The sequence below is a fragment of the Panicum hallii genome, chromosome 1 (genome assembly GCF_002211085.1).
Source record: "Panicum hallii strain FIL2 chromosome 1, PHallii_v3.1, whole genome shotgun sequence".
Classification (NCBI taxonomy): Eukaryota; Viridiplantae; Streptophyta; class Magnoliopsida; order Poales; family Poaceae; genus Panicum; species Panicum hallii.
The window spans coordinates 25,446,178-25,502,499 of NC_038042.1; the positions used below are offsets into that span (position 1 = coordinate 25,446,178).

At 45.5% G+C, this 56,322-nt stretch overlaps 1 protein-coding gene across 3 annotated transcripts; it reads right to left on the minus strand.

Moving 5' to 3' along the window:
• Positions 1–28,655: 28,655 nt before the first annotated feature.
• LOC112881624 lies at positions 28,656–47,087 on the minus strand. 3 transcript variants are annotated; one of them, XM_025946417.1, is made up of 25 exons: positions 46,580–47,087; positions 46,332–46,470; positions 46,151–46,222; positions 45,039–45,140; positions 44,782–44,950; positions 44,588–44,686; positions 43,794–43,943; positions 42,590–42,629; positions 41,555–41,612; positions 40,721–40,809; positions 40,346–40,444; positions 40,160–40,275; positions 39,962–40,080; positions 39,347–39,417; positions 38,852–38,954; positions 38,037–38,173; positions 37,755–37,913; positions 37,562–37,665; positions 35,975–36,150; positions 33,970–34,159; positions 31,692–31,791; positions 30,988–31,156; positions 30,202–30,284; positions 30,035–30,111; positions 28,656–29,283 (listed from the first exon to the last, which is right to left on the minus strand). In XM_025946417.1, exons 1-25 carry the CDS (start codon positions 46,643–46,645, stop codon positions 29,112–29,114), a joined length of 2,859 nt encoding a protein of 952 aa, XP_025802202.1. In that variant the 5' UTR covers positions 46,646–47,087; the 3' UTR covers positions 28,656–29,111. The 3 variants fall into 3 exon arrangements, with proteins under 3 accessions (XP_025802202.1, XP_025802194.1, XP_025802210.1); XM_025946409.1 differs by having other exon boundaries at positions 46,332–46,473; XM_025946425.1 differs by lacking the exons at positions 46,332–46,470; positions 46,580–47,087 and having other exon boundaries at positions 41,555–41,607.
• Positions 47,088–56,322: the final 9,235 nt, after the last annotated feature.

A 56,322-nucleotide genomic window follows, 5' to 3' on the forward strand; every position in this document is an offset into this window, starting at 1 on the left:
CTTTTCTCTCTTCCTCGACCCCCGCGACGTGCCGTGCTTAACTCCGCACTCGCGACCGTCGCCGCGAATTCCGCCGACACGGCTCCCCCTCGCGCGTCGCGCCGCACGCGCGCGTCGCCGCGAATCCCGCCGACGCAGGACCTCCCCCTCCTTTCCTTTTCCCTATTCCTCTCCCCTTTCTCCTTTCTCCTTTCCTGCTTCCTGCTTCCTTCGCTCCCCTGCACGCAGCACAGCACCGAGCAGAGCTCGGCGCCGGTCACCACCACCACCACCGCCCTCTCCCATTGACGACGCCACAGTGCCGGCCTAACCAGGCCCCTCCTCTGCGCGCGCGTACCCCGCCGTGCCGTCTCGGCGCTCGTGTTGCCCCTGCCGGCCACGGCACCAAGCAGAGCCGGCTGCCGCGCGTCGTCGTGCCACGGGCCGCCTGCTCCTGCGCCGCACGCCCCCAGGCCGTCCCTCCCCGCTACGCGCCAACCCCTGCCCTGCGCAGCGACGACCAGCCCCTCCCCGGCCTTGCTCCCCCGTACCACGCCGCCCACCTCCATTTACTGCCGCCACCGGCCTCCACCGCGCCTCCCTCCCTCCAGCCCCTCGCCGGCCTACAAATACCCCCGCGACGCGCCTCTCCACCGCCACGAGCTCCCCCTGCAACCCCCAGCCCCTCCCCGGCCTTGCTTCCCCGTCGCCGCCAGGACCTCCGCCCGCCACCCTGGCCCCGTGGGCAGCCCGCCTCACGCCGCCCCGACCCAAGGTGAGGGGTGGAATGGATCCCCCTCACTCCCCTCTCCGTGTAGCCCCTACCCCGGCCGCCGCCATGCCCTAGGGCCGCCGCGATTTGAGGCGCCGCCGGCCCCCATCCCTCCCCTGTCTCTGGTAACGGGAGGAGGAAGAAGGCACTTTTTCCCTGAACCCCCTGCCCCTTTGCCTATTCCCTCAAGAGCCCACCCCCTCTTACCCTCTCTTTACAAAACAAACCCCCCTGCTCATTCTATTTAGAAAATGAACCCCCCACTACACAGAATAGTTATGGATAGGTCCCTGACCCTTTTTAGAATACCCTGGTATTTCTAGAAATTACAATCAAGCCCTCCTCTCCCCGACAGAAATCACAAATAGGTCCTCAGCCCTATTTCCTTCCCTAAAACCCCGTTCGGCCTATTATTTTATGCGCCAAAAATCCCCCGTTTGCCCTGAAACTTTACCACGGCATTTCTAGCATAATGACGGCCGTGCCATCAAGAAATCCCCCGAAAATATTATTTCTACCATTATTTCTTAAGTTATTTCCGATTCGGGCTTGTAGATAAAACCTTTACCTCTTTTCTTTATTGAATGTTGTTTATGTGCGCCGTAGATCACGAGGTGACCGGGGGAGAGCCCGTCGACGAGCAGTGCTACGAGCAGAGTCCGAGAACCAGTGCCGTGAGCCAGAAGGACAATACCTCGATCAGGACTTCCCGGAAGGCTTTGTGAATGGCAAGTCCAATCCCATCCTTTGATGCATTCTTATCCTAGATTTATAAATACAACCTATTGGCCTATTTTGTAAAGTGCATTGTTTTATTGCAAGACCTGGTTGGATAGCCACCCCTTGATTGCTATAACCCTACCCGATGACCTAGGATTTGCTGGGCTAGGCGTAAACTACATGACAGAGAAACCTGCTACCTAGTTTTTCTCTCGTTATATTGTAAGCCATGATTACAATCGCTTTACTAAGGATAAGGGTACGGGTGTTTTAGAAGATCAGAACGGAATGTTGGGAAACAAAAGAAAGGCTTAACCTGGCGGGATGGACGGCGTTTTCGGTGCGAAATGCCGCTTGCGTGCTTGTACCTTTGTGGTTGAGCATGAGATGTCCGTCTAGTCGGTATAAGGACGAACTGGGGTGTCATCTTGCTAACCCTTTTATCGTACAACCACTCGACCGTTGTGTGGGCAACGGCTTAGCATAAACCCTACTAGTTGTTCTACTAGCCAAAACTGGAGAGCGGTAAGTAACGGGAGACCATGGGGAAGGGATACGATCTGTGTGAGTGATATTCCGGTTATGACTTCATGAGTCATTAATCCCGTGGTAGCTTCCGCGTTGGCTAGCTAGATCCAGCTAAGGTGGGTAATGGCTTTGTTAGGATCCGCCGCGACACTAAGGTGTTCGTAGCGCGGTACCCTACTTGTGGGTAAAGTGTACAACCTCTGCAGAGTGTAAAAATCTATTCGAATAGCCGTGTCCACGGTATTGGGCGTGTTACGGCATGGTCACTTCAATAGATGTTTCGGGATGATTGGTTTGTGGCATAGGTTGTTTTGAAAGTACTCGGCGGTTGTGCAGTAAGCTACTGTGGACGCCAAGTCCGATGACACTAAAACTTGGATCCTTTGTGCAGATCAACACTACTTATGATACGATTACTACAAAAATGTTTTGAGAAAGTGCTTTCGTTAAATAAACCCTTGCATGTGTAAAATCTCGCTTTATCACAAATAAACCCTAACCCCACCCTTGATACAACCGTGCATGATCTCTGTTATCACCCCTCCGCGGGTGTGGTTGGACTTGTTGAGTACCTTTGTACTCACCCTATATATATCTGTGGTTTTCTCAGAGGAAGACCCGGACTACGTGATCGGAAACGACGAATAAGGGTTGCGTCCGCGCCCAACTTTGCCTGTGGTGTTGACCCTCCGCAAGATGCTTCTGCTAGCGTGTTACTCTGAGCCCGAGCTGGATCCCACGTGGGTCACGCTTTGGTGTATTACCATAGCTATTTTATTACTAGTTATCGTTTGTATCGAATGCCCGCCTCCTCGGAGGTTTGTACAGTAATGTACCATCTGATGTAATAAATGTGTATCAGCCTCCTGGGACTGATTTTTATATCACATTTAAGTCACCTCAGCTGAGGGGACGCTTCAGGTGGTATCAGAGCCGTAGGTTGGCCGTAGGACGTGACCCTAAGAGCGAAACCCTTTTTTTAAACCCTAGGACTTGTTTTGATTTAGATATCTTTCTGCACAAACACTCACCACTGGTTTTTTCTGCCCTGTTCCAGATGGCTGACAATGGATGGGTCAACGGAATCTGCCACGCAGAGCCCGGCCTTCCTAAATTATTATTGCTCAGCCTGGAACGCGTTGGGGTTGTGGAACCACCAGAGTATGCCTACCGTGAATAATCTCCGGAGGCACCCTTCGGTGTGACATTATGATTTTTGTGGAGAGAAGTACCCGCTACCCTGATGTGGACCCTTGGTTCATCTCCACCGTTGGGTTCCGCTTCCCCGACACCTACCAAAGGGCCGCCCGTAAAGCCCTGCGACGGCTGCGTGTGCTTTACAGGCACCATCTTCAGCGGACCCCAATGGGATTTTTCCCACCCGCTGAGAGAAGGGGACGCACTTGGATTGCCCGGATGAGGGGCTTGGACGAGAAGAAGAAGATTTAGAAGATACGGTTTCCCACCTATCCATCTACCTTACCGGCTTGGATGCACTCTACCGCGAACAGACGGCCCAACTGAGGGAACTAATCCACGGGATTGAAAAGTTAACCCAGGAGCGGGAGGAACAACGGGCAAGGGCCGCCAGCGCCGAGTGTTCCTTAGCCGCCCTCCAAGCCCAGATGCAAGAATACAAGAACCGCAACGGAATAGGTGGATGGATAGAGGAAGAAGAGGAAGAAGAAGAACCCATGGAAACCCACTGGGATAAAGGCACACAAACCGAAGATCGAAGCATCCCAATAAAGAAGCGCCCTATCAGAACCGAGGAAGAGTCCCCATAATAGGATTAGCATTCCGAGCCAGAACCTTACCCTAATGACCACGTATCCATGAAAACTGTACCACCCCTGTTGTAATAATAAATGTTATCTACTCCCTTTGCACCTGTGCCAGATTGTTTACGCTGTCCTTGTTTTCAGATGGCTGAGAATGGGTGGACTCAGGGCGTTTGCCAAGAGGAACCTGGCTTTCCCCGCCTTTTGATCAACTCTCTGGAGCGCCTCGGCATTACCAAGCGCCCAAGGTACTACAGCAGGGAGTACGAATACCTCGGTACTCGTCGCTGTAGGGTGGTTCTCTCCATCGCCAGAAGCACCCGCCACCCCGACATCGAACCATGGCGAGTGACGGCCACAGGATTTCAACATCAGGATGCCTATCCCTTGGCCATCAGAAAAGCTCTCCGATACCTGTGCCGGATCTTCGAAGAGCACCTCATTCCCACACCAATGAGGCTTTTTCCTCCGGCCATAAGGACGCAAGTCTGGCAGGCCCGCATGAGGAACTTGGAACGGCGCCGCCAACATGAAGACCTGTTATACCATGTGGTGGCCTACCTCGTCTCCCTGGACAAGCTCTTTGACGAGCAAGCCCAAATCTTAAGGGAGCAAACCCACCGGGCTGAGCAAGCCGAGCTTGCAGTGAGGATGCACCAAATCCGGGTGGCTCAAGCCGAAGCAAGGACCGCGGCTGCTATAAGTAGCGAAGCCGTCGCTCAGGAAAGCCTCAGACAAATCCAGGATCGGCGCATGCAAGAATGGACCAACGGCGGAACGCCCGTCCCGGCAATCGGGGAAACCCGAGTCCTAATCGGAACACCCATCACGGGATGGGGAGGACTTTTTAGGACCCCGCAAGCTCCACCCGAAGGTACCGGAGGGACAGCTGCAGCCACAGGAGGAGGAGCCGTCGAGCAACCCCAGGAAAATGGGATCCTCGAAGACGACGAGGAAGAGCTACTCATTCCACTGGAAGTGCACTCCGCCCCAGAAGACGACTCACCCCGTGAGTAGTATGCCCTAGAGGTGCCCCAGGGGAGAAGCCGTCCCGGCCCCGAGTTTAGAGTCGTGCCTACCCATATGTGTGCCTTTTGTACCCGATCGTGTAGTGCGTATTCCAGCTGTGCCCACCCAAGTGTTGTACCCCAGCGTAATAAATAAAACTATTTGCGCTTGTTGCTTGTTAGCCTGTGTGATTGCCGGTAGTAAATGAAGGCTGCCTTTTCAAAAATAAAACATCCCTTACTACCAAGGCAAAGTCTCATAAGGGTTTTTGCCCAATGCACAGACGGCCACCAGGCGTAATATCAGGGCCTTCCAAAGGCAGGCACATGCCACTCCAAGTGCGGAGGGGCAACAGGGTGTGCAAGGACAAGCCCCCGACCAGGAAGATCAGGAAGATCAGGAAGTGAGCCAGCAGGGAGGAGAAAGCCAAGTAGGAGCACGACATGCCCCACCACCACCGGCCATTGACCTGGTGCAAGTATTGAACAACCAGAACCTCCTACTGCAAGCCTTGACCAATGTCGTCGCCAACCCAAGGCCCCGGGAGCAGAATACAAATGACAAACTGACGGCCTTTCTGAGGACCAAGCCACCCACCTTTGCAGGCTCCTACAACCCTTGGACGCAGATGACTGGCTGCGCGTTATCAAGAGGAAACTCGAACCATTTGAGCATGGAGACCGTGACAAGGTCCGTTTAGCTGCTCACCAGCTCACCGGAACTGCCTTAGCTTGGTGGGAAAACTACTGTGCAGCTGCGCAGGATGCCTCTGCTATTACTTGGAACGAGTTTGTGGATGAATTCCGTCGCTATCACATCCCAGCAGCCACCATGAAACGCAAGGCAGATGAGTTCCGTGAACTGCAGCAAGGCAACAGGTCGGTTGAAGAGTACACATACCAGTTCATAGAACTAGCCCGCTATGCACCGGAGGAAGTAGACAAGGATGAAAAGAAGCAGGATATGTTCAGAAAGGGGTTAAATATCGAACTTAAGAAGCTGCTCTCCCCATGCATCTACCCAGACTTCAACACACTGATGAACATGGCTATCATCACTGAGAGAGCCATGGCAGAAGAAAAGAGAGACAATAAGCGTAAGTTCCTAGAAGCCAAAGCTCGTCAGCAGGACCGTTTCCAGAAACCAAGGCACTTTGGCCCTTCAGTGACCAAGTCTCAAGCCCCTATGCAGTATAGGACCCAGCCACAAGCCACTGGCTCTCAAGCTCCCAACACCCAGCAAAGACAGTTCAAGAGCCAGAGCACCATAAAGGCCCCACAAAGTAATACAAGCCAAGTTACTGCCAGCAGCAATACCCGAGCATGCTACAACTGCCGTGAGACAGGACACTTCATTGCAAACTGCCCATATGCCAATAACAAGCCGGCAGCACCGGCCCTCTCCAACTCAGTAAATGGACCAAGGCCAGCCTTATCAGGAGCCAATCGTGTACCCCTCCGCAATAATAATACCGGCAACAACAATCAGCAGATGGGGCCGCCCCAGCAGTCCTTCGGACGAGCCCGCATCAACCACATCAACGCCCAGGAGGCTCAGGACGCTCAGGGCGTAGTGCTCGGTGAGTTCCTAGTCAGCTCAGTTTTGGCAACAATATTGTTTGATTCTGGAGCATCACATTCATTTGTATCCTCGAGTTTTGTGGAAGAACACAATATACCTACAGTGCTACTTAAGACACCCCTATTAACCCGAACGCCCGGAGGTGACATAAAGTGCCGGCTGGGTTGTTCTAGGGTAAGGATCATCTTAAGTGGGGTAGAGTTCTTAGCAGACCTAGTAGTACTTAAGTCTAAAGGCATAGATGTGATCCTTGGAATGGATTGGTTAAGCCTGCACAATGGCCTTATAAGTTGTGCTGACAAGGTGGTACACCTAACCAACCCAGAAGGAGTGCAAGTAACCTGCCATACCCGGGGAAGTGGACCGGATCCAATGGTTTTTAGCATGGAAGCTACACTTTTGGAAGAAGTTCCAGTAATAAATGAATATTCAGACGTTTTCCCGGAAGAACTCCCGGGGATGCCGCCGGATAGGGATATAGAGTTTGTTATTGACCTTGTTCCTGGAACCTCTCCTATAGCTAAGAGACCCTATAGGATGGCAGCCTCTGAATTGGCCGAGCTAAAGAGACAACTGGAAGAGTTACAACAAAGTGGGTTCGTTAGGCCGAGCTCATCACCATGGGGAGCTCCGGTCTTGTTTGTCAAGAAAAAGGACGGAAGCATGAGAATGTGCGTGGATTACCGCGCACTAAACGATGTCACCATCAAGAACAAATACCCTCTTCCCAGAATTGATGACCTCTTTGATCAGTTGAAGGGAGCCAAGTATTTCTCCAAGATAGACCTAAGGTCGGGATATCACCAGCTCAAGATTAAGGAAAGTGATATTCCGAAGACGGCCTTCGTCACCCGCTATGGGCAGTATGAGTTTACCGTGATGTCCTTCGGACTCACCAATGCACCTGCTTATTTCATGAATCTCATGAATAAGGTGTTTATGGAAGAGTTAGATAAGTTTGTCGTAGTTTTTATTGACGACATACTTATTTACTCCAAGAGTGTCGATGAACATGAGCAGCACCTACGAGTGGTTCTGGAAAAGTTGAGAGTGCACAAGCTCTACGCCAAGTTCAGCAAGTGTGAATTTTGGCTTGAGAAAGTAGCATTTCTTGGTCACATCTTGACCGCGGAAGGAGTAGCAGTGGACCCCGAAAAAGTCGAAGCGGTCTCCAATTGGCAGCAACCAACCAATGTTAGTGAAATCAGGAGCTTTCTCGGTTTAGCCGGATATTACCGGAGATTTATTGAAGGATTCTCCAAGATAGCCCGACCCATGACAGAGCTACTCAAGAAAGAGAAGAAGTTCACCTGGACCGAGTCATGTGAAAGAAGCTTCCAGGAGTTAAAGAGGAGACTGACAACCGCCCCGGTACTAACCTTGCCAGACATCCAACGGGACTTTGTCATTTATTGTGATGCATCCCGCCAGGGATTAGGATGTGTCCTTATGCAAGGTGGGAAGGTAGTGGAATATGCCTCCCGACAACTCAAGCCTCATGAGCAGAATTACCCGACCCATGACTTGGAATTGGCAGCCGTAGTACATGCCCTCAAGATATGGAGACACTATCTGATTGGGAATAGGTGTGAGGTCTACACAGACCATAAGAGCTTAAAATACATCTTCACCCAGCCAGAATTGAATTTAAGACAAAGAAGGTGGTTAGAACTAGTTAAGGATTATAATGTGGTAATTCATTACCATCCTGGCAAAGCAAACGTGGTAGCAGATGCCTTAAGCCGAAAACCTTATGGACCTAAGAATACCCACCTTCAAGAAGAGATGGCACAATTAAATGTGCACATCGTTCCCCAGGGTTCCAGACACAAGTTGAGTGTTCAACCTACTTTGGAGGATCAGATCAGAAAGGCCCAAGGTTCGGATAAGGACTTGATGAGAATCCGCATGCATACGGGAGAAGACAAGGCACCGGATTTTAGAGTGGATGACAAACGAACCTTATGGTACAAGGATAGAATTTGCGTACCTAAGGAAGGAGAGTTCCGACAGACTATTATGGATGAGGCCCATAACTCAGCATATTCCATCCACCCAGGATCCACCAAGATGTATGTAGATATAAGGCAAAAGTATTGGTGGAGTGGAATGAAAGCAGATATTGCAAGATTCGTCGCCCATTGTGATACTTGTCAAAGGATCAAGGCTGAACATCAGAAGCCAGCAGGATTGCTACAACCCTTACCCATCCCGGTTTGGAAATGGGATGAGATAGGAATGGATTTTGTAGTGGGTTTACCCAAGACACAGAAAGGACATGACTCCATATGGGTGATAGTGGACCGGCTCACAAAAGTCGCTCATTTCCTACCTGTACGGACCAATTATGGTGGAGAAAAGCTAGCACGGCTCTATGTGGACAACATAGTAAAGCTGCATGGCGTGCCTAGCAGAATTGTTTCGGATAGAGGAACCCAATTCACCTCTAGATTTTGGAAAAGTTTGCACAAGGCCATGGGCACCAAGTTGGACTTCAGTTCAGCTTATCACCCGCAGACCGACGGTCAAACAGAAAGGGTGAACCAGATTATGGAGGATATGCTAAGAGCATGTGTCCTTACTTATGGCAAAGATTGGGAGCAAAGCTTACCGTACGCTGAGTTCTCGTACAACAACGGTTATCAAGCAAGCTTGGGCATGTCACCATTTGAAGCTCTCTATGGGAGAAAGTGCAGAACCCCCCTGATGTGGTCAGAAGTTGGAGAGCGTGCCCTAGTTGGACCCGCACTCGTAAAAGAAGCGGAAGAAAGAGTGGCCGAAATTAGAGAGAAACTGAAGGCCGCCCAATCCCGACAGAAGAGTTACTCAGACAAGAAGAGACGAGAAATAAGCTTCAAACCAGGAGACTTCGTCTATCTTAAGGTTTCACCTATTCGAGGGACTCGAAGATTCCAGGTACATGGGAAACTAGCCCCTCGGTATATTGGACCGTACCAAGTACTGAAGAGAATCGGAGCTGTAGCATACCGTCTGGAACTACCAGAAGGAATGACCGATATACACCCAGTATTCCATGTATCCCAACTGAGAAGATGCCTGAGGGTACCCGAAAGAGAACGGGTGACGGAAGAAGAAATAGCTTTACAGAAAGATCTTCGGTACCAAGAAGTACCTGTCAAGATTTTGGACACTGTCATAAAAAGAACAAGAAACTCTGAAGTACGGATTTGCAGAGTTCAGTGGAGCAGACATGGAGTGGAAGAAGCCACATGGGAACGCGAAGATGCCCTTAAGAAAGAGTTTCCCCATCTATTTAGGAACAAGCCGAATCTCGAGGACGAGATTCATTTTAAGTGGGGTAGGTTTGTAACGCCCGCGTTTTACCCTATTTAAATTACAGTACAAATCACTCGATAAAAGTATCTTTTAAAAAAACCTTTTCGTTGTCAAGTTCGGATCGATCCTAAAACCCCCTACAGCCCGAGCTCTTAATCGCCCAAAACAATTCCCCGGCGTCTCGCCGTCTGACCCCCAAAAGATAATCGCCATCTTTTCTCTCTTCCTCAACCCGCGCACCGTGCCGCGTGCTTAACCCCGCGCTCGCGACCGTCGCCGCGAATCCCGCCGACGCCGCACCCCCTCGCGCGTCGCGCCGCACGCTCGCGACCGTCGCCGCGAATTTCGCCGACGCCCCCTCTTCCTTTTTCCTTTTCCCTATTCCTCTTTCCCCTTTCTCCTTTCTCTGTTCCTGCTTCCTGCTTCCTTCGCTCCCCTGCACGCAGCACAGCACCGAGCAGAGCTCGGCGCCGGTCACCACCACCACCACCGCCCTCTCCCCATTGACGACGCCACAGTGCCGGCCTAACCAGGCCCCTCCTTTGCGCGCGCCGTACCCCGCCGTGCCGTCTCGGCGCTCGTGTTGCCCCTGCCGGCCACGGCACCAAGCAGAGCCGGCTGCCGCGCGTCGTCGTGCCACGGGCCGCCTGCTCCTGCGCCGCACGCCCCCAGGCCGTCCCTCCCCGCTACGCGCCAACCCCTGCCCTGCGCAGCGACGACCAGCCCCTCCCCGGCCTTGCTCCCCCGTACCACCGCCGCCCCACCTCCATTACTGCCGCCACCGGCCTCCACCGCGCCTCCCTCCCTCCAGCCCCTCGCCGGCCTACAAATACCCCCGCGACGCGCCTCTCCACCGCCACGAGCTCCCCCTGCAACCCCCAGCCCCTCCCCGGCCTTGCTTCCCCGTCGCCGCCAGGACCTCCGCCCGCCACCCCCTGGCCCCCGTGGGCAGCCCGCCTCACGCCGCCCCGACCCAAGGTGAGGGGTGGAATGGATCCCCCTCACTCCCCTCTCCGTGTAGCCCCTACCCCCGGCCGCCGCCATGCCCTAGGGCCGCCGCGATTTGAGGCGCCGCCGGCCCCCATCCCCTCCCCTGTCTCTGGTAACGGGAGGAGGAAGAAGGGCACTTTTGCCCTGAACCCCCTGCCCCTTTTGCCTATTCCCTCAAGAGCCCACCCCCTCTTACCCTCTCTTTACAAACAAACCCCCCCTGCTCATTCTATTTAGAAAATGAACCCCCCCACTACACAGAATAGTTATGGATAGGTCCCTGACCCTTTTTAGAATACCCTGAGTATTTCTAGAAATTACAATCAAGCCCTCCTCTCCCCGACAGAAATCACAAATAGGTCCTCAGGCCCTATTTCCTTCCCTAAAACCCCGTTCGGCCTATTATTTTATGCGCCAAAAATCCCCCGTTTGCCCTGAAACTTTACCACGGCATTTCTAGCATAATGACGGCCGTGCCATCAAGAAATCCCCCGAAAATATTATTTCTACCATTATTTCTTAAGTTATTTCCGATTCGGGCTTGTAGATAAAACCTTTACCTCTTTTCTTTATTGAATGTTGTTTATGTGCGCCGTAGATCACGAGGTGACCGGGGGAGAGCCCGTCGACGAGCAGTGCTACGAGCAAGAGTCCGAGAACCAGTGCCGTGAGCCAGAAGGACAATACCTCGATCAGGACTTCCCGGAAGGCTTTGTGAATGGCAAGTCCAATCCCATCCTTTGATGCATTCTTATCCTAGATTTATAAATACAACCTATTGGCCTGTTTTGTAAAGTGCATTGTTTTATTGCAAGACCTGGTTGGATAGCCACCCCTTGATTGCTATAACCCTACCCCGATGACCTAGGATTTGCTGGGCTAGGCGTAAACTACATGACAGAGAAACCTGCTACCTAGTTTTTCCTCTCGTTATATTGTAAGCCATGATTACAATCGCTTTACTAAGGATAAGGGTACGGGTGTTTTAGAAGATCAGAACGGAATGTTGGGGAAACAAAAGAAAGGCTTAACCTGGCGGGATGGACGGCGTTTTCGGTGCGAAATGCCGCTTGCGTGCTTGTACCTTTGTGGTTGAGCATGAGATGTCCGTCTAGTCGGTATAAGGACGAACTGGGGTGTCATCTTGCCTAACCCTTTTATCGTACAACCACTCGACCGTTGTGTGGGCAACGGCTTAGCATAAACCCCACTAGTTGTTCTACTAGCCAAAACTGGAGAGCGGTAAGTAACGGGAGACCATGGGGAAGGGATACGATCTGTGTGAGTGATATTCCGGTTATGACTTCATGAGTCATTAATCCCGTGGTAGCTTCCGCGTTGGCTAGCTAGATCCAGCTAAGGTGGGTAATGGCTTTGTTAGGATCCGCCGCGACACTAAGGTGTTCGTAGCGCGGTACCCTACTTGTGGGTAAAGTGTACAACCTCTGCAGAGTGTAAAAATCTATTCGAATAGCCGTGTCCACGGTATTGGGCGTGTTACGGCATGGTCACTTCAATAGATGTTTCGGGATGATTGGTTTGTGGCATAGGTTGTTTTGAAAGTACTCGGCGGTTGTGCAGTAAGCTACTGTGGACGCCAAGTCCGATGACACTAAAACTTGGATCCTTTGTGCAGGATCAACACTACTTATGATACGATTACTACAAAAATGTTTTGAGAAAGTGCTTTCGTTAAATAAACCCTTGCATGTGTAAAATCTCGCTTTATCACAAATAAACCCTAACCCCACCCTTGATACAACCGTGCATGATCTCTGTTATCACCCCTCCGCGGGTGTGGTTGGACTTGTTGAGTACCTTTGTACTCACCCTATATATATCTGTGGTTTTCTCAGAGGAAGACCCGGACTACGTGATCGGAAACGACGAATAAGGGTTGCGTCCGCGCCCAACTTTGCCTGTGGTGTTGACCCTCCGCAAGATGCTTCTGCTAGCGTGTTACTCTGAGCCCGAGCTGGATCCCACGTGGGTCACGCTTTGGTGTATTACCATAGCTATTTTATTACTAGTTATCGTTTGTATCGAATGCCCGCCTCCTCGGAGGTTTGTACAGTAATGTACCATCTGATGTAATAAATGTGTATCAGCCTCCTGGGACTGATTTTTATATCACATTTAAGTCACCTCAGCTGAGGGGACGCTTCACTTACCTGCGTAGGCAAGAGGGGCGGTAAGCTTCAATGGTCCCTGCTCCTCCGGCTTGGTCTGTGCTGTGTGCTTGTACCCCCGGAGGTGGGCCCCATCGTCGCTGATCCAGAATACTTAGCGGTTACACTTTGCCAACGTGTCCTTTGTAACGGTCTCGTAGTGCGCTTGCTAGCCATCTCACCTAAGAAAGTGTGATGAACAACTAGCGTAGCTCACGACTTGTGGGTAAAGTTGTGCAACCTCTCGAGAGTGTAAAACTGATATATCAGCTGTGGTCACAGTCATGAGCGGCCCAGATCCTCTGTCTGATTAGTGGGGTTATCAACCTTTGATTAGAGAGATTCCCTGGGTGGTTTTGGTTTGGAGGGTTCTCAGTAGTTCATAATTAATATTGATTAATTTATTATGCAATTGGGTTTATGGTAATTCATCTACTTGTAGTAATTAGCTTTAATAAAAATTTTGCCAAGACTAAAAGCTACTGCAGTTGAGTCAGCTAACCTTAGAGCCTCATAGTTTGTGTTATACTTGTTGAGTACGAGTTTGTACTCACACTTGTCTCTCTACCCTTCTATTCTCTTGGATATTTTCGACTGCTGCTCAGTGCCCGGCAACGTGGAGGACTACGTCAGCGGCTTCGACGACTTCTAGGCGTTTGTCTCCCAGTCGACGTCCCTGTGGCGCCCTACTCTTCATGTATCTCTTTTACGCTTCCGCAACTCTTGAACCGATTCTTGATTCGGTTGTAATAAAATAATTCATTTACGATTTATTTACGACTTATATTATTGTTATACGTGATATGTGTTATGATATCTTGATGATTCTGTTGTATATATGCGTGACTTCATCCTGGCGCATATATGATTGCTCGTTTTATGTTCTTTATAAATCGGGTGTGACACTACCCATTTAGCACAAAAGAACCTCTAGTTAAAAGTAACTATAGAAACACTTTTCCTTAGCATTTCACATATTAAACACACCTTGCCATAAATTGCACATAAAAACATACCAAAACTCTAGGGTGTGACCATGCTATTTACCTGAGTGTCACAGCCTTCCTCCCTAAAAAGAATCTTGTCCCGAGATTCCGGAATAGAAAGGAATGGAATAATCAAGCTTGGAGGTTGGCTTGGAAGAAGTTGGGGTAGTTATGCTGAAAATAGGATTCGGTTTCCCATGTTGCTTCTTCTTCCGTATGATGGTTCCACTGAATCTTGTATATTCTGATGGTTTCTCTTCTGGTGCTTCTCTCTTTAGTGTCTAGTATCCTGATCGGATGTTCTGTATAGGTCAGATCTGGTTCGATTTCGATAGCTTGGGATTCAATGATTTCGGTAGGGATCTTGACACACTTCTTGAGTTGGGATACATGGAAGATGTTATGAATGGCCGCTAATTGAGGAGGAAGTTGAAGACGGTAAGCTACGGGTCCACAGACTTCAAGGACTTCAAAGGGTCCGATGTATCGAGGAGCAAGTTTTCCTTTGACACCGAATCTTTGAATACCTCGAATAGGAGATACTCGAAGATATACGAAGTCTCCAACTTGAAACCGTAACGGGCTTCTTCGTATATCAGCGTAGCTTTTCTGTCAAGATTGTGCCGTTTTGAGATTTGCCTGTATAATTCTTATTTTCTTTTCTGCCTCACTGACAAGGTCGGGTCCAAAGACTTTACGCTCGCCAGTTTGCGACCAATTCAAAGGAGTTCGACATCAGCGACCGTATAATGCTTTAAATGGGGCCATCCTAATGCTTGTCTGATAGCTATTATTATAAGAAAATTCTGCCAGTGACAAGCATTTGTCCCAATACTTGCCGTACTGAAGAACACAAGCTCTAAGCATGTCTTCCAGGATCTGATTTACTCATTCAGTTTGTCCATCCGTTTGGGGATGATATGCAGAGCTTCGGATTAATTTAGTTCCAAGAACATTTTGGAGGTTCTCCCAGAACCGAGAAACGAATTGTGCTCCGCGATCGGAGATGATCGTCTTAGGTACTCCATGAAGACGAATAATCTGATCCAAATAGATCTCGGCATACTTTTTAGCAACGTACGTAGTATGCACAGGGATGAAGTGTGCAGTTTTGGTTAATCGATCTACGATTACCCAAATAGAGTCATGCTTCCAGAAAGTATTAGGTAGTCCAACAATAAAATCCATACTAATATCTTCCCATTTCCAAGAGGGAATGGTTAAGGGTTGGAGGGTACCAGCAATCTTCCGATGACTGGCTTTGACTCTTTGGCAGATATCACACTCTGAGACATACTTGGCAATTTCTCGTCTCATACGGGTCCACCAAAAGCTTTGTTTCAGATCTTGATAAATTTTCGTACTGCCTGGATGTATAGAAACTTTGGATAGGTGGGCTTCGTCCATTATTTGCTTTCGGAGTTTATGGTCCTTAGGTACCACAAGACGTTTGTTGAACTACAAAACTCCTTCGGAATCCACTTGGAAACATTTGTACTTTTTCTCTCCCTGTATTAACTTTTGCTTGATGATTCCAACTCCCTCACTACGCTGCTGAGCTAGAACAATGTCATTCCTAAGCGTGGCTTCAACTGAGAGATGGTTTAAGTCACCTTGGGGAATGATTTCTAGATTAAGTTTCTCCATTTCCCAACAAAGGGTCTCGTTGAAATTTTCAACGAATAGGCAGGAACAATGTGCCTTGCAACTGAGGGCATCTGCAACGACATTAGCCTTGCCTGGATGATAGTGTACCTCTAGATCATAATCCTTGATTAGTTCTAGCCAGCGTCTTTGCCTCATATTCAAATCTGCTTGGGTAAAGATAGATTTGAGGCTTTTGTGGTCAGTATAGATATGACACTTTGCACCCACTAGATGATGTCTCCAAATTTTTAAGGCATGAATGACAGCTGCTAGTTCGAGGTCATGGGTAGGGTAGTTCTGTTCATGAACTCTGAGTGCCCGCGATGCATATGCAATCACGCGGTGGTCTTGCATAAGAACACAGCCGAGTCCAGTCCCTGATGCATCACAATAGATATCAAAGGGTTTTGACACATCAGGTTGAGCTAAGACTGGAGCAGTCGTGAGATAATTCCTGAGAATGTGGAATGCATCATCGCATTTTTGATCCTAAGAGAATTTGACACCTTTCTTTAATAGCTCGGTCATAGGTTTGGCTATTCTGGAGAAATCTGGAATGAACCGACGATAATAGCCGGCTAGACCAAGAAAGCTACGGATCTGATGGACTGAGGTCGGGGGTTTCCAATCCATCACTTCTTGTACTTTACTGGGATCGACGGATATTCCGTCACCAGAAATGGTATGGCCCAAGAATTTTACTGTATCCAACCAAAACTCGCACTTGGAGAATTTGGCGTATAGGTGGTGGTCTCTTAATCGCTGAAGGATAATATGAAGATGTTGGGCATGATCTTTTGGGTTTTTGGAGTAGATCAAGATGTCGTCAATGAAGACCACAACAAATTTGTCGAGTTCTTGCATGAAGACAGAATTCATGAGGTACATGAAATAGGCTGGAGCATTAGTGAGACCAAACAACATGACTAGATACTCGTATAGACCATATCGAGTAGAGAAGGCTGTTTTTGGAACATCACTGGGCCGAATCTTAATTTGGTGATAGCCGGAATGAAGATCAATCTTGGAGAACACCTTGGCTCCGGCTAGTTGATCGAAAAGAATGTCAATGCGGGGCAAGGGATACTTGTTTTTGATAGTCACCGCATTGAGAGGACGATAATCAACACACAGCCTTAAGCTATTGTCTTTCTTTTTCACAAACAGTGCTGGACAACCCCAGGGTGATGCACTGGGACGAATGAAACCTTTATCTAAGAGGTCCTGGAGTTGGATTTTCAATTCAGCCAACTCGTTAGGAGGCATGCGATAAGATTTCTTGGAGATAGGAGCTGTACCAGGTTGGAGTTCTATGATGAAATCGATATCTCTGTCTGGGGGCATTCCAGGTAAGTCATCCGGAAAAACATCTGGATATTCACAGACGACTGGAATATCCTCTAGCTTGACCCCAGACGTAGCATAGGTGCAAGAGTTGAAGGACTTTGGTGGTGGAAGATAAAGAAGAGTAGGCTCATTTTCTGGTGAACCTATCTCCACCATGCAGGAAGGAATATCTATAGATACATGGTACTGGGTCATCCAATTCATTCCTAAAAGAACATCTATTCCTTTTAGGTCTAACAGTAATAAATCTGCCCTCATCAAATTATTACCCATTAGAATTGGTACGCCTCTACAGACGTGATTTGAAGAGATACTACCACCAGGAGTTGTTATTATATACATCCCACTAATAGGATAAATTTCCAAGCCTATCTTAGTCCCAAACTTTGTACTGACAAAACTATGGGTGGCACCGGTATCAAAAAGAACAGTAATAGGATAATGGTTGATAGAAAATGTACCCATCATTATCGGTGTCCCCTCAGGAAGTTCGGAGAGCGTGGTAAGATTCACCCTCCCTTGACGGACCTGCAGCACTTGCCTTCTGCCTTTTCCCTGGTGGTTCGGATTAGATGCTTGCCCTTGGAAAGATTTCCTAGGTTGAGGGCAGTCCTTGATGAAGTGGGACGGGCTTCCACAATTGAAACAACGATAATTGTTGTTTCCTGGAGTAGCTGGTGGAAAGCTCGGTCGTGGACCTTGCCGTGGTTGTTGTTGACTTTGTGGCAGCGGTGGTCGGCTGAATTGGGCCTGTTGGGGAGGTCGAGCTACCCATCTGCCAGGAAAATTGCCTCGAGGCGGAGCTCGAGGGGCGTTACTCGGAACCAACTGATACCTTGGCGACTGTGAAGTTGCAGGCCCTGTTGGTGCTTTCCGTTTCTTTTCTGCTCTGTGGGCAGCAATACAATCCTCTTGAGTAATGGCCATATTGACCAACTCATTAAAATTGTCGGCCTTTACCAAATTCAGCCATTCTTTAAGTTTGGTGTTTAGGCCTCGGCGAAAGCGATCACATTTGCGGGCATCAGTGTCCGCATGAGATCCCGCATACTGGCACAAGTGATTAAAAACTTGTGCATACTGCGTAACAGTGCAGGTACCCTGGGTCAAATTCAAAAATTCATTGAGCTTCCGCTCAATGAGTCCCGCTGGTATGTGATGTGCTCGAAACGCGGTTCGAAATTCATCCCAGGTGATGACGTGATCGGCAGGTTGCATAGCATGAAACTGGTCCCACCATAACCGGGCAATACCTCGGAGTTGCTGGGCTGCAAAGAGCACCCTATTCTCATCTGAACATGGAGCTGGTAATAAGGCAAACTTGGACTCAATAGTTCGCAGCCAGGCGTCTGCGTCTAAAGGCTCATCGGCCTTATGGAATAATGGAGGTTGAGTGCTAAGAAAATCCTGATAACTGGCTGACAGGGGTTCACCTCGGCCTCGAGGTTGCTGCTGAAAGTGGCCCATTTGAGCTTGTACAAGTTGATTATGAAGCTCAGTTTGCCGGGCCATAACCTCGGCCAGGTTTGGAGGTGGCGGTGGCGGTTGTTGGGAACCACCGGGCTGATCTGCCCGAAATCCTTCCGGGGTTCCTCGAGTAGCTCTAACCATCTGAAATAAAGGAGATATCCATTATCAACCATATTCTTACTCCAATTTCAGACGATACGCAAATACCAGATGGAGATGTAATTCATACGTTCCATTCAATCCACTCATAACAGATGCAAGGACATTGAATTGGATAACAAAACACAGGATTCAGATTGCTATATAAACACTGGCGATCCTTACATCTTACATCAACACACTCAAATCACTACCCACCTTTGCCTAAAAGCACATGCCACATATACAACAAGTGGCTCTACATCTAGATAGACTATACACCGCCTATGTCACATCTTTTTTTTTTACACTAATCACAACTAAACTACCACCCACTCAACCACAACTAAAAGTCATCATAGTTGCCTACTGATGACTGACTGCCCGAAGAGGGATGATGGGGACTGATGACAAGGTCTCCGTGCTCAGAGTCAATCTCGGAGATTCCCAAAGCAAACGAGGAAAACCCTCCCAATGCAGGGCTTTTGTATGGAGATGCCCTGCCGGATCCCAAAAGATATTAGGAGGGCCTGCCATTTGCAACAGAAATGCGAATGGTGAAACCTTTTACCTTGCTTAAGGAAATACCAGATAAATAGAACGAGATAAGCAATTCTGATAACAGCAAAGGCTGGAAATCAGATGGATACCTAAGATACTTAAGATACTCAACTTACGACTATCATGAAAGTCCTATCAACCCATTCTAGAAACAAAAACACACTATTCCTCCTTAACAGAATTTAAACATACATTGCATTCATTTGTTTGATAATGCATGCATGTACTATTCGTCCTCACAACAAAAATAACTGCCGAATATGTTCGGACTTACGTAATTAATTCCGGTGGCATAACCATACGTCTCTCACTATATATAACTAATCGATAAACCCTACGCGTCCTAACCTCGTAATCGTGGTTAGTGTACCTGCAGAAGAGCACATATATATATCATGAACCTTTCATGGCAGCACGACATGAAAGCGTCCCCAAACATTACTGTTCACTATAGAGACAGCATCTGTACAATTACCGTCGTACAGACAACATTAACATACGTTATCGAAACAACGTATTCATGGGGGGTACCGCAAAATACGGGGGTATGAACAGCGATAGCCATACCCTGCGCCGAACCATATACTCCCAATATAATCAACCTGAGTTGGTATATTGGCAGCATCTCAAGTAGGCCACTGCTTGAGAAACAGCGTTCGGTTCGCATCACCGACAGGAAGGCCAAGCTCCCTCAGTTGGCTGAGGATCCTTACATTCTTACCTCATGATCGTAGGTGTCGTTACGGAAAGTAAGGTTGAATTATACAAGAATTTAAATTTTGACAGAAAGTAGCGCTGCAAGTCAGACTATCTATATATATATATATAGATACTAATAGCCACCTGATACTTTCCCCATATAAATCCCTAGGGCTTTACGTTCTAAACCCCCAACCTTAACGAATCCAACGTACTTTGTAAACTCGTTTGTTGGCAAACTTTTATCCTAAAAATGCTTTTTAAGAGCTTTTCCAGATGTAAAAGTAAACCTACAGCTCTGATACCAGCTGTGCAGAACTGCCAGAATTATTCCGGCTCAAGTGCGCTAATGATCACCGTACAACTGCAATCAGCTTAACGCACTTCAAACGGAACAATTCCTTGGCCTGTCGGGTCTCCGCCCGATACAACCACGGTTCAACAGGATCGAAGCAGGTTTACCTCGTACGAAGGCGAGTTCACATCACAGAATAGCTCATCAACTTTTAATTTACAGACATTCATATATTATTACAAACTGGGTTCAAACATAAGTAAACTTATACAAACCATGTTCAAACTGACAAGCATAACAACTTGTCCAAACTCACAGCGGAAGGAAAAATTTGCGCGACTACACACGTCACGAAGGCGGACACCAAGCTTAGCCCAGGGCCTGGTGTCACTCCGGAGGGTCACTGCCGGCCGGGGACGGGTCCCACTCCACGGACCAGCCAAAAGGAACGGATGTTGGCCACACAGGGTTGTCCGTGGGATTCTCGAAGGTCATACCTGAAACAGATGCTAACAAGGCTGAGTATTCTAATACTCAGCAAGACTTACCCGAGTTTGGGTATACTTTAACCCGTAACTAGACTCATGAAGGCATTGTAAGGGTTCTGGGTTATTTTTCGCTGAAAAGCATCTAAGGGTATAGTCTATTTGCAAGTTTAAGCTTTCAGATTCCAATTAATTAGTTATCTAGGTAAGCACCTACACTAAACAAGCAAGGTAGATATTACCATTCATCAAGATTACTTTATCAACAATTTCACTTTTTACTCTCTGTGGTAAAAGGGATAAGCAGTCTCAATCCTCGTGAGAGGCGGACGATCCGAATCGAATTTAACCTTGCAAGGTAAACCTAAATCACACGCTTGGAATACCAACAGGGCGTTCCAAAGCAACCGTTTCCCTCATATTCCGGGTTATGGATCGGGGCCACCACAAGCGACTGCAGGACCGTACGCACACCAATTGTGCAGGACATACATCTGTAGCGCGACTACAAAACCCGTATTCCTGTCTGCCATGCAGAACGTACTCCCACACGTCGGTGCGTGTAAACATAAAATAAAAGTCGAGTGGTGGAGACGCGTTCCATTTGCCGAGCCAATCGGGTACTAGGCTTACCGCTTACCATATTTCGCGGTATGTGGCTAGTACATTCAAACGCTTAGCCACCACTACCACATGCTGCGACCTTAACCACTTTTAACAAAACAGACAGGGTAAACCTTCAGGTCACGATACAATACATGACCCTGTCCATCATCCTTATAGTGATTGCAGAATTGTAAACAAGCAACTCTTATATCGCGCAAGTGACAGAAAATCACTCGACTTTTACCGGTCCTATTTAGCAGGGCATCTAAGCGATAAGGACTCGGGAGCATTACATTGGATCCCTAAGATCTTATGCAACTAGGGTTTCAATTCAACTCCTAGACGTAATGCAAGCTATATAATATAAGTGAAATGGTAATAACTTGAAATATTGGGATGTGCATCGAGGCTTGCCTTCTTGAGTGGGGTTGGGGGCAGGTGTGTCAGAGGCTTCCGAACTTGGGTTCGGGGCTTCAGTTAGTCCCTCGACGACTTGCGTTGGGTCTTCTGGAAATCCTTGGTCTTGTCCTAAGACCAACTCGTAGTCTTTGTCGTCGAGCGTCGTTGATTCTATATGAGATGCAATAAATTAAGTAAGGTAAGATTTAAATTTAAGATCTTATATTACAAAAGTTGTAATTCATCAAATTAACACACAAGAGTTCATAAAATAGAAAGAGTTTAGGTTTGATACACGACTTATAAAGGAATCATACAGATATTGCTGAATTTGTTGCAAACAAGAACTAAAATGTTTAAATTTGAATTTGAAATTAAACCTAGACTTAATTTCAAATCTTTAAGTAAAAGATCATAAGGTTTTGGAAATTTAATTTTACACTAAACATTAACACATTAGAGAAAGATAAGAAATCTTATTTAAAAAGGTTTACACTACATGCTTAGCTAACATTTCAAATTTGAAAAGCTCAAATTTAAGAGATCAAGCCACCAAGTTAAACTATGTTTGAAATTTTTGACCCAAGGTTACATATAGATCATAGAAGCTACATGCCAAAATAAATTATGAACAACAAAGCAAGAATGTAGAAGTTAAACACAAACCACTCCTTAACCTTAGGTTTAAAATAGAGGTAAAAGTATTTTGTTTCAAACTAAACTTCATTAGCAAAAGTTATAGGGTTTGAAATCTAGTTTCTAACAAAACTAATTTTGCTATTTTTGGATTTTTCTGTGAATTGCTACGAATTTTGCAAGACAGAACATGCACACACATGAAATAATAACCATTCCTGTTACAAACCGGCCCTTAGTTTTAACAGAGAACCCCCTGGAAAGAAAACAATCGATGCAATTGGGTCCAAGGCCATGGCCGGCGGTGGGAACTCGGGTCCGGCCAAATTCCGGCCACGAGGTTCGCCGGCGGTGAGGGGCAAGGGGGGAAAAGCACGAGGGAAGCTCGAGCTTTACATTGGTGGTCTTGGGCGAGCTTGAGGTGGCCGGAGGAGAGCTGTCCACGTGAGCCCGAGATGGCGGTCGGAGGGAAGCTGCGGCGGCGGCGCTCCGGCGTCCGAGGGAAGGAGAGGCCGGGCTGGGGAGGTGCAGTGGGGGCCGGGGAAGGTGGATGTGCTACCGAATTGGGGAGGGAGAGGGCGGAGGAGGAAGTCCCGTGGCGGACCGAAGCTCGACGGCGCTAATGGAAGGGCGGCGGCAGTAGGGCGCGCGAGCAGGACCGGACAGCCTTTTATAGGCAATTGGGAAGAGAGGAGGAAGGCGAGAACAAGTTGAACTTCGACCTTAAGTCGCTACGGGGGGAAAGAACCAGAGAAGCACGGCGGCGGCAGAGGCGCCGGCGGGCGGTGCTGGCAACATCGCAGGCGGCGTGGCACTCGGGCAAGGCGCTAGCAGAGGAGCGAGGGCGGTGGAGGGACGGTGAGGTGATGCGTGGGCGAGCGAGGAGCAGGAGGTGGACGGCGGCGGCCAGGAGCAGTGCATTGCGCCGGTAGCAGGGGCGCCAGAAGGGCAGAGCAGAGGAGCAGAGGCTCAGGGAGGAAGAAGGGGGAAGAATGGAGCTGAGGACTATTTTGCAAAACCAAAGAAACACAGGGACTTCACTGTAAAGAGCTTATAACTTTTAAACTAGTTCTCAAATGGAGATGGTCCAAAAAGCAAAAGTGCATAGTTTTTCAAACTCTACAACTTCTCTTTAAGGTTCATCTGCAATTGAGCAACAGTTTTGAAGATACCATAAACTTAGTAATATTTTCAAACTTTACGTAAGTCCTATAGATAAAACTACTTTACACATATACCCAAGGGTAATTTCTCATATTTTTACAATTTAACCACAAGTTGCCATTTTTTTGCAAAACAACCCTCATGCGTTTGAACTTTTCCCTTCATATCTACCCATTTAGCACAAAAGAACCTCTAGTTAAAAGTAACTATAAAAACAACACTTTTCCTTAGCATTGCACATATTAAACACACCTTGCCATAAATTGCACATAAAAACATACCAAAACTCTAGGGTGTGACCATGCTATTTATCTGAGTGTCACATTGGCGACCCGGACCTCCCTTCCCGCCGGGGAAGAGGTCCGGTGCCGCCACGTGCCCCTGGGGTTGCGGCGGCTAAACTAGCACCGCCACGTATCTGGTGGCAGCCAGCCTTCTGCGGGAAGCCAGCCCAACTACCGCATTAAATACGGGTAGGTGGGGTGCGCGTGCCCGAAACAGGGCATGGGCTGCCCACTATCATGTTGGGCAGGTATGCTGACACCACGGTAAGCCCGCCAGTTACAGAGGCGGCACGTCGCATCACCACACCGCGTACGCAGGCGGGCGGCGTGTAGTCACATCACAGCGCCGCGCGCGTGAGCGAAGGGTAATTATGACCTGCTGCAGGAGGGCCGCGGCGTGCGCTGCTACAGTGCGCGGAGGCTACAGCATGGCGGGTCAACATAGCCCCTTCACCTGTCAGCAGGAATCGATCCTACAGTGACAGCACATCTCTCACAGCGCATGTCACTGATAGCAGACACTGTGCTAGCGAGACGGCACGTGACCATAACCTGATAGAGGATACGCACGGGAGCCGAAGAGGAAGATTTCCGAATCTGTAGCATTTAAGGCTCCAATGTGTACATTATTTAATATATCGCCGGGTCCACCTGTCGGGACCCCGCTCAGTGTACGCGCTCCCCTTGAGCCTATAAAAGGGAGAGTGCGCACGCTAGAACACATGTTCACTTAAGTTCCACAAACACAGAAGCTTTCCGAGGTCCCAGAGACACTCAGACTCACAAGCAATACAACACGTAGTGGACGTAGAGTTTTACGCTCCGGCGGCTGAACCACTCTAAATCCCTTGTGTGCTTTCCGTGTTCATACGTCTTTTGATCTAGCGTTCCTTGACTTCCCCAAACTTATCCTAAATTAGGATTAGGCGGGTGCACTCCGCCACCCGGCTGGAGAAATCCTCCGACAATCCCAAAACAGCTGCAACTACAGCTCGGCTTAGATTATGTACTGGTAGTTCTAGTGTTTTGCTAGAGCGTCAAATGTTTTGTTGTAACATAAATGTAACCTACTGTCTATTAGAATTCCCTATAAATAATGTGGAATATTAATATTATAATTTCCGACTCTGAGGTCGTACTTCATTGCAATTAGTAGCGCAAATGCCTAATTAATTATCTTAACCATTTGTAAAATTCTAAAAAGAAAACATATACAAGTTAAATATGAACGCGCACAATGTACTAGTTTAGAATGCAGCCAATCAGATTAGATAGTATTTTGAGCACCCATGGTACATGCTGATCAAGTCATCTGCGATAGCACCCGCACGACGCATAAATATGCTTGTAACTCATTCAGGTTAGAAGAATTTCAAAGCACTTGTTTGAATACTCTGTCAGGAAAATCATATGGTTCATGGAGGCATTGAAGTTAGAAGAATTTAACCAGCTTTGCTTTAAGTTCAGATGATGTAAAATGGAGGCACTGAACTGTCATGGCTGGTTATCCTTTCCAAGAGTATCTCTGCCAAGAAGAATTGTTAGGTCATGCTCAGTAGTTTTACTATATGAATGTACCCACCAATGCGTCTATCATGCCTGAACCATCCTTTTCATACCACATAGTACCCACTCTGAATGTAGAAAATTGAGAACAGTAGCACAATCTAAAATATAGAAAACCGGGAGTGAGGTGACTGAATATTCAGTGCCACGATGCACACGGTTGTGCAGGAGGCGAATGAGGAAGGGCAAAAGCAATGGGCAGGATGGGCACGCGCGGAGCTCGGCGAGGGATAGGGCGGAGAGCACAGAGAGGAGGGGTGGTTGTGGAAAGTTTTTTTATTTTTTTTACTACGCGGAGAGGGGTTGTGAAGCCACACCGTTTTGACCGGCTGAGAAAATTCCGTATTTGACACTAAAATAATAAGTGATTTCTTCCTTAGCTCTTAAAATTTTAGCCTCCTCTATTTGACACCGAATCTAAATTTCATGACCTATATAACAGTCCGTGAGATTTTCCATCCGATAGTTAAATTCCATATGAAAAAACAATTTTGCCTCTGTTGTCCTAGGTAGCTATGATCAACATATTAATATTGGTGATATAAAAAATACATGGACACAAAATGTTTGGATTAGTTTTATTAAGTTTACAGGAATGATTGTCGTAGGAGGAAAAGAATGAATTTTAGTTCAGTTTGAATAGATCTGAACAAAGTGCTTAGATCTGTAAGATTTATTGTACTCTTTCCTCCTAAAAATAATTTATTTTAGGATTTAAGATTTATCCCATAAAATATGTCATCGTAGCTTTTGGATAAGTAGTGGGCCCGTGAATAATGTTTGCTACCGATTAATCAGGGAACGCATGCAATTCTTTTTGGTTAGCCGCAAACCTGCTTGGCGCCAAGAGACCAGAGAGCGGCAGCTACCTTGCTGGATGCATGCAACATAATTAATGAGAACAGTAGGAGAGAAAGAGTTCACAGCGAGCACATGAGGTCACAGGAGGAGCGAGAAGATGACGAAGAATTAAAGAGAGAGAGGGGGGGAAGGGGCCAGCAAAACGTTAACAATGGACGTAAGGTTAGTATCAACGTGTAGTTGTATTGCACAGTTACTAAGGCTGAAAATTTGATAATTACGGTCATGGAGATGAAACTCTCCTCTTTTTCTCATAAATAACCCTACCATATTAATAAATTTGCTAATATTTAATATCTATAAAATCTTTATGAAACTCCAACCGGCCTAAGCCTAACAGGGCATGGCGGAGCTGCATATCATTGATTGAGTGACCGCTGCTACACCGTGTTGCTTGGGTGCACTTTGCGATAGCAGCTTGCGGAGGCATGTAAACGGGTCGGATGCATACGGATATGAATATACATACTTATTTTCTTTCTCGGATTCTGATCGGGTATGGACAGTGTCAAATATGTTGGATAAGATATAAATAGATATCCATATTATAAAAATCTAAATTTAATTTTAGGATCCGAATATGGTGCCGGATATTGAATATTCGGACTTGAATTCTGTACCATTTACACCCTCTACTGTTTGGATAGTAAGCGAGCCGTTGGCCCGCTTGACCTAGCAGGAAACAAGGGGGAAGGAGAGAGAAGCATGGCCACGGTGGGGCAGTAGGGGCTCACCCTTTGATAGCGGGGGCAAATTTATCTTTTTTCACACGATATTTAATGGTGGTTGGATGAGTGTCAAATAAAACATGAAATTTGAAACTAGTTTCAAATAAGGGATGTTGGAATTTTTAAGGCTAAGAAAGAAATTACTTATTATACTAGTGTTAAATAGGGAATTTTCTCCGATTAGAACAGCAGACCCATATTAGAGTTGGCGTTGCCCCTTTTAGTAGTGGTGATTGCCAAACAATTATTCTTTCAAAAACCCTCAAAAAATTGTAATTAAAATTACCATTTTTTTATGCCGGTAATTTAATAGTTGCAGGCTTATAGATTAAAGGAGTGTGGCCGATGCGCACATCATTGGTTGTGACCACCGAGGCGATTCGCGTGACATGATCACTAGGGGCAACCATCTAAAGGCCACTCATGGCAGAGGCGACCAAAGCTAAGAGAATATTTTTCTGTACAGATGGTCAAGACAAGATCTTTCGAGCACTGCAGCATTATTTCGACCCAAAAAATGCAGATCATCATCATGCGTATACCCTTTCCGTTAACATTAGGTTAATCTAAAATTGTCTATTGTCAGATAACCTTTCCTTGAACAACTTAGGCATGGTTCCCACAAAAACCCTTCTTCGAGTCTAACCAAGTTGAATCGACACTACAATAATTTTTAGAGAAAAGGAAAACTCCCCTCGATTCATTCCAAATAGGAGCAAAACGAAATAGTGTTTACAACAGTTTAGAGCAGCGTATTGGAAGCGCGCCCGCTTGGAACAACAGATTCTAGGTTAACTAAACGGATACTAGATGAAATGTCTGAGGAATCAGATCCCCTTCCAGCAAGAAACTGATAAATTTCCTGCTCCTGACGCCACCTAGTCTTGCATCATCGGAGCAGCCCCTGAAGCCGGCACGTCCCAGGCAATCCTCGGAAGTTGTTTTGCTAGGCTCTCCAATGGGCTTGCATCCTCGCATAGAATAATTGCCACTCTTCAACTCTTTTCTTAGACATGGGGGGACACTCATGGTAGAAAAAAGTACTCCACAGCCTTGGCGCGCAAAATGAGATCTAGTTTGGCAGCTTAATCTAGTTTCCTCCGCGTGAGATTTCGCGGAGCGCTGCCAGACGGAAAACGGCGTCGACTCCTCCCCTGAATCAAGCAGAATGGATTCGCCGTGTTGTACATCGAGTGGCGAGTGGAAAAAACGTGCTCCCCACTGATTTCCTTCCGCCTCCCCTTCTCTCTATCTTATCTTCACCCGGCAGTTGCTAGCCCCCACGTGCAGGCCCTCCGCTCCCTCCACGCGTAGGCCTGTCGCTCGTCCGTGCACATCCTTACCCTGTGGCCGCTCGTCCCTCTCCGCGCCGTCGGTACTAGTGCTCCATGCTGCTGGTGGACGAGCAGCGGCCGGTGGAGCTCAATTCGTGGCTCCAAAGGTCAATTTGCAGCGCTGGAGGTCGATTTGCGGCGCATTGATTCGCGGCACTGCCCGGACGCTGGAGCCACGCCACCTTCACCACCTCGGGCTGGAGCATTGGTGGAGCGCCACTAAACGAGTTTTTCGGGGAGCTAGAATGGCCACGACCTGGAGCAGAGCGAATCGGTTTGGAGCGCTGCCAAACTGCCTCTGACACAGACCTCTCCTGTAAGGCAACTGCTCCTACCAAAAGTAAGAGCCCGTTTGGCCCGGCTTCCTCGACAGCTCCACCACCTGCTTCACGTGAAGCTCTACCAAACGCATAAATACAAAGACTCCACCGCCGGCTTCAAATACAAAACAACTCCACCAGCAGCTTCACATGAAGCTCCACTCAGAGCTGGAGCTGTTTTTATACATCATCAGTGGAACAACATCAGTGGGAGCTAGTGGAGCTGCAAAACCTCCTGCTACAGTTCAGAAGCCGGAGCCGCACCAAACATGCCCTAAACATCTGATCGCATCGTTCGCATCAAGTATACATCTTATTCTGATTTCATTTTGATAAATGGTTGAGCACGTTTCTGTCTATCGATCTCGCAAATGAACTTTTACATGTAATCGGCTGGAGACAGACAACTGGATGGTACCAGCAACTTCCCAGATGACTGGCAGATGATGAACCACTAGCTGTTAACGTTTACGATAGTCTCATCTATCGATTTGCAAGAATGACTAACATTACAGTACGGACAAATTGAAGTTGTCCGCACAAAATCATGACATTTGAGCCCTGCTACAACTTGGTAAAGGGGCAAGACAAAGCTGCAGAATCTTTGATCTGGTACACGTACATATCTTGCCGTCGTTTTCTGTGTTTTGAACCTTGGAATTCTCGAGCCATGCTCCAGCACCACCTGTAATCATATTGTGCATATTCACAATAACTCTACCCTGCTCATTAGTTGCGTAGCAAGCTACAGAACTCCGTGTTCAGTTGATCTTAGGCTTTGGCCTTCTTGGTCGTAGAAGAAACCAAAGCAACAAAAAGACCGCTAGAAAGGCAGGAAAAGTTGTCAAGTCTAGCTGCACGTCAAGTTTCCTTTCGCGAGTGCATTGAACAGGGTGTAGACTTGAAATGGTGGAGTTCACAGCAACAGAAAACCTGAAAGAGAAGGTAAGTGATTAAGGGGACCATATTCTAGTCACAGACATAACTACGACCACCAGTGTAAGATATCAAGAGAAAAGGTGTCCAGAAAGAAAATGCTCCTGCTTTATACAGAATTCAAAGCCCAGTTTTGGTGCTCGTTCTTCATATTTATTTTTACAGTTTTACTGCACTTCATTAAAACAACTCAAGTAGGAAAAATTCACATGTTTGGATATGCACTCATGACCAAATGAGCATTAAAGAACAGTGCAACAGATAAAAAGGAAATCATGCTCCATACTATTCGCATTCTAGCTATTAACCAAAGAATACAAAATCATCAGGCAGAGAAGCTTATTTCACCATGAACAGTAGCTGCATCCATCAAAACCTATAGAATGCTCCAATCCTTTTTCTATCACTGTCATTTCTGGGTTGGAAATTTTCCTAACATGATATAGAAACCAACTAGGCAGAACTTTGAAACAGAACTCAACATAAAGGAACATGATTCTCACTATATAATTATTTAATCCTAGCAAATGTAAACCAAACCCCAAAAGACCTGCATATTAATATATCATGCGTACTGAATTTCAGTTTAACTACTAACATATGCAATAGGATAGCAAATGTTTCATTAACAATTACTTTTCAAAAACTCACAACATATACAGCTTCTTCACAAGCTAAACGAAACTACGCATGCAAAACAAAAAAATTCAAGTACTATATGCATGCAAAAAGCACAAGGATTACCGACCCATGCGAAGCATCCTCAAGCATAGACATAAGCTTTACCACATCGCCATATTTTAATCCTTTGGACATAGCTGAGGCCTAAACAGATATCAAACATAAGCCCTTGTAACGCAGAGAAAATATATATTTTTTTTTGGGGGGGAGGGGGGGGGTGTGGAAACATCTTACCCTTCTCCACAAGCTAACAACAGCGTTGTATTTCTCAATCATCATACTTTCATGAGCCTTGAAACTTTTGAAGCCTTTTTCAGCTAACAAGTATTAAGGTTCTTCAAATAAGGTATTCTTGAGTAGACAACGCAAACATATCAACATAGCAAGGACATTTTTTCTCCTTGAATCAAAGAAAAAACCCCAAGTTTCAAAAGAACCCTCTTAACACAGTAAATATTCTAAAACCTGCCTGCAGATAAGCTAGCTAATGTCTCTACACAGTTACTATTTTAGATTGTAGAAAATTAACTTGCAATTACAATCCTTGGATTTGGAAACTGATAGTACCTCTGTTTCACAATACGTGTCCTAAGCTGCCACATGCAAATATAGCCTAAGAAAAAAAATAGCATGAAATGACAACATGTAACCCATTAAATAATATGCTATAATTAATGGACAAAAAAAAAATGAAACAGTCACTACCAAATAAAGCGGCATGAATTGTGAAACTGAGGGATTGATCATTTAACCTGGAATAAACTGTTACATAGACCCATAGCAGTTCTTTGCAAATCATTTTTACAAAACACAGTTCAGGAATAGAATGCCAGTTCCTTTAAAAAAAGGAATAGAATGCAAAAAAAACAAGTAGAAAAAATAGGTCTTACTAGTTCATAAGGGAAAATGCATAAGGCAATACAAGTCCCTAATACCATGCAAAACAAGGTTATTCGCTAATCAAAACAAAAACTCCCTAAGAATTGAACAACCAGAAATTATAGACAATTGTAAGGATACTAGCCCGCTCTGTTACCAATCGCTGAATTGCTGAATTGACTATTTGTATGGATTCCTCCACTGAAGTAATAATGTAGTTACGACCAATCACATCTTGCTGGAATTCCGAAAGTTGCCAGCCATGAGAAGTGATAGATAAGGGATTACAACCCACAGACCAGGTCCAGTCCTATAGAAGTACAAAGAAAAAGAACAGCAATGAGTCAGATTGCACAGCTAAATTTCAATAACCAGAACATGGAAAGAAATAGCAAAATGGACAGTGTTTGTGAATTACACTGGAGAATAAATAAAGAAGAATAAAACAACGTAGATTTACAACAGCACAACTATCACAGTAAAAATCCATAAGCTACAGTGGAAAGTAGACTAAAGAAGTCATAAACAGTAACTGATAGGCAACTCCACAATAAAGTAATAACTTATCAAATATATTCCATGCTATGAATTCTTCCTTGCCTATGACCTCAGTTTCAAAAGGAGGTTCTAGGAGACACCTAGGCACTAGGCTGAGCAGCACCGCCTCAACTAGGTCCCACACATTTTCCCATTTAGAGTGGTTTAGGACTTTATCCATGTACAAAAATAGACAAATGGAGACAGAGGAACATGAACTATGGTCATGGAACTCATGGATGTGGAACCAATTGACAAATGGAGATGGGAGCTAGTGAAACCCACATATACATAAAGGAGCAACAAACCTCGACTGCAGTTTCATGAGCATGGCTATAAACCAGATGTGAAGGAAGTAGACCAGATATATACTCAGCAGTTGTAGCAATAGCGGCTTTAACTGGTTTCCTGTTTGCCAATAAATTATCTTGCATTAATACAGTTTCAGCAAATGCAAAGTCAGAAAATCAACCCAATACAGTTGTTAATCCAAACTTTGGTCACAATCAAGTAAAATTGGTTTCTTTGCATTCTATCTGTTTATTGTGCAAGTGCAACTAATATTCAGAAGTCATTTACCAACTATTGGAACTATCTATGTTTTGTTAAACCGAAAGCAATTTGGTCTACAGACCTTTGATGAACTGGGGGCAAAGAGGTAACAAAGTTAATTATCGAGGAAGCTAAGAAATAGAAAATTAACAACTATGAGCTTCAAATAAATACAACATAACAAATTTTCTGCCACAATACTAACTAGCGAAGCTGACTTATGATCAGAAACAGGCAGCAGCCTAACATTTTTAAGGCATGCCACCAGAATGCTTGAGACCCTTGACCTAGGATATGGAACACAGCTGTGGCCTATGAGCTGCCACTTCATGGCCTCCTTATCACCCACATCCTAATGGCACTGCCAAGAACAGGTGCACATGACACTATGCCCTTTCCTTGTTCTCCAGTGGGTTGATGCAATATTACTAGTGAGATATGACATGAGTTGCTTTAGCCTTTGGGTGAAGGTTGACCATAGTTGACGCTCTAAGTCTTGCAGGATAGCGGCGCACAGGTAATGGTGGTGAATCATGTTCAAGTTGGCAATGGCCATGTTTGCAGTCTCAGTGGTGACCTCAGTTGGCAATGGAGAGAACACATTGTTTTGGACTGATCGCTGGATTCATGGCAGTTGTCTGCAGGAGCTAGCACCCAATGTTTTTAAGAGTGTTCCCCCAAGATTAAGAAAGAAAAGAACCATGGCAGAGGCTCTCCATGAGCTGACTTGGGTATCAGACATTCGAGGGGCTCTCGGTTGGCATGGTCTAGCTGAATACTTGCAGCTTTGGGAAATGGTTGCGGACATTACTCTTAATACTAACGAAGAGGCCCATCAGTGGAGGTTTGAATCCACGGGCATTTTTTCTACAGATTGGCCTACCGCGCTTTCTTCATTGGCTCAACTTCCTTTGAACCTTGGAAGCGGATTTGGAAATCCTGGGCACTGGGGAAATGCAAAACCTTTATTTGGCTGGCTGTCCGCAATCGTTGCTGGACTGCTGACCGGTTACAAAAGAGGGGACTTCCACATCCAGAGCATTGCCCCCTTTGCGACCAGGAGGATGAAACGGTTCAACATCTGCTCACCTCATGTGTATTTGCTAGACAATTCTGGTTCAGCATTCTACAGCCCCTGAATTTATCAACCTTGGTTCCAAACCGAAGATGTACTTCTTTAGCTGAGTGGTGGAAAAAATCTTCGAGGAAAATACCCAAGCAACACAAAAAGGGTTTTAACTCCTTGGTCATTCTTGGAGCATGGACCCTTTCGAAGCATAGGAACACTTGTGTGTTGGATGGAGCTACACCCAATATTCAGGGAGCCCTCCAAGCTTTTCAGGATGAGTTGGATCTTTGTCAGTATCTTTGGCAGTCGGCTGGTGCAAAGGGCCTAACTACCCTTGGCCTTGGCCGGGTGGTTCAGTAGTTTAGCCCTTTGTGCTTTAGTGGTCAGGACCTGTAGTTAGTTTAGTTTGTAATAGCTCTTTTTTATCTGCTAACTACCAACTCCGCTCTGGTCCAAGGTGGGGTTTGGGCTCTGTAATTGGACTATTTCTTCTCCTTAATACAAAGATACGCAGCTCTCCTGAGTGTTCTAGAAAAAAAAAACCATGTTCAAGTTTTGTGTTCAGCCATAACAGTGCCATCCTTGTCTTTAAGGAACTTTGCATCACCGTAGCCATATCGTGTGTTAGGGTAACAATAACCTGGAAACAAATCCACATCAACTGTGGCCAAAGTTTGGGTAGACAGTGAGAATTTTTTCTGGATTTGACAGTGAGAATTATTACAGCTAAAAGGTAATGTTCCTGTTCATATTAAGATGAATAAAAGCCAATTCTTAAATCTGTATTTTTATAAAATAAAGATTGATATGATGCAGCAGTACATGGAAGAGGCTAATGCTAGAATACTGTAGAACAAAGATTGTTTGAGGAAACCAGCTAGCAACTCCATAAATCTTGTGGTATGATTCCTAGCGTATGAGCACCTGTGCTTTCATTTTTACGCATATTCTATTAGCAATCTTACCTCAAATCCCATAAGATGGGTCTCCCATTGCACTGCAAGTGGCTTTCCCAAGAATCATCATCAGATTGAACTACTACTACCATGTTTGAGAGAGCCTTGGCTTGATAATGTTTGTCTAGCAATAGAGGTTCACTATGTACGAACCAGAATATGGGGACCTCCAACGTTGACCTGTGATTTGAATGTCCTCCTGCATATAGAAACAAATATAGCTTACAATAAATCATCATATCATACAACACAGTGGACTGGGAAGTAACAATTAGCTACTGATAAAAATCACTACAACAAAGTCCCTTCAATTCCAAACGCAAATCATTTCAGACTATTCTTCAAATGTAAGTCATTATAGAAATTTGAGGCAGTTGTTGCCTATTTTTTCCTCGTATGCGCTTGCTAATTAAATGCTATTCCTCTCAAACAAATTTCAAAGGAATTTTGCAAGGGTAAGGCTGTCTAGGAATTTCCTTTCCCAGACCCCACCTTGTGTGGGAGCTTTCGCACAGGGTACGCCCTCTCAGGAATACATGAGGCACCTTTTCCAATATGTTACAATTTCAACGCTACAAGGTCATTTTAGCACTTTGCTAATTCCTGCGCACGAGTTATACATGAAGACTTATATTTCGAATCAGGAGAATCGTAAAGACTTCTCCCTTTTCACTTCCAAGAAAATAATGGGAATAGTAATTTCAAAGATAGTTTAGGCATGCAGTTTATGAACTTGTCCACTTCCACTAGCGTTAAACAATAAAAAATGCAACCATCACATGAACACTTTGCATATTGTTATTAATCTAGAGTAAATTGCACCCCAGGCCCCCAAACTTGTCCTGCAGTTTCACCTAGGTCCCCAAACTCTCAAATCGTCCATTTGGGTCCCTAAACCGTGTTAAAGGGTCCATTCCAGGTCCCAAACTCGCCACGCAAGCATCCAAAGCTGACGTGGTATGCCACGTCAGCGCCATGCTGGCAAATATTTACAAAAAAACCCCTACTTTCTATTATCTTAACTCATTCTCTTCTCCTCCCTCCTCTCCTCCCCTCCTATCTCTCTCATCTTCTCCTCTTGATCGCGCGCAGCTTCTCCTTGGAGGGCGACGAGCTCGGGGACGCCGACAAGGACATCACCACGGGCACCAACAGCGTGAGGCACACCTCTAGGACAAGGTGGTGCAGCGAGACCCGGCCGGACAACTGCCAACGATGAGCGGCGGCGCTAGGGAAGCCTGGCCATGGCAGCACGTCCGCGTTCCGGCCGCTACGGAGGCGAACACGGAGAGAACGCGAGAGCATGGGCTTTAATAGCTCGCCAATGACTGATTTTTCCAGTTTGCATGGTTTTAAAATCGTTAAGGCGAGGCGAGGCAAGCCACCATCGCCTTATCGCCTATGCGGGCTAAGGCGGATTAAGGAAACACCTTAGGCGAGGCGAGCCACCACCGCCTTGTCGCCTAGGCGACGCCTTAAGGACGCCTTAAAAACACTACCAGTTTGTTGGGAAGAAATGTATGATCTGCACTGGCGACCATAGTTATTAGGAGGCCAGGAACAACCTGGTCAACCGGCTGGTTAAGTTCACAGGTTTACCGGTTGAACTGGCAGCTCTCAGATATTACAATTTTCTTTGTTTTCTTTTTTATTTTTACAGTAACTTTGGTGTACAGTTAGAGGTGACATGGATTCTTTTATTCTACAGCATCCTTTTAGATAAATCTAATCTTGTATCCAGTTGATTGAGTGCTGATATTCCACACCCAGAAGAAAGATTGGAGGTTCGAGTCCCGTATTCATATTCCAGGTAGAAGAAATTTTGCTGAGCTTAGGCAGACACAAGTGTGCCTGTTTTATGAGCCAGACACTTATAGCCGCACAACTAAAAAACAAGCTATACAAACAGACTTTTAAACCGTAACTACCTGAACTGCTAAATGAAATTATTCAGAACCAGATATCTTCAATTCCTATAGAACGAAAAGCACATAAAGGAGATTATACAATATACCTTTAAGTGAATTATGCTCACTTAGCCTCTGTAGCTGATGTTGGAGAACAGCAGAATCAAGGTATGTACTAACTGTTGACTTATAGGTACCATTGACTAACAGAAGTGGCACTGCAGCTGTACGACGTGCCATCGAGAACGCCATCATCAATGCTGGTTCATCTGACAATGACAGCCTAAATATTGACATGCAAAATTTAATAATTTAAACACCTTAGTACTATAAAATTATTAACAAACTTCGTTCAAACTTACAATAAGCTTTTAGTCTTAGCAAACTTCACTCCAGATAGTTTCAGTGGATGTCACGACAGTCATCAGCACACCAAGCAAAGATAGGACAATTTTAGCAGTAGACTAACCTATAAGCAGGGACTTGAAAGCAAGCATTTTTTTGGCAAACCAGTAGGATAGTTTTCTCCCTGTAACCCCATCCCGCACAGGCACCACTCATTTGTCCCTCTTCTTGAATTCTAGCTGTACCAAACCTCAAGTGTACAAAAAACTACTGTACCAAAACTACAAGAGACAAAATTGATCAATTCTGCCTAGCTTTTACTGGAAAAAAAAGGGGGAACCATTTTTGCATTCAAGTAAAGCGGAAGCTTTTGTGTCGATTTTGATTTTAAGACTGCATACAAGCACAACTCATATAACAAGACTCCTAAGAAGAGTTTGATGTTATTCAAATAAATGCTTCACAGTATTATAATGATAGGCACCAAAAGGGGAAAAAACAGCAGCAAAAGAAAATTACTTGTAGAATCACATAGGCAAGCAAAAGGAAAGCACTGCCTGTAGTTTATAGGCAAAATAAATAAATTCTAACTACAGATCGTTTCTACCGTTCTACAAAATTGTAATAGAAGAGGGAAAACTCAAGGTCCTAAATGATTTGATTGTAGAAAAACGGACTTAGTAGCTGATTGGGTGGGGGAAGGCTTGGCATCCTTGGATAAATGATCGAAATATTGCGTTAAACAGGCTTATTTGGATATTGAAAAAAAAATGCATTAAACACCTCACAGATCTGAATCAAGGGGATAGCAAGAAATTGTAGGAGTGGCACAGATGTCATTTTTCTAATTCTTTCAAAAGCGATAGTATAATCAGGTTCGGTGATTCACTCCAAGTGGGCAGTTAGAATTTAGAAAGAGACAAAATGATATCCAGAAAGATGTTTAAACTTTGATGCATAGTTTAATTTTGATTATTTTAAATATGACATTCAAAATTTACCCACTAGGATTCAAAATTTGTCCCAAAAAACAAGTCATTCTAGTCCCAAAAAATAAGTCATTCTAGGATTCAAAATTTGTCCCAAAAAATAAGTCAGTTTACTCTACTTAGTATGTACATGTGCATGTAACAATCAATTAGTGCCAAATATGGCTAATAAATAGGGGCAAACAAGGTCATTTCACCTCCTTATTAATCTGCCATAGAATTCCTAGAATGAACTTTTTTTGGGACGGAGGGAGTATCTCGATATTATTATTATTTGAAGATGTACTTTGTTTACAATTGTTGATTGACAAATGACAAATAATAAGACTACAGATTAAGATCGAGGAAATGACGGCTTACAAGTGTTGGCTGAACATTGACTTCTGATGTCGTAACAACACAGAATTCAGGCTCTCTGTGATGGATTTTACATTAACAGGTAACTGCTTTATACTCCTGACTTTCTGTAGAATGAAAAGGCAAAAAAGAAACAAGAACCAATGTGAGGACGCAGGTTCGTCGAGTATACAAATATAAGCAGCAGGAAATTTACCTCTTGTGTCACAAAGTACAGCTGAAATGATAACTTCTCGTAGTAATGGTGTGCTCTATGAGAAACAGAAGGAGCAATAATGTGCCTCATAGAACCCCATAACATAGATCCAAGGTGTGCAAGAAATGAATCACGAGCCACCGTGTAACTATGATGTTCCTGGCATCAAAAGGTTGAAGTTATTAGAAGTTGGTTGATTAATAGCTACAGAATATTTTCAATGGTCAGCTTATTAGAGAAAATGTGCTGATTCTGGAATCTGTTTTTCAATGCAGGCCTAACCTCTTTAGTATCTCTAAATAAGTTCCAGCTTTCTATCCTCTTCAGTGCATCAAGAGCTTTCTTGTTAATTTCATCAGAATCTCCAGTATTGTAGCCCTCCAATTCATTTTTTAGGTCACCCATCCTCTCATCAAGTTCTGTGTGTAACGAAATATTAAGCTTCTGGAGCAAAAGGGTGAATTCAATATTCTTAAGGCAGTAAGATCAACCCCTTTCTCAACGCCTATGTGATGCATACCAAAACTGAAACAGCAAAATAGCAGCAGGTAGGAGGAAAGAAAGGAAAAACTGTTGAGGTCGGAAAAGGAAACTTTATTTGGTTGAGAACAAAAAAAATAGCATGCATAACTACAGAGATTGGGTATTATTTTCATAATCACCCTGCTACTATCCTATGCATGGATAGGTAGGTCTGTTTCCTCTTGACTCACCTAAAATTTATTTTGCCACTGACGTGATACAAATAAGACATCTCATTCCAAAGTGAGTTAGCACCCTCATCTAACTTCCACTTCATCTTTATTTATTGTATCTCTATTTAATTGGTAATAGAATTTCCTTGTGAAGACAATATTAGACAACTATGTTTGGTGCATATCAGGCTATATGCCTGTCCATGTTAGTCAATATTTAGAAGCTTAGATATACTGTTACATATTGAGCCATTTTCTTTCTTTCACTCAAACAAAAGGAATAGTATAAATACACAACATTAAGCAATAGCATAATTATATAATTCAGAAGGATTCAACTGCAAGCCTACCACTATATAGAATAGTTCACAAAAAAACTGAATCTATGGTCACGACAAGTACCTTTGCAAAGGGCAAGCTGTACCCTTCTTCCCACACAATGCTTGAAAGCAAAAAGTTCATACACATCAATCTCTGCCAATAGGATATCCACAGCGTGGTAATCCTGAACCCAAAAATAAAATGGAATTTAACAATTAACACACAAGTCAAATGTCAATTCAAGGTGTGGCAACAATACATACTAAAAAAGAGGGAAAAGGTGTTGAGAAGCAAGAGTAAGTCATGTGTAGAAAACACAAAGATGTTGAGCAATGACTATTAACTCATGGAAGTTGAGTTACTATTCTGCCAGTGATATGGAGTTTGAATGGCTTATTGGACCATCCCCCCAAGTGAATAATCAGCTTCACTAGCGCAACTATTTAGCGCCACTCAGAAGCAAAAGAACATTAATATTTAATAATAATTCCCAGACTCCCAAGTTTTTCTGCTCTCTCCCCTCTCCTGTTCTGCTCCCCAAGCTCACTAAAAGATGATACAGCAAAAGTAGCATACCTCCCCAAAGGATGAAAATCTCTCTCTGATTGTGTCTTGCAATTTTTCTTCAGCTTCTTCTTCAGTAACTTCTGCATATGATCAGCAATAGTCACTTCACGATGGACAAACAAGCTATTGTTGGCTTTTACTAGCTACTTCCAAGAGATTCAATAGAACAGTTATGTTTGCAACGTCAAGCATTATGTGGTACAAGAGTTTAGGCATAAAAGCACCACAACAAACTGGTCATATTGAGCCGCCAATTACCCAAGATTTAGCAGAAGGATGCAGAAAGTATAAAACAAGCAAAACAAATTAATGGTTGCCTAAAATAATTTCCAATCATATAAATATACGAGGACCATACAGAGACCACAGATTAACAAAATACAGTGGGGTGAAAACTGCAGTTGATAAACAGAGATTCGGTACAGAACATGCTAGCTGCTAAGGAAAACCAATGAGAAAATTTATTATTTGAAATACTTGAAAGATGGAATAAAGACGAGGTGCACCATAAGTAACAAATGCATCATTATGAAGAGTATAACATTAGATAATAACTTCAATTGAACAATAACAGATAATAACTGAAATAGAACATATAGAAAAAGCTTTATGGTAGAAGATGACCTGCAACAGCCCCAACTGTCTTTGCAACATTTGGCAGACTAAGTTCTGTGCGAACACCATCACCACCAACAGAAGGGCCCCAAGTAAATGGCCCTGCACTCAGATCAACAAAAGCAAACCTGAAACAAAGTTCTGATTAGAAGAATGGCCCACTCTAGCCTAAATTTGCAGAGACTTTAACAAAAAATCGTAGCATACCTTTCTCTGCCTATCCATGTATCTGTAAGGCATTCAGCATGTAGACCCTTTAAACCACTAGACTTCAGTGCGTTTTCTAGAATGTCATGCATCTCATCCTTTGTGCCATGTAATATCTAATTAAGAATATGCATTGTTAGGTACATACATATATGGAAAGAGTTTCGATTTAGTACAGTTTGCCACCTGAACAGCTTTGTCATAAACAATGTCATCTTTACTCTTCCCTTCCTTCAGCAGCTCAAACTTGCTTAATGCTTCCTTGCATTTCTTTGACCAATCCCCCTGTACGAGATGTGTAAAGCATCCGTTAGGTTTTTCGATATGTAACATAACATTGTCAAAGGCCTCAAAGCTGTTGTTTGTCTTTATGCAACTGCTTCAAATTACAAGGCAAGTGCCAACTGAAATAAACCAACTGCAATCTAACAATCAAGTCATAAGGTCAAAAGGCCAAATATTCAACAATTCATGAAAAGCATATCGACAATATTTGTTGAGTCAAATGAATCAAATTGATAAGCATTTGTTTTTGCAGGTATAAAAAAACTCAAAACATACCATATCCATATTGTCAGTTGTGGCCCAAGAAAATGATGATAGAGGATGAGTTTCATATAAGGGCTTTCTATTGACTCCCTTCTCGATATCTGCTTAATACAGAGATGCAAAAAAGTATAACTAGGGAAAAAGGTTAAAGCAACTGCTGCAAAAGACAAACAACATGATGCAAATAAGTATAACTATGGAGAACTCTGTTGTTTACAAGGTGGGTTTTATCTGCAAAAGGACTTTGTTTTTACGTGCATTGAATTGTTAATGTAGAATATACAAAATTTGACTAAATGCAGCATGATGTTCTCAGGTGGAGGCACAATATGCAATACTTGAATGAATTCAAGTTACACAAATATCATTCAGAACCTTCAGAAGACTGTTTTGTTGATGTTGAAACTAAGCATGGAACCTACATGTCCTACACATCAAAAGATATTGGACACAGAGCACATAGGTTATTCCCTTTTCTCGAATGCAAATGTGAAGCACAATTCATTCTAATGTTTTCTGCAGACAAGTGGATAAAAATGCAAATTGTTCCACTCTACAGAAAGATGCATCTGGTATCAAATGAGTGCAAAAGGAAAACCCATGTACAGATGGTAAGGTCTCACAATAAATGACGTGACTTGTAAGCAAAAATCTTCAAGATTATAAAATATTTATAACACCGCCAACATAAACAACTCAACACTATTAGATCAGTTAATTTAGATCTCGACACTTGATAGTACATTCACTATAAGGGATATAAGCAGACAAATCATCAGTTGTTGAACCTATATAATGTCACAGAAATTCAGAAATTAGAATACAAATAGGAAAGATGATACTTACCAAGAGAGAGTTTGTTGTCACTTTTAGATTGGAGTATCCGAGCTTGCAAGGTCCTATTCTGAAAAGCAACAACAAACACATCATGATCCAGAATACAGCTTCACTCACATTTTTTTCCTCGGCATGCCATTTAATTTAGAAAAAGCCAAAAAAATGTATAAAAAACATCACTATCAACTCAATGCCACACCACAAAAAGTTTCACTCGTTAAAGTGTAAAGAATAACACAAATCAATTTGTTCAATACAATTAATTTGATAAGCCCTTTTTTCCCAAGAAACTGCTGTTCCTAATACCTCATGTCTACACCACATATCAAGTCTTCCAATTTCAAAGTTTTAAACCAAGCCACCAACGTATTTGGCCCAGAAATGGAAAACAAAGAATAAGATGGGGATATCAGCTTCATGATGTAGCATTCGCAAACCAATATAAGTGACTTTGCATAGATTGGAGTTGCGACAACAGGACTAAAAACCCCAAAGGAAAGATAGTCTAAGAGCATGGCTTTTAGCACAGCAGCACAACTAAACAAGGAAACAGAATAAAGTATCTGTTTCAAAGTTTACATACTGGTTCAATAAATCTAGCAAAAATTCAAGGGAGAACATGTTGTTTTGGTCTATTTCTTCTTCTTTCTCTTCCTTCTCTTCACCCACTGATAACAGACACTCCCTTTCCATTTTCCCTAGCTTCTCTCCCTTTCCCTACTCTACCTCTTCCCTAAGGAATAGCAGCAGGTACTCTAGAGACTACAATAGCTAAGCAGCAGGTACCCTACAGACTACAACAGCTGCCTTCTGGAACAGCAATATGAGCTGTTTTCGCAGAGACAGGCCAGGACCCAAGTTGGCCGCCATGAGGGTTCTGTTTCTCTAAGAAAATAGACTAGATAATGTTTAAACATCATTTTTATAATGTTATTACACCAAAGATCTTTCATGTGCAAAAAATATCATAAACCTGAGAGATTTATCAAAGCAAGTAGATATAATCATAACAATATTCATCAAATGATAGGATACCAAGCTTACCTCCCTGAGCAAGGTGATCTCAGCCTCAGAGAAGCCTTTCCTATAACAACAGATGGCACATAAATAAGCAAATGAAAGAAACAGCTAACCAATGTTCTATTATTTGCCAAAAATGAACTACTGCACTTGAATGCTGGTCACTGGGAAAACAAACAAAAACTATGCAGAGTGCTGTGTGCAGATTGACATATTCTTAGCGTTTACTTTTCTCTGTCGGAAAAACATGATTTGAATATTAATAAATTAATAAAATAGACAGATGTGCACTGATACCATTTAACCAGAAAATATTTCAATTTATATGAGAAAATTTCCCAAATCTATTCCTCATATAACAAAGGATTGCAACTTAATAGATAAACTCAATGCTGATAGAGGCATTCCAACAAACAGGCTTACAGGGAAGACAAATGCAATAAGTTTAATAACAAACTCTTTAAAATAATATTTTATATTATCATGCGCCATCCCCATCTAAAAAAACTCCACCTGCGGGGGGCTAAGACAGCCCCCGGGTATTTTGCTAAGAGAAGACCTTCTCATGCAAGTCAAGAAAACCCCCAAACCCCTGCCCCACCCTTACACAGCGGCACTGTAGCCCGTGTGAGACGACCAACGACCTGGGCCAGGCCTTAGACCTATGCTTTGGTGTGGGACAGACAAGGGGAATATTTTGAACCCCAGCCTGAAAATCGCTCCCACGGGAAGTCGAACCCAGGACCTGTGGAGTGCTACTAAAGCCACCTAACCAATTCAGCTAGAGGCCCATTCACTGCCATCCCCATCTAGATTCCAGGCATCTACTCTTTTGCAGAGAAGCAACTTAATGTAGCAGATCAAAGTTCACCGTTCACATTTTTGCACTATTCGTTTAGAAATATTGAGTAACATGACGTGATCTGGCATTAAATTTTATCTATAGATAATGTAGATTGGATTCCAAATATATTTGGAACAGGCTACAGCACAACAAAGACTCAACCTGTTCATGCCACCAGAAGTTACCAGAAAAATGAAAATCTCCATGGCTTTATGAGAATGATGTCACACTAAATATAAACAAGTGCATCTTTTTTGCAGTGTCCTATTAAATTAGTTTTAAATGATTCATGGCAGTGGAATTCAGACTCACCGATACCATAATTAATACTCGTACCAATTAGTTACAAATGATACATGGTGATGGAAGTATTTGCAGACTCACCGATAACCATAGTTAATACTCTTACTAATAGGCTTCGGATTAAGAATGAAGATATTGTAAGCTTCTTGTATCTGAAGGTGATCAACAAGAGTCGAAAATATATGTTCCATTTGAGCACCGTCCACTTGCAAAGTGCCCCCTTCATTTTCTCTGTGCAACATAGAAGGAAAAAAGGGGTAATTTTATCAATGGTAGTGGGTTCTGGCAAATGCTAGGTAGCATCATAGAAGTATCAAATGAAAGTGCAAGTAAACAGCTAACATGATAACAGTAGAGATATGGCATATGCCTATAACATACTGGACATTGACACAGTCTCCAATATGCCTATAAAATGAGAGTAAATTACTCTATATTCAAATATTTTTCATGATAAATCTGATATGTTGTTTCTGTATGACCAACAAAAACAGTTCTTTTTAGATGAGTGTTCATAGATATAGAGGTTTGACTGCAAACTTTCTAAAACTTCATACATATATGAACAACAAGGATATATGAACACATCACTATACGTATAAATTACATAGGACAATATGAGTCGTGTGTACACTGAGGCAATGAAAAGGAAACGTGTACAGGAAAAATGTGAATACATATAAACACATAGCGGCTTATTCTTTCAAAGACTCTTCTTTTAGTTGGCAAGCAACATAAAGACCATACTAAGGTTCTTAAGCTACTTTTGTGGCATGCCTGCTCTTACATTTTTTATGTGCTACAGTACTGATGAAATATCATCCAAATTAGTGTATGGGAAAAATGGAAATGATGCATATTCAAGAACATCATACCCGGAGTCCGCAAGATCTTCTCTACGGGATAGCACTTTGATAGCATGTTCAAAAACAGATAAGACATCTTCTCCCATGTGTATCGCATGCACGGAAAAACTGCACCACAAAGGAAATTGAGAAGCAATAGGAATTCATTCTTGTGGAAGCACACCATAGCCTAATTACAGAAATATTGAATTGCCAGGCCTTACTTGTGGTTCACATGGCTAACTAAAGGAAGCTCATAATGTTGAAGCTTCTTAACAGTAGTCTTATAGAACGGGGTAAGAACTTCACCAACTGGAGGGATTCTTGTGTACTCAAATATGTGATCTATTTTTGTAAACCAGCGCTCCAATTCTTCAGGCTCCAACTTAAACTCTAACAAAATAGAGAAACCGTTAATGCTTCATTGCTTTGTATGAACAAACCAACCATAAACTTATGTGATCGCATATGGATAATATACCATGCCCTCCTTTTCCATCAAATCCAATAAAGATGAAGTTCACAGGGATCGGAAGATATATGGAATCAACCTCCGCCAGGCTCATATAGTTTGCAATACTACCTTCACATTAGAAAAGAAGAAATTCAGTATTGAAAAGATATATGCTTGTTAGATAATCACACAACCTTATTCGTGGTCCTTTATCTTGAGATCCAGATACACAATGTAATTATCCTGGTTGAAACTACAATCACTTCTCCAAACACAAGTCAAACTATCTTGAGATTCACATATACAATGCAATTATCCTGGTTGAAACTATAAGCATTTCTCCAAACACATGTCAAACTAACCATCCAAAATATTACTTCCTATGAGGAATCAATGTTATGAAAGTATGAAGTTATGGCTGCACAGACAAAAATAAGATCACTGTAATAGCATGTTATGGAAAGTATAGACATGATCAGTTTGTTGATATTGCACTACTGGAGATCCCCTTTATTAGTGATCACAAATCCTGCAAACTAACTTTTGCGATTTTTGTCTACATAGAAAGCAAAACTTCTCATATGGTCTAAATTCTTATCTCCAGGTAGTCACAAAATTGAATCAATAAGCACATGCATATAGAAGGAATCACATTTTCTGTCTCTGCGCTATTTCATCTGATGCTGCATTACATATATAGCCTTTATAGGGATATAATGAAACCTAATTGTCTTTGTCCATAACGTTCATTTAGTCCTGATATTTCATGTCCACGTCCCCATAAGGAAAACCAAGGAGCTGATTACATAAACACAACTCATAAGATACAGGTGACATGTGGTATCTAGTCAGGAAGTGGCATTACCTACTGATATGGTCAGCTACATAGTTATATCAGCACTCTGGCTTAAAATGGCAAGAGACAGACAGGCAAACAGAATATCAGTTTCAACAACAGTTCAAACTATTAGTATCACAGTATGGCAACACCCAAAAGGGAAAAGTGGTATTGTTGCAGAGGCTTTGGCTGAGCAGAAAGTACCAAACACCATGATTTTGTTAAAAATTTCAGTTCAGCCTGTTTGAGATGTGCCCTACATTGTACAATCCAAGGGGTACAGAAAGACACAGGAACCTACCAGCTCTTGTGAAGTTGAGCATCCCCATTTTGCTAGAGGCCCGCGACGCCGAACCTTTCAAGTCATCGAACTCTGCAAAAAGGACAACCCGTAAATGTGCTATTAACAGCAGAACGCAAAATACGAACAGGGATCCCAGACGACGATTATAAAAACGAAAAGGAAATCAAAGGAAGCGGACCTGTGCGGATGACGGACTCGGTCCAGAACTTGCTCTTGGCCTTGAGGTTGAAGAGCGAGAACACCGAGGACGCGCCCGAGCCGCCGATCTTGCGCGCACGGGTCCCCGGCGTGGACTCGGCCGCCTCCGGGGACGGCGCCTGCTGCGACGAGAGGGCAAGAGGGAGGGAAAATCAAACACCATCGGGAACCCACGGAATGATCAGATCCAGCCAGCGGATCGGGGTATCGGCGGAGATCAGGGGTTACCTGCGCGAGGAGCAGCAGTAGGAGCGGGAGCGCGAGGAGGTGGGGGGGCCGCCGGATGGGGGCCATCTCGCCGGCCGTGGTGCCGCGGCGCCGAGGCAGCAGCACGGAGTCCTGGGAGTTGAAGAGTGGAGACTGGAGGCCGTACGCCGGCGGCACCGGGGGTTTTGGGGTGTTGTTGTGTTCCGGTCTTCGTCGCTCGCGGTCCGACACAACTCACAATAGGCCCGACTGAGCGCCTCCCTCCAACTGCTTTCTGGGTTGTGGTCTCTCAGATCGAAAGTGGACGGTCGCGATGAATGTTTGTGAAAACTCAAAAAGTGATGTAAACACAGCACACGAGTCATGAACTCATTTTTTTTTCTTTTGAATCGCACAAATCACTCACGAGTCACGACCGTATGAACCAATAAGTCCACTAGAGATTTATGTATATACCGATCAAAAGGAACATTTATACACATGTAGGAGAATAAGATTTTTTTACACTAGAAAATTTTAACTTTACTAGGTATATACCCGTGCGTTGCTACGAGTAAATAAAATTCATCTATAAGCATCGATCTTTATCATATGAAATATTTTTAACCACAAATAGCAATGGAGGAATGTACTGTACATTAAACAAAAGTACAAAAACCGTCATTAAAAAAAGACTATTGGGCAATTCTGTTGCCTAGCATCCGATTTTTCCACCAATGAATTCAAGCGACTGACACAAGATTTTGTGACACCTGAGGCTGTCGGTGTTTTACCGGCTGCCCACCGAAGTGTATACCCAAGGTGTTAAGTTTAGGTGAGGAGACGCCGAGATCAGGAACTCGAAGATGCAAGTAACATAAGATTTATACAGGTTCGGGCCGCGAGGTGCGTAATACCCTACATCCTGTATGGTGGCTTTTATTCCCTTAGGTGTAGAATGAGATGTTTTGAGGGGGTCCCTGCCCCCCTTATATATCCGGGAGGTCAGGGTTACATGGATCTAATCAAAACAAGCTAAGGAATCGTACCCGGGTATAACTCGAATAGTTTCCTTCTGTATTGACTAATTTTATCTCCTACTCAAACGAGTAAAAAACAGCTTAAATAAGAGATAAAACGGACTTTATCTCTTAACCTTGTTTAAACTACGTTATGTACACAGCCCCGTAGCCCCAGGTCTGACAAGCCCCCGAGCTCTTCGTAGCTGAGTACTGCAGGCTTCTCGAGTATTTTCGAAATAGTCTTCGGCTTCTTGCAAAGCTCCGTCTTGAAGATCTTCTTCGAGTACTTACTTGGCTGCATCGAAGCTACAAGGTGCTCATGCCCCGAATTATTCCTTTGTTATGGTGTGTGATTGAAAAATCGCACTCCATATGGAGTAGCCCCCGAGCCTTAGGTTGAATCGAAGAATCAGGCTGAGGGTCGCATTAGTCTTGAATCTTCCTTACTTACTTTTTCAAATAAATTCGAAAAAATAAGTAGTTGATGCCACATATCCCGCAGCCCCCAAGCCTTAATCCAAATCTCTCAGGTTTGGAAATAAGGGTCCAAAAGTCATAACATGCAGTGTAAAAATATTCATATGATAAATAACTGGTGTGATGGTACAAATGATGGAAGTTAGATCTGAAATTCGAAAAACCCCTTTTTTCGGGACAGTTAACCCTGAAAAAATGATTAATCGAATATTTTATCTAAACAATCCACCAAATGACCCCTCAACTTCCGAATATTCCCAGAAACGACTCTTCAACTTTAAAGCAGTAAAACTGTACCCAGCCACTGGTTATTTAACCCTGCGGTAACGCCGAGTAAAAACTGTGCTTCCAATCTGCAATCCGTCGAGAAATTCCAAAATCCCCCAAATAGAGCCGCACTCTGCATTCTTCCTTTTGGAGAACCCCAATCCACCCAAATCTCCCCGCCCCTTTCCCCGCAGCCCCCGAGCAACTCGTGGCGAGCGAATCTTGAAATGGCGCCCAAGAAATCTGAGAAGGATGGGAAGAAGAAAGAGGCGCAGCCGCCGTCTGGAAAGTGGACACACAGTAAGTGCTCCCTTAACGACCTCAATAAACTTGTTTCCGAGGGATTGCTTCAAGACAAGAATCTTGTCAACTGGCGCCCCTCTTTTCACGAACTTTTCCCCATGGAAAATGTAGACGAAGTTATCACATTTTACGATTTTGCCGAACGGGGTCTGGCCCTCCCCTCTTGCTCTTTTTTCCGTGGCCTTCTTTACTACTACGGGCTTAAGCTCCATCATCTCAACCCGAATTCCATTTGCCATATCGCAATCTTTATCCATTTCTCTGAAGCCTTCCTCGGAATCGAACCCCATTGGGATCTTTTCCGCTTCCTTTTCCGAGTAAAACAATAACCCACCTCCAAAAATCCATCTGTTGTAGGGGGCGCCGGCATCCAACTTAGATAACAAGCCGGCGACAAGTACCTTTCGTACAAATTCCCCTCCAATATTCCCGGGTGGAAAAAATCATTGGTTCTACATCGAAAATCATACCCCCCAACTTTCAGAAAAGTCAAATAAACCACCTGTTGTAAGGCCGGAGTAGAATATCGAACGTCCCAGGGGGGACATGGATCAAGTCAATGAGTTGCTAGACACCATAGCAGCTCATAAGAAAATGGGAACGACCGGCGCATCCATAATGTTTTCCTTCTTAAAGCGCCGAGTCCAACCAATCCAGCAACACCATATACTTGGATTCGAGTACAAGGGTGCTAAAGATCCATCTCGCATGTGCGCAGAGGAGCTGACGGACGAAGCCGCACTCATCCAGGTTAGGCGAGTGCTGCTAGACGTGGATGCGGTTCCCTACGTCCCACAGCTGTTTTCTGCACAAAATCCTCCAAAACCGGTAAGTATTCGACTACTTTTTGTTGAACGCAAGTTTTGCTGTTTTGCCACTGCTAACTGAGAACCTCCTGCAGGGTCACACAGAATTGTACCGGAGCTACCCTCCGCAACCCGACATCCCTCGACCGGACCACCTTCTCTCTAGCGCCGCGGCTGAAGCGAAGAGGGCTCGAGTAGCTGAGGCTTGGCCCGGCAGCGAGTCCACTGAAGGCGAGAGCCCCCCTGGCTGAAAGGGAAGCCGAGGGGGTGGGCGAGAAGGGGCAACTCTCCCGGACCATCCGTGGAGTTGATCGAAACTCTGCCTTCGATCCCGCAGGATCGTCGGGTAGCGCGCAAACGGAAAGCGCAAGAAGTCGAGTCCTCCAGGTATGAATATGCTGTCTTGTTGAATCATCAAATATCGGTATTGTTGCACGTTAACATTGTCCTTTTGCAGTCCACCCGCTTCTCCACCCGAGCCCGAGCGCCAAGAGATGGGTACGGATCCAGCAGCTTCTGCGACAGGATCGGTTACCATTGCCGTGGCGGGCACCGCGCCACCAGCTGATGTTACCCCGCCGCCAGCAACGAGTACCATGATTGGGACACCATGGGCTATGAGGGTGAAGAAAACTGTCATGAAGAGGTCTTCGTTGTAAGTGTACATCTTTTTGCATAATGAACATTCTGTCCCTTTCGATTGGTGCAATGATATAACTGATTCTACTTCATTAGGTTTGCAAGCGCCATGAGGCACAAGCCGAAACCAGCCGCAGCTACCCCAGCCCCCGAGCCATCAGCCCTAGAGGAGCCCACGCCTAAGGAGCCAGCCCCCGAGGCAGACACGACGCTGCCCGACCTGCCACCCCCCGAGCCCCAACAAGCCGAAGCCGGAGCTGGTAGTGAGGAACAAGTCGAGGCCCCGGATGCCGCTCCTGCAGATGGCACAGGTAAGTGTCTGACCGCCCCACGGCTAGCTGCTTAGACCCTAGGCATTATGTACTGAATGCATCTTGACTTGCAGGTGCCCAGCAACCACCTTCTGAGGAAGCCGTAGGGACCTCAAGGAATCCTAGAGATCTGCTAATGGCCGGGCCTGGGTACCAGAGCATCATCACTACAGATCTGGTGGATGATCCAATGCTGACGGACGACAACATAAAGACCTTCAAGAAGGCCTACAAGGAGTTGTACGATTTTGCCATGGTAAGACGTGATTACTCTTCCGCTTGTATGCATTGTCGAGTTGATTGTCTTAATCTCCCCTTTTTATGCAGAACCTGATCACGCACTCACAAAAGAAGTTCGAGAAGTTGAAAATAGTCGTGAGTGGTCACCAGGAGCTTGCTGCCAAGGAAAAACGCATATCCGAGGAGCGGACGAAGAACTGCTATCTTCAGAGAGAACTTGACATGCTGAAGCAAGAGCGGACTCGAGAGACGTGGCTCCTCAAGAACGATCTGCGCAATCTCGAGAAAGCCAACTCCGAGCTCCAGGAACAACTCAAAGAGCAGAAGAGGGCGCACCAAGGTAAGCCCCTTTCTTCTTTCGAGTACTTTTCCTTAACAGTTTTCCTCGGATTCTGAAAATATCTTCACCGCAGAGCTTAGGAAAATCTTAACATATAAAGAAAAGCTGCTTACTGACGTGAAGAATATGCTGTATCGCCGTACAGATGACGTTAAGAGGCTGCAGAAGGTAGTCGCCGATACTGAACAACAGTTCGCGGACTGCCTTCGGCAGATCAAGACGCTGGGCGAGGAGAAGGAGCGGTGGCAAAAGGAGTTGGAGGACCTCAGGGGAGCCGCCAAGACGCTTGTGGACATGGTGGATCCACCAGAAGAAGGCGAAGCAGGCGAGCGGCCTTTGCTGGAGCGACTTCTCGGAGCACCGCAGAAGGTCGTCAAGTTCCTCACAGAAGCCCCGGTCGCGTGTGTCAGCCACGCCCTCGCCTTTGTAAAATCCTTTTGGCCGGAGGCTCAACTAGAGACGTTTGCATAGGGAGTGGCTGCGGAGTGCACTGGAGATCAATTCAACGAGTACCTCCAAGAAGCCCAACATGTAGCGGAACAGATAGTGAAAAATGTACTGCAGGATTAGAATGTAAAAACAAGTACTTGTTGCCTTGTATATATTTTTTTATTTGATATCTCTACTTGTATGTGCCTTAGCTGAATTGTCATCCAGATTTAAAGGCGAAGTAGTAGACACTACCCCGGGTGCAGCGACCCTATGAGTAGCCGAAGTAGCTCCGAGTAGGAACTCATCCAACAAAGTTAGACATAGTCTGATCGAACGGGTCTAACCAGTTAGGAAAGAATGCGAGCATCGTCGCGAGACTGCCGTGCTTATGGCAAGGAAATCGAAACTACCCCGAGTGCAACGACTCTGGGCGTAGTCGAAATCGCTCCTCATATGAGTGCGTCCAAAAAGTTAGGTTTGAACCAATCGAACGAATCGAATTTGTTGGGAATGAACGCGAGCATCGTCGTGAGACTGCCGTGCTTATGGCAAAAAACGAAACTACCCCGAGTGCAACGACTCTGGATGTAGTCGAAATAGCTCCTCATGCGAGCCCATCCAACAAGTTAGTATAAACCAATCGAACGGATCGAATTTGTTGGGAAAAATGCGATCATCGTCGCAAGCGACCATCAAAGGTCACGGCGGCAGTCGATTCATATAAAGCATGAACGTAGCCGAAGCCTCCGTCAAAACTTATAACACAAAGTCGATAAAATATGAACGTGGCCGTAGCCTCCGTCACAACTCATGGCAAGAAGTCGATTTATAAAACATGAATGTGGCCGGAGCCTCCATCTGTTAACAGAAGAATTTTCGTTCCGAATTTTGGGACACGTAGCCTCCAAATTGATTTGGAAGAAAAAGGCTGCCTGGGCGTCCGGAGAACGGCTATCCCCGCTGAAGCGTCCCCCCATCAGGGAAGACTTAAAAGTGTTGATTTATCGGTCCCAGGAGACTGATAACACTTTTATTACATCAGATGGTACATCACCGTACAACTCTACGCGGTAATGGGCAGTGAAGCGCCACTGTTGCGAGGATTACAACTAAAACCCACACTATTATACTAGCTACGAAAAGAGGATCATCAGAGTCTTGCGCCATGCGGAATCCAATGGTGGCCTCAACCACAGGCAAGGCTGGGTGCAGGACGAAACCCTACTCGTTGTCTTCGGGGACGTAGTCTAGGTCTTCCACTGTAAAAGTAAGAAAGCGGGTGAGTACAAACGTACTTAGCAAGTCCAATCACACCCACGGAGGGGGGTATAATAGAATCTAATGCACAGGATAATCCAAGGATAAGGTTACGGTTCATTTGCGGAAAACACAGTTATATGCAGGGGTTCATTTTAAAAGCACTTTTCAAAACAAGTTTTTCCAGTACCAAGGGGCACACGATGTTGATCCACACGGATCCAAGTTTTAAACCGCTACCGGACTCCCCGTCCGCCGTAGCACACGGCACAACTGCCGGATACTTTCCAAACAACTCACACCCGCTCAACCATTCCCAGAGAGAAACACTAGTTAAGTGACCACACCATAACTTGCCCAATGCCGTGGGCACGGCTATTCGAATAGATTTTCAACTCTGCAGAGGTGTGCAACTTTACCCACAGGTGGGGTACCACAGCACGAACACCTTAGTGCCGGTGCAGATCCCATCGAAGCCCTTACCCACCTTAGCTAGACCTGGCTAGCCACCACAGGACCTATCAAGGGGTCATTCGACCTATCACCGAGGTTTAACCGGGGCATAAGTCACACAGAGCTTATCCCGTCTCCTTGATCACCCGTTGCTCCCAGCTCTCCTGATGGCTATCAGACTAACTAGTGGGGTTAGGCCAAGCCGTTGCCCATACAACGGTCAAGTGGTTTGCACGACAGGAAGCTAGGTGAGACGACACATCAACTCGGTCCTTAGGGGTGACAAGATGGATATCTCCCTTCCACGCTCAACCACATAGGTACGAGCACACCAACGGCAATTCACACAGAAATGCCATCCATCCCGTCCGACTCGTTTTTCAAATCCACATTTTACCCTTTCCCATACACACGCATTTTCTTTATAAAACCAGGTGTTCCAGGTATGGTTGTCACAACAAGGGTGGCTATCCTACCATGGTTACGGCACGCAAAACCATGCAATTTTATAAAACAGGCCATCGGGTTGTGTTTATAAAAACTAGGACAAAAACATGCATCAAAGTGCGGAATTGAACTTGCCATCGTCAAGTCCTTGCGGAAAGTCCTGATCGAAGCACTGTCCCTCGGGTTCGGGGTCGCAGAACTGGTCCTCGGTTGCTTGGTCGCAGTCGGGAACTTCCTCGTTCACTCCGTGTCCTACGACGCAAACAAACAGGCATACAATCAAGCAAAAGAACTAAAAGCTTTTATCGTTGAGCTTGAATCGGAAATGATTTCGTTACGGAGTCAGGGGTGATATCTTTGGGTGGCTTCTTAATGGCATGGCTAAAACTATACTAGAAAGGGCGTGGTAAAGTTTCGGGTCGATCGGAGGTCGTTTCGCACATAAAATGACGAGTTAAAGAGGGTTCGAGTGGTTAAACAGGGTTCCAGGGCTTATTCGTAATTATCTGGAGGAAGTAAGGGCCTATTTGCGAATTCTAGAAATACTCAGGACCTGCTAAAGGTGTCGGGTACATTGAGGTTTATGTAATGGAGGGGTTTGGTTTGAAATGCTGGAAAGGATAGGGTTCCTTTTGCAAAAAGATAGTCAATAGGGGGGGGGTCCTCGTTTTAGGGGAAAAGGAAAAAGGCCAGGGGCCTTGTGGCAATTTTGCCACCTTCTTCCTCCTCTCCCCCACACAGAATAGGGGAGGGGAAAGGGAGCGCCGGGGCGGCCAAGTCCGGCCGGCCTAGGGCCCGGCGGCGGCTCGGGGGTGGGGAAAAGAGAGAGGGGGGCATGGGGATCCCATCCCCGGCCTCACCTCGGGCTGGGGTGGCGCGTGGGGGCGGGGCGACGGCGGGCTGCGGGCGGCGGCGGAGCTGCGGGCGGCGGCGGCACTGGAAGCAAGGGAGGCGGCGGGCGGTGGCAGTGGGGGTTGTGGGGGAACGAGGGGAGGGGCGGGGGCCTTCTTATAGGCGGGTTGAGGCGGCGAGGAGGCGGGGCCGGTGGGGAGGCCGGCGAGCGGCGCGGGTTGCCTTAATGGCGTCCGCGTCGTGGCGTCCGTGTCGTCGAGCGGCGGCGCGGGCGGTGAGGCCGGGCGACGTGACGGTTCGGTCACGCGTGCGGACAGTGGGGCGGCGCTGTGCGGCACAGGACGGGGAGGCGACGGCGCGCGCGGCAGGGCGGGACGCAGCAGCGGCGGGCGGCGCGGCGTCCGTGCGCGCGTGCGCGCGCGGTGCAGCGCGGGCCAGGGCGAGGGCGCGGCGACGGACGGTGCGGCGCGGCGCACGGCCACGCGTTGCGCGTGCGCGTGCGTCGCGGCGCGGCCAGCCAGCGCTCGGGCGCGCGGCAGGGAAGGAGGGAAAGAAAAAAAAGAAAGAAGAGAGAAGGAAGGAAAAAGGGGAGAAAGGAAAAGAAAGGAAAGAAAAGAAAGGAAAAGAAAGAAAAAGAAATGGGGGAGAGAAAAAGAAGAAAGAGAGGGAGAGAGAGGAGAGGGGCGTCGGCGCCGATCGCGGCGGTGACCGCGGCCGGTCGGCCCCGCGCGCGCTGCAGCGCGAGGGGAAGTGAATTGCGTCGGCGCTGATTGCGGGAAGCGATCTTGCGCGGTCGTCGGATCGCCGGGCGGTGTGGGGCAGGGGTCAATCTAGGGCTTTGGCGACGAGTGAAATACGCGATTTTAAATTGGCGAATTTTCAGGGCGTCACACCCGCACGCTTCCTCATGGGTAGAACTTGCGCAGGTTCTGAATGTTCCAAAAATTCGGGACATCTTGACCCTCGGGGTATTGTAGTCGATACGACCTCGGTCTTGTTACCTGCTTGACGACGAATGGACCTTCCCACCTTGAGTTGAGCTTGTGTAAGTCGGACTTGTCTTGGATGCGGCGTCGGACCAGATCACCTATATTGAACGACCGTTCTCTCACATTGCGATCGTGATATTGCCAGACCCCCTGGAGATTTCAGGCTGACTGAACAAGAGTGGTGCAGCGAGCCTCTTCAACAGAATCGAGCTCTAACTACCTTGCCTCGTCCGCCTCGCCTTCATTGTACGTTTCAACCCTTGGGGATTTCCACATGATGTCGGCCGGCAAGATAGCTTCAGAACCATATACGAGGAATAATGGTGTTTGTCCTGTGGCTTTAGACGGCTAAGTCCGGAGCCCCCAGATGACATGTGGCAATTCGTGTATCCATTTGCCTCCTTTCTTGCTGTTTTCCTCATAGAGTCTTTTCTTGAGGCCATCAATTATCATGCCGTTCGCCCTCTCGACTTGACCATTGGCCCTTGGGTGTGCAACAGAGACATGTTTAATCTTGATGCACGCATTTTCACAGAACTCCCAGAACTGGTTGGCTGTGAAGTTTGATCCCAAGTCCGTGATGATGGTATTCGGGAAGCCGAAGCGATGCAAGATATCGGAGATGAAATCAACAACTCGATCTGGTGTGAGCTTGGCTATCGGCTTGTATTCGATCCACTTGGTAAACTTGTCGATAGCCACCAACACATGGGTGAAGCCGCCTGGTGCCATTGTGAAGGGCCCGATCATATCAAGGCTCCAGCAAGCAAAAGGCTAGGATGGCGGTATGGTGATGAGGCTGTGAGCTGGAACGTGAGACTGCTTGCCGAAGAATTGGCAGTTTTGGCACCTCCGCACAAGATCCTCGGCATCGGACACTGCGGTGGGCCACCAGAAACCAGCTCTGTATGCTTTCACCACTAGCGTTCTTGAAGCTGCGTGGTTGCCGC

Bases quoted from the DNA above. Each gene is read 5' to 3' on its own strand.
- LOC112881624 (XM_025946409.1), bottom strand. From the start codon at position 46,645: ATGGCCCCCATCCGGCGGCCCCCCCACCTCCTCGCGCTCCCGCTCCTA. The intron at 42,630-43,793 runs GTGAGTCTGCAA...CTGTTGTTATAG, and splicing joins AGTATTAACTATGGTTATCG to GAAAGGCTTCTCTGAGGCTG. The intron at 38,174-38,851 runs GTACTTGTCGTG...CGTTACACACAG, and splicing joins ACAGCTTGCCCTTTGCAAAG to AACTTGATGAGAGGATGGGT.